At 38.6% G+C, this 72,089-nt stretch overlaps 3 protein-coding genes and 2 long non-coding RNA genes across 5 annotated transcripts; 2 read left to right on the top strand and 3 right to left on the bottom strand.

Annotated features, from left to right (window-relative positions):
* Positions 1 to 4,994: 4,994 nt before the first annotated feature.
* On the bottom strand, positions 4,995 to 17,738 carry LOC128318750 (NLR family CARD domain-containing protein 3-like). Its single transcript, XM_053236581.1, has 5 exons — positions 16,414 to 17,738; positions 13,412 to 13,585; positions 6,844 to 7,017; positions 5,962 to 6,138; positions 4,995 to 5,815 (listed from the first exon to the last, which is right to left on the bottom strand). The coding sequence occupies exons 1-5, from the start codon at positions 17,736 to 17,738 to the stop codon at positions 5,779 to 5,781; spliced, it is 1,887 nt and encodes a 628-aa protein (XP_053092556.1). The 3' UTR covers positions 4,995 to 5,778.
* A 2,450-nt stretch (positions 17,739 to 20,188) lies between these two features.
* On the bottom strand, positions 20,189 to 25,824 carry LOC117598048 (NLR family CARD domain-containing protein 3-like). Its single transcript, XM_053237000.1, has 5 exons — positions 25,462 to 25,824; positions 24,885 to 25,001; positions 22,911 to 22,965; positions 22,539 to 22,743; positions 20,189 to 22,251 (listed from the first exon to the last, which is right to left on the bottom strand). Exons 1-5 carry the CDS (start codon positions 25,512 to 25,514, stop codon positions 20,474 to 20,476), a joined length of 2,208 nt encoding a protein of 735 aa, XP_053092975.1. The 5' UTR covers positions 25,515 to 25,824; the 3' UTR covers positions 20,189 to 20,473.
* Positions 25,825 to 27,136: 1,312 nt separating this feature from the next.
* LOC128318885 (uncharacterized) lies at positions 27,137 to 35,274 on the bottom strand. Its single transcript, XM_053237008.1, has 6 exons — positions 34,923 to 35,274; positions 34,346 to 34,462; positions 32,374 to 32,428; positions 32,002 to 32,206; positions 31,592 to 31,714; positions 27,137 to 28,584 (listed from the first exon to the last, which is right to left on the bottom strand). The coding sequence occupies exons 1-6, from the start codon at positions 34,973 to 34,975 to the stop codon at positions 28,508 to 28,510; spliced, it is 630 nt and encodes a 209-aa protein (XP_053092983.1). The 5' UTR covers positions 34,976 to 35,274; the 3' UTR covers positions 27,137 to 28,507.
* LOC117597969 (uncharacterized) lies at positions 29,708 to 30,372 on the top strand. The gene is made up of 3 exons (XR_004578710.2): positions 29,708 to 29,934; positions 30,031 to 30,188; positions 30,280 to 30,372. It is a non-coding gene; the product is annotated as an uncharacterized LOC117597969 (long non-coding RNA).
* Positions 35,275 to 39,156: 3,882 nt separating the features above from the next.
* On the top strand, positions 39,157 to 39,821 carry LOC128318892 (uncharacterized). The gene is made up of 3 exons (XR_008302320.1): positions 39,157 to 39,383; positions 39,480 to 39,637; positions 39,729 to 39,821. It is a non-coding gene; the product is annotated as an uncharacterized LOC128318892 (long non-coding RNA).
* The last annotated feature ends 32,268 nt before the right edge of the window (positions 39,822 to 72,089 follow it).

A 72,089-nucleotide genomic window follows, 5' to 3' on the forward strand; every position in this document is an offset into this window, starting at 1 on the left:
AAATTCCTAATACATGTCAAAGAATATGGCAAATAAAATTATTCTGATAACAACAATATCAACATTACTACTACTACTACTACTAATAATAATAATAATAATAATGAGTCACTATGATTAATAATATTCCATGCTATAAGGTAAACAGAGCTTTTGTGTAGTGAGTGAAGTGTGTTGTGCTGGATGGATCTTGGTTACTCTCGTGTGGCCACATTTCCAAACTTGACTCTCTGCATTTGCAGTAAATAATTTGGTTCAAATAATGAATTGATTTAATAAATTAAATGTATGAATGCATGTTGGTCTTTATTTGGGGTTTAATCAGAATAATTTCATTGATGACAGCTGTATGATAATTACTTTTGAACATGAGATTGAATGTGATTGGTTCATTCTGAACACAGCCACACCCCCAATTATGCAACCAGATCACTGTAACATTTTTTTTTATGTCTTCCTATTTTTCCCTAAAATGTTTCTGATGGTTTTTCACTTTTGAGGGTGGAAAAAGTTCTGATATGATTTATCTTGGTTTGATTTTTTTTCTGATCCATTGTAAGTAGCTTTATATATGAGTTTCTCAGAATCTTTTCATTGATTGATTGATTGACTTTATTAATCCCAAAGGGAAATTCACATGTCACAGCAAAGCTCACCACACAATAAATAGATAAAATAAAATAAGTAAAAAAAATAATAAATAAAAATTCTGCACAATACTGTATTTCATACAGCCCCCCTTTTTTCAAGCATCAAAGTACGCACTACACCATGTTGTACAAAATACAATTTAAAATTCTACATCAGTCATCTAATATGACATTGATTATATAATCTAATGGCTGTCGGTAAAAATGACTTTTTATATCGTTCCTTATAACTGAATTAATCTTGAGCTAAAAGAACTCACACAGGCTTGAACTGTTTCATGAAGAGGATGACAATCTTGATTCATTATACTGACCAATTTATCAGTCATTCTATCCTGTGCTATCACATCAATAGTGGGTAACACACAACCCACCACAGAACCTGCCTTTTTTATCAGCTTACTGAGTTTGTTCTTCTCCTTCTCCAACAATCCCCCTCCCCAGCAGGTAACAGCATACAAGCATTTTCTAACTTATTCTTGAGTAATGCAGGCTGGATAGTGTTGAATGCACTAGAAAAATCAAAAAATGTGATTCTAACTATGTTACCTGAAGTATCTAAATGACTTAGAGATTTGTATAAAAGATAGATAATTGCATCATCAACCCCAACACCAGTTTTGTAAGCGACCTGCAGTTTATCCTCAGCAGCACACAATAGCTGCTTAATATAATTTAAGACCAACCTCTCAAAAACCTTCATCAACTGAGCCATTAAAGCTATTGGTCTATAATGTGAGAACTCAGTGGGATTAATCTTCTTAGGGACTGGTACTACACATGATGTCTTCCATAAAACAGGTACCCTTTCCAAGCACAAGCTCAAATTAAAAATGTAATGAAACCCAACAGATTTGATCAGCACAGGCTTTAAGAACTCCAGCACTAATACCGTCAGGGCCTGCACATTTCTTCTTTTTAATTCTCCTTAACCCACTTCTTACTTGTTCCACTGATACAGCAAACTTAGGAACAGACTCACAAGTGGGAAAATAAGATGATCTTCAAACTGAGGAGGAAGTGGTGAACAACCATAGGCATTTCTCACATGTGCATATAACAAGTCCAAAGTTTTATAGTCTCTCGTGTCACAGTCCACATACTGAGTAAACGTGGGGAGAGTATTAGTGATGTGTCCTGGGCAGCACCAGCGTTCATTAACAGTGCCAGTCCACCTCCTTTCCTCTTCCCAGTCTCCACAGCGCACCTGTCCGGCGTTCTCTCATTCCACCAAGTCTCAGTAAAACACATCAAACTGCAGTCCTCAAACACTGATAAAAAGAATTTAAAAAGTACAACAAATACAACAATGTAAAAACATTCAGAGCTGCTGCGACAGGCTGCCACATGCACGGCGCCATCTTTGATATATATCCCATCCTGGTTGTATATATGTACTTACTTACCTGTGGCCATGTCAAGTATGTGTTCTTGTTGTAAAAACATGTTTATCTTGATTTTCTCGATGGGAAAAGTCAGGTGTTAGATGGAGAACTTGTGCATTTTCCTGTAGATGGCAGTAAAGACTCTGAAATCTAATTCAGTGCTTTTCAAACCTCATCTCAAACGATATTACCAAAGTCCTTATAGCAACCGTTACATCTGTGGAAAAAAAGTGGAAAAAACAAAGAAGAAAAGAAAAAGAAAAAGTAAAAGGGGGAAGGGACATGCCAAGCTGGGACTATTCGCAGGGCATGGGTGCTTGGTAAGGCGTGGCACTTGCCCATTTCAGGAGAGACCACTTTGCGCTGCCTTAATCAAACACCGAGAGATAAAAGAAAACAGAAGCTATTTATGGAGCAGATAATCACTACACTTCTCGATCATGGTATATTTAAAAAAAAAAACCTAAATAAATAAATAAATCCTCCTCTAAACAATTGTACATGCTAAAAAAGTGTAGTAATGAATATTTCACTATAATATCTAATTATTATTTCATATTTATTACAATATCTTAAAAATCACAATTAGAAATCATGTTTTTAAATGTTTTGTTATTGTTTTTGTTTGTTGCCGAGGTGCATTATGGGAGAATTCCAAAGTTCCATTGCATCCTGTACGTGTCTCTTAGTTCAATGCTTTGTTCTTTACGTGTTTTTCACAAGTTGAAGAGCAGAAAATTAGGATGAAATAAAAATTTTAATAAAAATAGAAACCACAAAAGAAGCAAAGCCAGCGTGTTAAGGTTATAAATGCCAATCCCAGTGTAGACTCTGGAGATGTGCCGTTCATGAAGGAGGAGTCGATTCTTCCAAACGACTCTTTTAGGTGAAGTGGCATATAGGAGCGTTTTGGAGTCTTTTCTTTTTCTTTTCTTTTCAGGCATGTAGACAATACTGTTAGTCGTGCAGTGGAAGTGAGTGGAAATGGTTTGGTGTAAAGCTTTTTCCAGCATCTGAGCTGTTGGTGAACGGTGAGTTTACTTGTGTAAAAACTTTCCACAAGGCAGAGGCCTCTAATGAAAATAAAGGTGTGTGTTGTAAAGGACAGTGTTTTAGTAAAAGGTTAGTGTTTGCAGACTTTAACAGTGGGAGCACACATTCAGCACACTGGAAGATCTCAGGTAGCGAGATCTTTAAAAAAAAAAAATAAAAAAAAGCTATAATAAAGTAAAGTAATACTCTAATGCATTTATCTACATCAGTAGGCTACTATATAAAACTAGCATTTTAGCTTCCTGGTCCCTCTTGAGTTTTAGATAATAACTCAGTCTAAAATCCACTATACCCAAAGCAGGAATAAAAGATGGAGGGAATGGGACAAAAACTAACATCCCCTTTTCATTTCAGATTTAAATATTTTATTTCAGCATGCTAGTTTAAAGCCATGTTACATATCAGTCTATGTAAAGTGAATATTGTTGTTAGAGGAGCTGAGGTAAGCTCAGGCTGGAACAATCAGTTCTATAATGTACAGGGTTTTAAAAGGAGTCATTTAGCCCCAAACAGAACATAAAGTGGTAATGCAGCCTCCTCCCCAGCCCTGCAACAATACACAGAGGCACACAGGCTTTCTCATTCTCTCTTTCACCCACACTGATAGACCAACTAAATCTCATGAACTGAAGTGGGCGGATCATGACAGTGAAATAACCAATGAGCATGATGCCTTTTTATTAAATCCTTACATACGTGTACATAATAACACACTTTAAACAGGGAACTCGACCATCCAGACCACAATCCTGGCAGCCAGGAGCCGAGGACCAGATGATACACAGTACACAGATTCACACACACACTCACACACACACACACACACACACACACACACTCAATAACACAGATTTACACACACATACTATAACATTGCTTATTCTATAGTATATGTGAAATGCACCTCTAAAATCCATGGATTGTTATTCAGTTATTCATTTTAAAACATATCATTCAGTAACTAATTTGAATTATTCAGTAATTATGGTTAAACTAAACTTTTTACAGAATTAAGGAACATTTTACCCAAATAATAATGACTGTAAGAAATTTCTAAATATTTCTATAATTACACAGCAGTGCAGTATCAGACTTTATAACATAAAGGCCTTGTGTGTGTAAATGTCAGATTAATTATAAATAGTGCAGCAGTGAAATATTAAATGAAGTGAGGAGGTGGAAAAAATGACAAAAAAAACATCAGGATTTGCTACATGACTTCTATAACTACATGGCCACAGATCAGTGTGTTATTTATACCTTTCAGCCTTTTGAAATTGGTTCATCGAGATTTAAAACTATGTTCATTACAAATACTCTTCATTATACTCCGAGAGGTGAAAAAGTTGTTTAAAGTTATTTCCAGGTGTAAAAACAAATAATTAAGACTGAATACAATCTACCAACATGCCTATAGAAATGACAGATAGTATTAGTATTAGACTAATATTTGCCTGCCTTACACTACTGTCTAAATATTTTGGGATATTTGGTGTAGATTCATGAAATATAATCTCAGTTATGTCCATTTCATTTTCAGTTACCTGGAAGAATACATACTGGCATCTTTCCAATCTCTAACTGTCCAGTTTGGGGGAGTCTGTGCCCACTGTAGCCTCAGATTCCCCTTCTTGGCTGACAGGAGTGGAACCTGATGTGGTCTTCTCTTGTTGTCGCCCATCCGCCTTCAAGGTTTGACTTGTTAAAAATGTAAGCATTGATACAGCTGTTGTAAACATGTCTAACTGTATCTTACAGATCGTACATCTTATGATGACGCAGCAGACACTGTAGAGAGATTTACTGGTTTGAATGCTGGGGAAACTGCCTCCTGATTATGACAGAAATCACTCAACAGATAGGGATTTTGAGTTACTGTTACACAGTGTTACATATATGTCCAGAGTATTTTCAATTAAAATAATTTTATTTAAATTTTAGAACTGTGCCAGCAAGAAGACAAACATGAGGCAAGCAGAGAGTAACTGTACATCTTTCAAAATTAAACTGAGTCAAATAAGTTAAGTTAGCAACAACACATTTAGCTACTGTAATGCTAGCATGATTACATGATTACTTAGGTTTGCTTGAATTCTGCTAAAACAGACAGTAAGCAATACAATCCCTTGCAACAGAATACTACACACCATTGTGGCGACTTATGTTTAAAGATGTGACAGAATTCACATACGGTGTTTGTAAGGTTTTCCCCTTTAAGAGATCAGAGTTTTTTTTTGGCTTGTGGGTTGTTCAGAAAATAAAGTTAGCCAGTTCATGGCTTCAGCATCCAGCTCGCATGTCGTCTCTTCTCATTTAATTGCACGAACACCCACACCATGACAATTAATATATTAAATTCTAGTTTTATGCCAGAATTGTCCTTTAAAAACACACCAGCAAACAATGAACAGAAGTTTAACAAAAAATGAGAAAAAAATGATTTATAGTTGTGATTTAATCCATCATCTGTGGAGAAAAAAATTCACTGTCATGTTACAACAAACCGAATGAATCCCTGTTGAGCAGAAACACACTAAAAAAAAATAGATAAAAACATGGAGCTAAAAATAACAACTTCTACATCTGAATATGAATGATTCAGCTCCCAAACTGCTGGAAATGTGGGACGGGTTCTAACGCTTCACCAAAATTGCTTTATCCTGGAAAAGAGGTTTGAGGTGAAACTCCTGTCATACGCCAGTCCTGATGAGTTTACAATCCTTAATTCTGAAAGAGAAGAGCATCAGTGTAAACAAACAACATCAACATAAACACCAACACACACACAAAGAGAAAATATTATATTACACAGTGAATATTATTCAGTATCATACAGTACAGTACAATAAAGAGACAGTAAGTCAGTAACTCACAGTAAGGTCTCCAGTTTACAGTGTGGATCCTTCAGTAGATCAGAGAGCAGCTTCACTCCTGATTCTCCTGGATTATTATAGTACAGATTCAGTTCTCTCAGGTGTGATGAGGAGTTTGACCTCAGAGCTGAAGCCAGAGCAGCACAACCTTCATCTGTAATACTGCAGTTACGCATCCTGCAAGAAAGAAAACCTTCTCACACTTAACACACTCAGTTTTAGCATTGAAAACATGAACTACACAAAATCTTTATATACAGTACATTTACTCTCCATCTCACACACACAACAATGAAAATATATCAGGTCACTATGTAACCCCATTAAAATGTAGTGTGTACATGTTCATGCATATACAGTTTTGTTAAAAATGTAGTTCATATACGCACTTGGAAACACACTCGTACACATAACGCAGTTTGTAAGTAAGGTTTAGTTCATGAAAGTTCGTGGAGATAAAAACTTTTGTTTCATTCGTTTTAAGATAACTTCATTGCATTGTTTAAAAAGAGAGTGGAAAAGTACAAAGCTGGTGAGAGTGGATAAAAGGGGGGTTGCCTAGCAACGTGCATGATTCTGATTGGTTATTTGGATAGGGGTTAATCAGCGAGGAGAACGAGAAAAGAAAAAAGGGGAAAAAGAGAAACAAACCAAACAAACAAACGAATGAATTAATTAATTAATTACTTATTACTATAGAATTAATCTAGAAAGTAAATCTGATTCTCACAAATATTTCAGTTTCTTACAAACATTTAAATCATATTCTAAAAGTTACAGCTACATAAAAAACACACAATCATTTCTGTATGTAATATTTGGGGACAAATTGATAATCTGACATCTGTGTGTGTGTGTGTGTGTGTGTGTGTGTGTGTATACCTCAGTTTCTCCAGTGTACAGTGTGGATTCTCCAGTCCAGCAGAGAGCAGCTTCACTCCTGAATCCTGCAGTTTATTGTTACTCAGGTCCAGTTCTCTCAGACTGGAGGGGTTTGAGCTGAGAACTGAGGACAGAACTCTACAGCTTTCCTCTGTCAGATTACAGTCACACAGCCTGGAAGAGAAATGATGAAGTGTCTGATTGATTTATCTGAGTGTGAAATGAGGTGTTTCCATCAGTTGGGAAATAAACTATCTACCTGAACACAAGGTTCTAAAGTCAGGATAAAAATATAAAATGAACAGCCTGTGTATAAACTTGGACTGCTCTTGGACAGATCCATGTGTCTCAGCTCATATGAGACGATGTATTTAACTTTCTGAAACAAGATAATAACAGAGAGGCCACTCTGAACAAACACATCTCTTTATTTCTAGCAGAGAGTTTTTCATACAGTGTGTTCAGCAGCTCTGGGGAAAGTTCTGCTGGAGAACATTTACACATTTACACACTGTCCTTTACTGCTTCATTACAGTGTGTTCAGTGTGTAGATCAGTGTACATTGTGCACACATTTACTTTCCATTACAAACATTTTCTGGAATATTTTTGCTCCCACAGAACAGTAGAAACAGGTCTATAAAATGGTAACAGCTCAAGAGGACAGATAACAGAGAAATTGGCTTATTGACCTCACTGTAAAGTACGACTAGTACTGGCATGATATTAAAGTAAATGGGTGTGTAATGTACACTGATCTACACACTGTAGAAATAAATGTACTTTGTTCTGATGTGAGAAGTGATGTAGATATTTCAGTATTAACACAAAGCTGATTTTTCACAGAGATGGAAAACAGTTGCAGTTCATTGTTCATTGGACCTTAATCTTATAACTTTCACACACAGATACAAATCACGTAACACCCCAACACACACACAAAGCTCAACATCAGAAACAATGCTAATCTACACCTTATAAAAATACACACTTAAATTTTTTTTTAATCCTATAAAACACTGGAATCTAGCCATGGGGGTCACAGTCCAGTGACTTCTGTGCCCGGATAAATAGAGAAGGTTGCGTCAGGAAGGGCATCCGACGTAAAACATTGCCAAATTTAAACATGCGAATCGTCAGTACTCTGAATTCCATACTGGATCAGTCGAGGCCCGGGTTAACAACGACTGCCATCTGCACCGGTGACCTACAGGGCGCCGGTGGAAATTGGGCTACTGTTGGTTGAAGAAGTAGAGGAGGGAGGAGAGTGCATAGACAGAGAGAAGAGGAAAGGAAAGAGTGTAGGACTCAGAATAGGAACTCTGAATGTTGGTACTATGACAGGGAAAGGTAGAGAGCTGGCTGATATGATGGCGAGAAGGAAGGTGGATATACTGTGTGTACAGGAGACCAGGTGGAAGGGTAGCAAGGCTCGTAGTATAGGAGCACGATTCAAGCTGTTTTATTATGGTGTGGATAGTAAGAGAAATGGGGTAGGTGTGGTCTTGAAGGAGGAGTTTGTGGAGGTGAAGAGTGTGTCAGACAGGGTGATGAGTCTGAAGTTAGAGATTGAAGGGGTGATGTTGAATGTTGTTAGTGGTTATGCCCCACAGGTAGGTTGTGAGTTAGAGGAGAAAGAGAGATTCTGGAGTGAATTAGATGAGGTGATAGAAAGTATTCCCACAGGTGAGAGTGGTGATAGGAGCGGATTTTAATGAACATGTTGGTGAGGGGAACACAGGTGATGAGGAGGTGATGGGCAAGTTTGGAGTTAAGGAAAGGAACCTTGAAGGACAGATGGTAGTGGACTTTGCTAAGAGGATGGACATGGCTGTGGTTAACACTTATTTTCAGAAGAGGGAGAAGCATAGAGTGACTTACAAGAGTGGAGGTAGGAGCACACAGGTAGACTACATCCTATGTAGAAGAGGCAATCTGAAAGAGATTAGTGACTGTAAAGTGGTAGTGGGAGAGAGTGTAGCCAGAGAGCATAGGATGGTGGTGTGTAGGATGACTTTGATGGTCTGTAAGAAGAAAAGGTCAAAGATAGAGATAGAGAAGAAAACCAAGTGGTGGAAGCTGAAAAAGGAGGAATGTTGTGAGGACATTAGACAGAAGTTAAGGCAGGCTCTGGGTGGTCAGGTAGTGCTGCCAGATGACTGGGAAACTACAGCAGAGGTGATCAGGGTGACAGGAAGACAGGTGCTGGAAGGAGGAAAGAAGGAGACCTGGTGGTGGAATGAGGGAGTTCAGGATAGTATCCAGAGGAAGACGTTAGCCAAGAAGAAGTGGGACATGGACAGGACTGAAGAGAATAGACAGGAATACAAGGAGCTACAGCACAGAGTGAAGAGGGAGGTGTCTAAGGCCAAGTAGGAGGCATACGACGAGTTGTACACTAGGTTAGACACTAGAGAAGGACAGAAGGACTTATACAGGTTAGCTAGACAGAGGGATCGAGATGGGAAGGATGTGCAGCAAGTTAGAGTTATTAAGGATAGAGATGGAAGGGTGAGAGAAAATGAGAGGGGAAAAAAAAAAAAAAAAAAGAGTAGAAGGGGTGACCTCTGTGGAACAGAAAGAAGATAAGATTAGAAAGGATGAAGTTAGGAAGGCTTTGAAGAGGATGGCAGTTGGTCCTGACGACATCCCGGTGGAGGTCTGGAAGTGTCTAGGAGAGGCAGCAGTAGAATTTTTAACTAGTTTGTTTAACAGGGTTTTAGAGAGTGAGAAGATGCCTGAGGAATGGAGAAGTAGTGTATTAGTGCCGATCTTTAAGAATAAGGGTGACGTGCAGAGTTGCAGCAACTATAGGGGGATAAAGTTGATGAGCCATACAATGAAGCTATGGGAAAGAGTAGTGGAAGCTAGGTTAAGGAAGGTAGTGGAAATTTGTGAGCAGCAGTATGGCTTCATGCCCAGAAAGAGCACAACAGATGCAATCTTTGCTCTGAGAATTTTGATGGAGAAGTATAGGGATGGTCAGAGGGAGTTGCACTGTGTGTTTTTTAGACTTGGAGAAGGCGTATGACAGGGTGCCAAGAGAAGAGCTGTGGTGGTGCAGGACATGTATGAGAGGAGCAGGACAGTGGTGAGGTGTGCTGTAGGTCAGACAGAGGAGTTCAAAGTGGAGGTGGGACTGCATCAGGGATCGGCTCTGAGCCCCTTCCTGTTTGCTATGGTGATGGACCAGTTGTCAGAGGAGGTCAGACAGGAGTCTCCTTGCACAATGATGTTTGTAGATGACATTGTGATCTGTAGTGAGAGCAGGGAGCAGGTGGAGGAAAACCTGGAGAGGTGGGGGTTTGCACTGGAGAGAAGAGGAATGAAAGTCAGTCGTAGTAAGACTGAGTACATGTGTGTGAATGAGACGGAGCAAAGTGGAACAGTAAGATTACAGGGTGAAGAGGTGAAGAATGTACAGGAGTTTAAGTACTTGGGGTCAACAGTCCAGAGTAAAGGAGAGTGTGGGAGAGAGGTAAAGAAGCGAGTGCAGGCAGGTTGGAATGGGTGGAGAAAGGTGTCGGGAGTGCTGCGTGATATTTTTCTATCCGCGAGAATCAAGGGGAAGGTGTACAAGACAGTGGTGAGACCGGCCATGCTGTATGGTTTAGAGACAGTGTCACTGAGGAAGAGACAGGAGTCAGAGCTAGAGGTAGCAGAGCTGAAGATGTTGAGGTTCTCTTTGGGAGTGACAAGGTTGGACAGGATTAGGAACGAGTACATCAGAGGGACAGCTCATGTTGGATGTTTGGGGGACAAAGTTAGGGAGGCCAGATTAAGATGGTTTGGACATGTTCAGAGGAGGGAGAGTGAGTATATTGGTAGGAGAATGTTGGACATGGAGCTGCCAGGCAGGAGGCAAAGAGGAAGGCCAAAGAGGAGGTATATGGAGGTAATAAATGAGGATATGAAGCTAGTGGGTGCAAGTGTTGAGGATGCAGAAGATAAGGATAGGTGGAGAGTGATGATTCGCTGTGGAGACCCCTGAAGGGAAAAGCCAAAAGAAGAAGACTCCTATAAAACACTGGGTCTCATTTATCACACTGGATATGAATGAATTTACTCATAAAACCTGTGTAAGAGCATTTACACAGGAAATGTTTAATGTGTAAATTAAAAATGTAATGTTGTGGAACATCTACAAGATGTTGAGAGAAAAGGTTGAGGAGGTGTTGGATCAGAGTTAAATGGGCTTGGCCACTCAGCACAAGAGCTAGCTCTTTATCTATGTGCAGAGCTGTTTTATCTGGTCTTTATTCTGACCCTCAACCCAGAGCTTCTCCACCAACACCTCACTGTCCTCTACTTTCACATTCATCAGGCACTTATGGAGGAGCTCTGGACTGAGCTGGAGCTTGGGGAATAGCAACACTGGACTCCTGTTCCTGTGTGCTAGGGGTCTCACTGGGGACAAGAGCTCCTGAGTTTGTGTCAACTTACAGATAAAATAAAACTAAATACAGTGAAGCTTGAATGATCAGCTTCAAATCGTGCAATTGTCAGTATGTTACTGTGATTTTATAAACAGATTACGCTATTTAATTCAATTACACACCAATTTAATGAAACTTTTGTGAAACTCCGTATCATATTAATGGCATTAATTAAAGAAATGTCAAATAGGAAACAAATAATTTAAATAGCAAGCCAACACAAATTCCTAAATTAACACAAATTCCTAAATTAACACAAATAAGACGAATCATTCGATCATTAAGACAGAAGAAATGCATCTGTATAAAGGAGGACGGGCCCCGTCTGTCTGTGTATAGCAGTAAGCTGACACGTTGCAAACGCCTCAGCTGACAGAAGATTTAGAGCACACTGTTAGAGATATTTAGATATTTAGAGACCAGTAAGAATTTTCTGGAGGATGAACGCTGGTTTATAAATCACTTCTGTTTGTCACGGCATCTTCTTTAAATGCTGTTCAACACTTTAGAGCACTAATTTAACCAACACAACAACCTTGTGCCATTCCTGTGCATGTCCAAGTTTATCAGTGCTTGGATTTCTTGTTATTGTCACGTTTCAAACAGAAAGAAGTGACTGAGTGTAGCGTAAGAGGCTGAAGAGTGCATTAATTTGAGAAATTTCTGACCAACAGTCACTGAGACACTTTAAACTATAAACACAGCAGTTTCTCTGTGTGATGCTCGGTGTCCATGATCACCTGGGTACCGTGTAGATCTCTTTCTTACCTTTCATATTAAACCACTTTCTTACAAGTGAGCTGTGGTGTGCACGCATTTGGTCAGGGTTTTAGATGATCTGTGGCTGTGGTTTTAAATGATCTGATCACATTTCCATTCTTGTTCTTCTTGACCTAAGTACAGTATTGAAAGCTGCAGACCATGATATTCTTCTACACAGACTTGAACATTGGGTAGGTCTCTCAGGAGCAGTACTAAGCTAGATCAGATCATATTTGTGTGGTAGACAGTCTTATGATAATTTGGGAAGTCACTCATCAAGACAATATGATATTTCATTTGGAGTTCCATAAGGATCTATTTTAGTACACTTGCTTTTCTCCCTCTACATGTTACCTCTTGGTAGACTCATTCAAAAACATGAAATCAGTTTTCATAGTTACGCTGATGACACACAACTTTATATATCAGTGTCACTGAGTAATCAAGAGCCAATTAACAAATTGATTACATGCTTGAATTAAATATCTGACTGCGTGCTACAGAACGTTCTGCAGTTAAACCAGGATAAAATGGAGATATTAATTGTAGGAGATAAACAGAAAAGAGAATACTTACTGAAAAATGAGCTGGTTACAGGTTAGAAATCTGGGTGTAACAGTCGACTCTGATCTCAGCTTTGTTCCTCACATCAATAATATCTCTAAATTTGACCTTAATCATTTGGGGAACATTATAAAATTTCCTCAAATTATTAAATGTGACCTCAGAAAAACACATCCATGCATCTTTTTACCTACTATTATCTACTATTTATCCATTACAGTTAGTACAAAATGCAGCTGTTCAGCTTCTAACACAAACTAAAGAGAGACCATATTACTCCTATTGTGGAGGAACTGCACTGGTTACCTGTGACATCCAGAGTCGATTTTAAAGTGCTCTTATTAGTTTTAAAACTCTTAATGGCATTGCACCTGTGTATTTAGCAGAATGCCTGATGGATTTCACCCCAAATCATTTTTAACATCAACAAATGCTGGCTTCCTTAAGGTGAATTTTAATAAGAAGAAGCTCGGTGAAGCTGCTTTTAGTGTCTCTGCTCCCAGGACGTGGAACTCACTCCCAGTGTATATCCATCAGACACCTTCACTAAATATATTTAAAAAGCAGCTTAAACACATTTATTTACCTTGTCTTTTAATTAGTCCTCTTGATTATATGCTTAAAACCACTATTTATCTCTTAATGATCTACTCAATACTTTGTTTGATTACATGTATTTATTTCTTAATGACTTTTCAGGTTTTAATATTTTATTTTCAGGTTGTGTAGCATTATTATTAGGAATTGACATTTATTAACATACTTAATGTTTTTTTTTTGTGTGTGTGTGTGTGTGTGTGTGTACACCTCAGTATCTCCAGTGTACAGTGTGGATTCTCCAGTCCAGCAGAGAGCAGCTTCACTCCTGAATCCTGCAGGTTATTGACACTCAGGTTCAGTTCTCTCAGACTGGAGGAGTTTGAGCTGAGAACTGAGGACAGAACTCTACAGCTTTCCTCTGTCAGATTACACTCCCACAGCCTGGAAAAGAAATGATGAAATCAAACACACAAATACAGCCATAATACAGCTAAAGTTTAACATGTAACAGAAATGTCAGTGTGTTTCTCTCACACACACAAATCAGAGGACAGGACACCACATCAGCACATTTACAGGAGCAGGGACGTCTTTCTGCACTCCACAATCTCTCAGCTACAGTTTATTATAAGACCATTAGGTCATGTACATAACACACACATGCGAGAGCGAGCAGCCTATAAACAATACACTCTGATCTGTGTTCAAGTTTCTACAACCAACACTGCAGATATAGTGCATTTTATTACAGAAAATAAAGAATTATAGAACTGTACACTACCAGTTAATAACATGCCAGTACTAGTGGTACTTTAAAATAAGTTATATGTTGAATTTCACAGAGACGGTAAAACAGTTGGTGTGTGTTGTTCTCTGTGCTCGTACTGTTATAAATCTGTCACCTCGAGACCTCTGATTTTACACACACTGGATTAGGTGTTTGGTGTGGACCCGAGTACAGGTGGAGTCAGATACATCCAAACAGATCCAAACTAAAGAGAAAGTTTGAACTTTCTAAACCAAACAAATTAGGTGTGAAAGCATCCTTATTCTCTCTCACATGTGTTGCTCAGTGCAGATAGGGCTGTGCAATATGGTGATACATATCATAGGATGAGTAAATATAATAATGAATAATGTCTATTGATAGATATTTTCCTGTATCCTCTGTATCAGCAATGTAGTAAAAGCCACCTTTTGGCAGCTGATTTATGTCACTAATGTCAGCACTAGGAGCTACTAGCAGTGTACTAGTAAACAAACGCTCCTGAATGGAGCAACAGAAAAGTGTTCAGCCTATTTTCCAGAGATCTTGAGTTTAAGTCCTGATGATGCCACAGACATCAGTGGCCTGGAGTCCAAGTGAGCAAGTGAGTCCCTGCTCTCAGTGAGGGAGGGGTGGCATACTCTCTCTCCCCTATCAATCACAGTGATACTAACTGATCATGGGCGTCTGTGAGCTCATGCATGTGGAAGTGGGCAGATACTGCTTTCCTCCAAGTGTGTTATGTTGCATGAGCAGTTAGAAAAGATGCGGTTGGTGTCACTTGTGTCAGAAGTTGGTAGGGGACAGGGTCGTATGATAGAGGAGACTGAACTGGAGAGTGGGAATCAGACGTGACTACATTAGCGAGAAAATGTGGGGGAAAAAAACAAGCATGGAGGAGCAGGACAGAGTGAAACTCCCCACAACACTATGTTACACAGAACAAAAGATGGGGAACTTGTACGTAAAGGGCACATGAAGGGAAATAGTGTTTTTATATTTACTTTTTACATTTTGTATTCATATTGTTTTGTTTTTCATGCTCTTATTTGTCATAGTTCTCTTCAATGTCACTTTCAAATAAAAGGAGAAAAGAAAACGTGCCTTTCACTGGTGTTTAGTTCAGAAATGTGTTTACATTTACATTTATTCATTTAGCAGACGCATTTATCCAAAGCATCTTACAAATGAGTAAATATAATTTATAGGAAGATGGAATATAAAGCGATATTTTTCTTTTATGATTATTATTTTTTTCTTCCAGTGGGGACAAGTCACGAGTTAGTTAATTGTTCATGGAAGAGGTGGGTATTTAGCTGTTAAGTTCTTAATTACATGCAGTTATTTTGTACAGAGAGCTCACACGAAATCAGGATTTATAGAACGATCATATCCAATTGTAGCGCGATGGAGGCATTGCCTCCTCTCACATGACTTTCCCCCATTCATTCTCAATTACCCCCACTCAACCCACGGCACGTTATGGGGTCTCTGTTATAAGTCAATGGGCTGAGGGGAGGCGTGCCTCCGCTGTAACTGTACCTGCGGGTGTCGCTGTTAGACAGTGTTACTTTATAAAAACGAGTGACTTTTATACTTTTAATGTCATTTTTAGTAATATTTGCGTCGTTTTATTTTTGCAATATCGATTATTTTCTCATCCAATTTTTTGAGGAGACACTGCCTCCCTTGCCTCCTCGGAGGAAACGCCCTTGATTTTATATATATATATACACACAGTACTGTGCAAAAGTCTTAGGTGCCTTTTTTTTTTTTTTTAGTACAAACTTTGTTATAGATGTTTATTTTCTGACTTCTACATTATTGATTCAGCACAAAAACATTTTAGATTCCAAACATTAGTTTTCCAGCACAAAATGAAATGTTAAAGAAAAATGTTTGCATGTCAGTAAAGAAAGCAGCAGATTCCATAAGAGACACTTTTCAGATAAAAACATAATGAAGGCTGCTGGGTTTCGCTGCAGAAATAAGAAGCGAGTCGACAGTCAAAGTCTCCAGAAGAACTGTGGCTGCTTCTGCAAGATGCTCAGTAACACTTCCAGCTCATTTCCTTATAAAACTGCACACACTGCACCTCAGATACTGCTTTATTTTTAAAGTGAAGGATCGTCACACCAAATATCGACTTTGTTTCATTTATTATTGTTTAGTGCTCTTTATAGGATTTTTTTAATGTAAAAACATTTAGTTTCATTATTTTTGAAGGCATCTTTGCTCTACAGAATTTCGTTGCATGTGCCTAAGACCTTTGCACAGAACTGTATATATATAAATTTTCAAGATGTGAAATTATCCATATTGTGATATAAGATTTTGTCTGTATCGCTCAGTCCTCAGTACAGACATAAGGTGTTCGTTTAAATGTGTTAATTTAAAGACGATTAAAGTAACTATTAGCAAGCATTAATCCAAACAGTGCAGTTCAGTGTTACATTAAAATAACAAACCATGCAGTAATACATTTATAAATAAAAATACTCACTCTGCTTTTCTGGAGGCTTTGACCACTGGCAGCAGCCTCAGAAGACATTCTTCTGATGGGTCATATTTACTCAAATTAAACTTATCCAGCTCCTGTTCTGAGTTCAGTAACACAAACACCAGAGCTGACCACTGAGCAGGAGAGAGTCTCGTTCCACTGAGACGATTGTAACCTCCTCTGTTCAGGTAAGTTTGTACTTCCTGCACTAGAGAATGATCATTCAGTTCATTCAGACAGTGGAACAGATTGATGGATTTCTCTGGAGATGGATTCTCCCTGATCTTCTCCTTGATGTACTCGACTGTTTCCTGTTTGCGGTGAGAGCTGCTTCCTGTCTGTGGCATTAAGCCTCGTAAGAGAGTCTGATTGGACTCCAGTGAGACACCCAGAAGGAAGCGGAGGAACAGGTCCAGGTGTCCATTCTCACTCTGTAAGGCCTTGTCCACTGCACTCCTGAGGAAATCAGACATGTTCGACTTTCTGAAAAGATCAGACAGATCAGTGGTTTGTTGTTTTGTTACATTTCTGCTGATGAAGGACAGAAATGCATATAAAGCAGCCAGAAACTCCTGAACACTCAGATGTACAAAGCTGAACACCTTCCCCAGGTGAAGCCCAAACTCCTCTCTGAAGATTTGGGTACACACTCCTGAGTACACGGACACTTCTCTGACATCAATGCCACACTCTCTCAGGTCTTCCTCATAGAAGATCAGGTTTCCTTTCTCCAGCTGTTGGAAAGCCAATTTTCCCAGTGCCAGGATACTCTCTCGGGTCTGCTGAGGATCTGGATCACATTTCTGATGGTACTTTTGGTCCTTGTGTTTGATCTGAAAGATCAGGAAGTGTGTGAACATTTCAGTCAGAGTCTTGGGGATCTCTCCACTCTCTGCTTCACCCAACATTCTCTGTAGAACAGTGGCTGAAATCCAGCAGAAGACTGGGATGTGGCACATGATGTAGAGGCTTCTTGAAGACTTCATGTGTGTGATGATTTTATTGGCCAGGCTCTGAGCACTGATCTTCTTCCTGAAGTACTCCTCTTTCTGAGGATCACTGAAGCCTCGTACCTCTGTTACCTGGTCTACACACTCAGGAGGGATCTGATTGGCTGCTCCTGGTCGAGAGGTTATCCAGAGGAGAGCAGAGGGAAGCAGATTCCCCTTGATGAGGTTTGTCAGCAGCACATCCACTGAGGCTGACTCTGTCACATCACACAATCTCTCATTCTTCTGGAAATTTAGAGGAAGTCGACACTCATCCAGACCATCAAAGATCAACACCACTTTGTAGGAGTCACAGTCTATCAATTGTAGTTTTCTCATTTCTGGGAAAAAGATCAGAGGACAGGACACCACATCAGCACATTTACAGGAGCAGGGACGTCTTTCTGCACTCCACAATCTCTCAGCTACAGTTTATTATAAGACCATTAGGTCATGTACATAACACACACATGCGAGAGCGAGCAGCCTATAAACAATACACTCTGATCTGTGTTCAAGTTTCTACAACCAACACTGCAGATATAGTGCATTTTATTACAGAAAATAAAGAATTATAGAACTGTACACTACCAGTTAATAACATGCCAGTACTAGTGGTACTTTAAAATAAGTTATATGTTGAATTTCACAGAGACGGTAAAACAGTTGGTGTGTGTTGTTCTCTGTGCTCGTACTGTTATAAATCTGTCACCTCGAGACCTCTGATTTTACACACACTGGATTAGGTGTTTGGTGTGGACCCGAGTACAGGTGGAGTCAGATACATCCAAACAGATCCAAACTAAAGAGAAAGTTTGAACTTTCTAAACCAAACAAATTAGGTGTGAAAGCATCCTTATTCTCTCTCACATGTGTTGCTCAGTGCAGATAGGGCTGTGCAATATGGTGATACATATCATAGGATGAGTAAATATAATAATGAATAATGTCTATTGATAGATATTTTCCTGTATCCTCTGTATCAGCAATGTAGTAAAAGCCACCTTTTGGCAGCTGATTTATGTCACTAATGTCAGCACTAGGAGCTACTAGCAGTGTACTAGTAAACAAACGCTCCTGAATGGAGCAACAGAAAAGTGTTCAGCCTATTTTCCAGAGATCTTGAGTTTAAGTCCTGATGATGCCACAGACATCAGTGGCCTGGAGTCCAAGTGAGCAAGTGAGTCCCTGCTCTCAGGGAGGGAGGGGTGGCATACTCTCTCTCCCCTATCAATCACAGTGATACTAACTGATCATGGGCGTCTGTGAGCTCATGCATGTGGAAGTGGGCAGATACTGCTTTCCTCCAAGTGTGTTATGTTGCATGAGCAGTTAGAAAAGATGCGGTTGGTGTCACTTGTGTCAGAAGTTGGTAGGGGACAGGGTCGTATGATAGAGGAGACTGAACTGGAGAGTGGGAATCAGACGTGACTACATTAGGGAGAAAATGTGGGGGAAAAAAACAAGCATGGAGGAGCAGGACAGAGTGAAACTCCCCACAACACTATGTTACACAGAACAAAAGATGGGGAACTTGTACGTAAAGGGCACATGAAGGGAAATAGTGTTTTTATATTTACTTTTTACATTTTGTATTCATATTGTTTTGTTTTTCATGCTCTTATTTGTCATAGTTCTCTTCAATGTCACTTTCAAATAAAAGGAGAAAAGAAAACGTGCCTTTCACTGGTGTTTAGTTCAGAAATGTGTTTACATTTACATTTATTCATTTAGCAGACGCATTTATCCAAAGCATCTTACAAATGAGTAAATATAATTTATAGGAAGATGGAATATAAAGCGATATTTTTCTTTTATGATTATTATTTTTTTCTTCCAGTGGGGACAAGTCACGAGTTAGTTAATTGTTCATGGAAGAGGTGGGTATTTAGCTGTTAAGTTCTTAATTGCATGCAGTTATTTTGTACAGACAGCTCACACGAAATCAGGATTTATAGAACGATCATATCCAATTGTAGCGCGATGGAGGCATTGCCTCCTCTCACATGACTTTCCCCCATTCATTCTCAATTACCCCCACTCAACCCACGGCACGTTATGGGGTCTCTGTTATAAGTCAATGGGCTGAGGGGAGGCGTGCCTCCGCTGTAACTGTACCTGCGGGTGTCGCTGTTAGACAGTGTTACTTTATAAAAACGAGTGACTTTTATACTTTTAATGTCATTTTTAGTAATATTTGCGTCGTTTTATTTTTGCAATATCGATTATTTTCTCATCCAATTTTTTGAGGAGACACTGCCTCCCTTGCCTCCTCGGAGGAAACGCCCTTGATTTTATATATATATATACACACAGTACTGTGCAAAAGTCTTAGGTGCCTTTTTTTTTTTTTTAGTACAAACTTTGTTATAGATGTTTATTTTCTGACTTCTACATTATTGATTCAGCACAAAAACATTTTAGATTCCAAACATTAGTTTTCCAGCACAAAATGAAATGTTAAAGAAAAATGTTTGCATGTCAGTAAAGAAAGCAGCAGATTCCATAAGAGACACTTTTCAGATAAAAACATAATGAAGGCTGCTGGGTTTCGCTGCAGAAATAAGAAGCGAGTCGACAGTCAAAGTCTCCAGAAGAACTGTGGCTGCTTCTGCAAGATGCTCAGTAACACTTCCAGCTCATTTCCTTATAAAACTGCACACACTGCACCTCAGATACTGCTTTATTTTTAAAGTGAAGGATTGTCACACCAAATATCGACTTTGTTTCATTTATTATTGTTTAGTGCTCTTTATAGGATTTTTTTAATGTAAAAACATTTAGTTTCATTATTTTTGAAGGCATCTTTGCTCTACAGAATTTCGTTGCATGTGCCTAAGACCTTTGCACAGAACTGTATATATATAAATTTTCAAGATGTGAAATTATCCATATTGTGATATAAGATTTTGTCTGTATCGCTCAGTCCTCAGTACAGACATAAGGTGTTCGTTTAAATGTGTTAATTTAAAGACGATTAAAGTAACTATTAGCAAGCATTAATCCAAACAGTGCAGTTCAGTGTTACATTAAAATAACAAACCATGCAGTAATACATTTATAAATAAAAATACTCACTCTGCTTTTCTGGAGGCTTTGACCACTGGCAGCAGCCTCAGAAGACATTCTTCTGATGGGTCATATTTACTCAAATTAAACTCATCCAGCTCCTGTTCTGAGTTCAGTAACACAAACACCAGAGCTGACCACTGAGCAGGAGAGAGTCTCGTTCCACTGAGACGATTGTAACCTCCTCTGTTCAGGTAAGTTTGTACTTCCTGCACTAGAGAATGATCATTCAGTTCATTCAGACAGTGGAACAGATTGATGGATTTCTCTGGAGATGGATTCTCCCTGATCTTCTCCTTGATGTACTCGACTGTTTCCTGTTTGCGGTGAGAGCTGCTTCCTGTCTGTGGCATTAAGCCTCGTAAGAGAGTCTGATTGGACTCCAGTGAGACACCCAGAAGGAAGCGGAGGAACAGGTCCAGGTGTCCATTCTCACTCTGTAAGGCCTTGTCCACTGCACTCCTGAGGAAATCAGACATGTTCGACTTTCTGAAAAGATCAGACAGATCAGTGGTTTGTTGTTTTGTTACATTTCTGCTGATGAAGGACAGAAATGCATATAAAGCAGCCAGAAACTCCTGAACACTCAGATGTACAAAGCTGAACACCTTCCCCAGGTGAAGCCCAAACTCCTCTCTGAAGATTTGGGTACACACTCCTGAGTACACGGACACTTCTCTGACATCAATGCCACACTCACTCAGGTCTTCCTCATAGAAGATCAGGTTTCCTTTCTCCAGCTGTTGGAAAGCCAATTTTCCCAGTGCCAGGATACTCTCTCGGGTCTGCTGAGGATCTGGATCACATTTCTGATGGTACTTTTGGTCCTTGTGTTTGATCTGAAAGATCAGGAAGTGTGTGAACATTTCAGTCAGAGTCTTGGGGATCTCTCCACTCTCTGCTTCACCCAACATTCTCTGTAGAACAGTGGCTGAAATCCAGCAGAAGACTGGGATGTGGCACATGATGTAGAGGCTTCTTGAAGACTTCATGTGTGTGATGATTTTATTGGCCAGGCTCTGAGCACTGATCTTCTTCCTGAAGTACTCCTCTTTCTGAGGATCACTGAAGCCTCGTACCTCTGTTACCTGGTCTACACACTCAGGAGGGATCTGATTGGCTGCTCCTGGTCGAGAGGTTATCCAGAGGAGAGCAGAGGGAAGCAGATTCCCCTTGATGAGGTTTGTCAGCAGCACATCCACTGAGGCTGACTCTGTCACATCACACAATCTCTCATTCTTCTGGAAATTTAGAGGAAGTCGACACTCATCCAGACCATCAAAGATCAACACCACTTTGTAGGAGTCACAGTCTATCAATTGTAGTTTTCTCATTTCTGGGAAAAAGTGATGAAGAAGATTCATCAGAGTGAGATTTTGCTGCTTCATCAAATTCAGCTCTCTAAAGGGAAGTGGAAACATGAAGAAGACGTCCTGATTTGCTTTTCCTTCAGCCCAGTCCAGAATGAACTTCTGCACAGAGACTGTTTTTCCAATTCCAGCAACTCCTTTAGTCAGCACAGTTCTGATGGACTTGTCTTTAAAGAGGTCATTACATTTGATGGGTGTCTCCTGTGTTGCTGGTCTCCTGGACGCTGTCTCGATCTGTCTCACCTCATGTTCATTATTGACGTCTCCACTCCAACCCTCTGTGATGTAGAGCTCTGTGTAGATCTCATTCAGAAGTGCTGAGCTTCCATGCTGTGAGATTCCTTCATTAATTCTTTTACACTTCTTTCTCAGGTTGGATTTCAACTTTGAGTGATACACAGAGGCCACAGACTCTAATAAACAAAAGAAATAATGTTTTAATGCAAAATCCCTGAGCACAATTTAAAATGTAAAATTCTTTCAAATGCTGCTGTTCATTCCTGTTTCATGTACTAAATATTATTGAAGGAACAGGACCATTGTACAGAGTAACCACAAGCTGGACCACGAACAGAACAGAAAAGCACCAGATGTACATGATACTAAAATCAAACTTAAAACTAAAAGTGTAAATATCTAAAACAATTTCCTCTCTCTAAAGCGAACCTGATGGAATAAAGTCATGACTCAGAGCTCTTACTGGTGTGCAGTGTATTAGCGAGATATGTGTGGTTCATGTTCTTCAGGACGTGCAGTGTGATCTTCAGCGCTCCCTCTCTGACACTGTGCAGATCCTCCTCATCCTCCATCTCCCTCTCAGTGCATGCTGGGTAATCTGGACTCAGGAGCTTCCTAAACCTCTTCAGCTCATTCTTTATCAGAGTGATGACTTTGTGTTCCAGCTCCTGGTTAGAAACACACAGTAACAGATCTAAATATTATAATGTTACACAGTGAAAGATGCTTGTATTTTATGAAAAGAAAAAAAAATTGTGTCTATTACCACAGGTACAACTGTCTGATTACCCATAATTCTGCTGAAGATTGATTAAACAACACAAGTCACACACACCTTGAATATGGACTCCAACTGATTTCTGCTGCTGTTTGATTTCTTCTTTTGTGGTCTGTGAACAAACAAAACACATCATGTAATATGGACTATATGATGATAATAATGATGATAGAATAACAGGATAGTGGGGAAATGCATAATAACGAGCAGTTGAGTAGTAAGAATAATAATACACAGCATAAATGTAAGACACTGCAGAATAATAAGGAAATGATGATGATAAAGTGAAAAGCTTTCTCCAACTGACTAGATCATTTTTAATTTTTTTCTTTTTTGATTTTGTTCCACTCGACGCCTCAATGCTGGACAACGCTGGAGCTCATCTGTGGTTCTCTTTTACAGCTAAAACACTTTCACTAGCTGGTAACAACAGTGACTAGCATGGCTATTGGCTAGTTTATATACAGGATGGCTGAGTGAATTATTGTCTAATCATGTTACACAGAAACTCTGCTTGTTCCATCAGTGAGCTTCAGAGCTTCGTTTCTCCAGTGTGCCAGGTGGATGATATTAGGATTTTAGCATTTAGCTGTTGCTTACACAGCCAAAAGGAGCATCAAAGCCAAGTTATAGCACTAGAAATAAGTGACATTCTCATAGTGATTTATGAGGATGGTCAAGAGTGCTTTTATTGCACCATCGTTTATTTATAACGAGTTCTCAGTGATTTTTCAGGTAAACCTATTGCTATTAGCATTGGTAGCATAGCTATATAGTTATCTATCATTACAGTATCAAGGTGTTTAATCCAAAGCATTTACTTATTCCTTATCCATGATTAAAAATCTGTCTACTGGATTTGTTATGTAAAGCAGGCCACTGAAACAGTTCAAAGCTTACAGATTGTGTTTACAGACCCGTCCAGGAGCAACATCACTAATTCCCTGTCCAGCTTCATTGCTTCATCAGTAATAAAATACTCCATCTTGGAAAAGCACTGCTAGTGTTTATCCTGGTGTTACTGCATTTCTTCAGGGTTTTTTTTTCCCTGAAGCACTGTGTGTTTGCACAGTTTAGTGCAAATTAGCCTGATAATATCCCATCTATTCTTTTATACTTAAGAGTAAATAAAAAGAATAAATTAATAACCATACAGTCTATCCAATATATTTGAATCCATAGATATAATATATTTTAAGTATTTTACTTTTAAAAGTTACTTTTTCTATTCAATAATCCACACAATGTTAAATCATCATTCTTCAATCAGTAAAAACACAACTGTAAATCTGTAGAAGCAGGAAAATGGTTTAACGATATGTGCCGGTGAAAGTCTCAGATAGACAGACAACCTGAAAACATTTTTTTAATTTATTTAGTTAGTTTGGGGGGGGGGGGGGGTGTCCCTTATTTTTCCTCCCTGAAGGTGGCAACCCTTACAGGCTTTGCTGATATTTCTTTGATCTCCAAACAAGTTGAGATGTGGGTGGAGCGAAGGGACATTGGGGAGTGTCTATAAGATGACTGACACGAGGCCAAACACTTCCAGTCTGGAAGGCAGATTTCCAAACGGGTTTTATTTTTTCAGCCACATAATACACTTGTCCTGAGGCCATGACCACTGTTTTTTTTATGTACTGCAAATTTCTAGGTGATGTGTACATGGAAAAATCAATTACTGCACCTTTAACACTCTCCTCTTAACACAATACACTGATTTCAGGATTTCCTAACTGACACTAACATATTTAGAAACAAATATATTGAATGAATGAATAAAATATTTATATTGTCATTAATTTCCCAGGTGTAAATGTTCCTCTGTAGCACCACAGACCCTCCAACTCAGGGACTGCAGGCTGAACTGAACTCTTAAAGCAGTTTTCCTCACTGCCAGTCCGAGAGCTGCAGCACTGCACAGTTTAGTGTTTTACTGCTTCAACACCTGATAAAGCTCATGAAGGGCTTCATAATGAGACGAGTGAATTTGATCAGGTGGAACACTGCCGTAAAACACCTCACTATACTGACCTCACATCAGTAGAACTGTCTCTGTCTCTGAAGATATTTGGAGGATCCATTGACCGGTCACTCTTCATGGACACACAGCTGGGTTCTGGTGAGTCTGATCTCTTTCCCTCCATCACTCTAGAGTTACAACAGAAATATCAGCAATAATTAATACTCTGCTGTCTCAGCACTGTTAAACAATGTGTTCATCATTAAACACCAAGAATTCCATCTTTTTAATTCAGCTACATTCTGCACACTTATTCAAACAGGAGACTCACCTCATACCTCAGGAATTACTCTGATGTCAGGAGACCCAGTCACAGCTAACTGACTCAGCTGGGTCTTAAAGCCTGTAGAGTTCACTGACTCAAAGCTATGCTGCTCTTATGCTACACATTACACAGTCCTTTTTACTCTTCTCTCAGGGAATGATTTCTCTAAACTGTTCTTACATCAGATCAGTGATATATTCACTGCTATTAAACACCTTAAAGCAAAGTTTAGCTCCTCTGTTAACTAGTGAGTGTTTAGAGATACAGATCTGTTCCCATGAGACGGTGTGTATTTATTGCTGGTGAATGGAAAAGTAACTCACCTCTCGTCTTTCTTTAAGTCCTGTTTTCCAGACACACTCATGTTGGAGGTCATGTCTCCTTCTCCAGATTACAGCAGGACACACGTTTACTTCACTCCAACATCGGTGTGTTAAATCAAACCCTGTATCAGCACAGAGTTCACTTACAGGAAATAGTCACGGTATCAAGTCCTAAAACAACCTGTGTACATTAAACCTTCAGTACAAACCCACAAAACTCTTCTGCATCTAGTGTCACTTCAGTGTGTTTATATATTATAGCTTTACATTTAGATACTCACTGTGTTTTTACTCCTGAAATGGTTTATTTTCCCCTCGACACAAAATGGAGCTGCTGAGTTTTACTTTCACTGACACTGTCTAACTGGTTTAACTGGTTTATCTGGTTTATTCTGCAGAGGGGGAAGGGCAGTGACGCAGACAGGTAATAAACACTCACCTGCACACACACACACACACACACACACACTCTCTCAGGGACATTCTAAAATGTTTAACATGGTCTAATGTACTAAAACACCGACCAGGGAAAAGCATTTTTCTCTCACATTTCTCTTGTCATAAACACTATCTACTGCTCAGACAGCGGCACCGTAATCCAAGTGGAAGGTCAATATTTTTACTTTAAGTGTTCTCTCTCCCACAGAAACCCGTTATAAAGAAACACTTAACGTGGCTTAATGCATTAATACAGTGATATTGAAGGATTAAATTCAGTATACAGCTTATTGATGATGCATATTATATATAGGGAAATGTGTCTCACACTGAGATGGTCATAAACACAGGGGGAAAGTCTACTGTTTTTACATTAAGCTTTCTCTCACAACCGGAGGTGACAACCTGAACACAGATTTGATTTCTTTCATCATGATGATGTTTGAGAAACGTGAAACTGGAATTCCTATACACATATTTCATAGATTATTTTAGAGAAAAAAAAAATCTTTAAAAAATAAGGCTAAACAGCGATGAATGCTATCTTCAACCAGATCTCAGGGAAGTTGTCTATATAATGTGATCAAGAACTAAGACTGACAAGTAAAACTGATGTAGACAATGTGAAAAAAAAGTGGACCAGTGGAAATGTGATAATCTCCATCAGAGAAGATGGTGCTGATGGAGTGGGTATTTTCTCTAAAGATCAAGTAGAAATGATTATGTCCAGGGAAATGATTCCAGGAAGATTACTGAGAGCTGATTGTCAGTGTGGACACTCCACCTGATAGAGCTGGAAAGATGAGGATTTTTCACAAGTTGTATGATGTTTTAAATGTCGGCTTCAGTATCATTTTGTGTGGTGATTTCAATACAGCTACACATGAGAAAGCTACATTTCCAAACCCAAATGTAATGATTTCTAGAGAAGGGAAACTTCTACACAATGTATGTGATCCATGTGAACTTAAGGACACCTTTAGAGAAACATTTCCTCATGACTTTGGCTTTACACGGATTGACACTAAAACAAGAAGTAGAACAGATCAAATACATGTCTCTAATATGATAAAAGTATTATACTATAAACCAGAGTATTGAGATGAATCAGATCATTTAGCCGTTTCAGTGAGAATAAACTTAAACATAAACGAGCAGAGAGCTTACTCCAAACTCAATACAACATTCTTACACACAAACAAGCTGTTCATGAATTAACCAAAGAAGTCAAACAAAATAAACACTTAAAGGTTTTAATGAGATCAAGCACTGAAATGTGGGATATTTTCAAAAAAACAAATATAAAAGTATTTATAAGAAAATACGAACATGAACATAGGGGTTATTTTAAACATAAACATCTTACAATAACTGACAGTGAGCAGTGAATTACAAACATAAACACGAAAGATATTTCTGAAAACATTTGTGATGTGATGTGGTTAATAAGTGTAGGCAGGTTAGCAGTACAGTGTGGAGTTAAATGGAGCTGTTTTAGAAATTATAGATTTACAGAGATAAAGGCAATATATCCATTATTACATTAAATAATTATCATAAAGGGAAAAAGGGAGGAGAGGAGGCGGGAGCATTCACTAATATTTCTCTAATATTTCTTCCCCCTCTCTTGGCTAACTACTACAAGTGTAGACTTATAAACACTGCCATAAAATACTTCATAACAGAATAGTGATTGTGGGAAATTGCAGTTCCTGGGTTTGGCCACACGAGGCCTCAAACAGCGCTGTGTGTTGTTGTAGATGGATCTTGACTGCCATCGTGTGGCCAGGTTTAGGAAGTGCACGTTTCAAAGCGGCTCCGTTTCAAATACTACACACAGCACAAATACAGCAAGAGCACTGACACGGCTCTCCTTCAACTCCACCCAGAGGCCTTATATAACATGATGCTCTGATGGCTGATGATGATTTTAGTGGATTTGATTCCTGATCGTCTTTCTAAAACCTCATTCCTGATCCCAAAACGGTGACAGAGGCTGTAGGAATAACATGAACATATGGGCAAACTAGTAAGAATTTATATTTCTCTATATCGCTGTTTATAGTTTTGTTTGTGCGTTTGTATGTCTATTTTCCCTTCTGTCTGTTTTCATGCGATTTCTCTCTCTCTCTCTCTCTCTCTCTCTCACACACACACACACACACACACACACACACACACACAGAGGCAGCGTCACAAACGGGGGTGGGAGGGGTGTAGAGTAGAATAGAACGGTGGGCGGACGCTGGAGTTTGAGGGCGTGTTTGTGATTGGTTCTTCTGCCACAACGGTCTCAGCCAATCACAGAGCGGCTGTGTTGCTCTATCACGGAGAGAGTAGCGCTTGTTATTTCGGAGTTGTTCTTAAACCAGATCTGAGCAGCAAAATGAGTGGTCGCGGAGATTAAGACTGAAATCCATCATTGGAAAGCTGCTGAATTAGAAAACTAGGATTCAAATAAGCAAGACCTTCATATGATGTAAACTGATGTTTTTAGCTGCCATTTTCCCTCCCGACAATAAATGCGGAATGAAATGAAACAAGCTTTGCGTTGGCTTTATCTGGGGCAATAACAGGGAAGTAACGAACCGGGAGCTTTTATACAAACCTACAGCTTCTGCTGGACTTGGGGCCATCGACATAGGGCTTCAATTAAAGGATCCTTCTGTCCAAATATCACACAAGCTATAAAAAGAAGAGCAGATTGGATAGGGGACATAAGAACATGGCACGAAAAAGCAGGCAGAGCCAGACACTAACTCCTTCTTACAAATTAATATACGGCCATTTTAAACACAAATATAAACACTTACAAATAGACTGGGACAAATTAGCTAACAAATCCATATCTGAGGAAATAAACGAGGATGAATATGGGGAGGTTTTTAGGCAATGGATCAGAAATATGAAGAGCAAAGGCATGTGTGAAAATGGGCGTGACGTCATGGGGCTGGTCAGTGGGGTAGAGTCGCAGTTAGAGTCGCAGTTAGATGTGCGACTCATGATTGTGATGAGGATGAGACAATAGACCATTGGAGAATGTTACTGATGTTCTTACTAATAAAATGAAGGGACTATAACTTGTTTTGAATAAGTTTGTTGACCTTACTGAGTGTAACTAAGCAGTGACAACCTTTTAAACTTTGTTTTATTAAACTCAACAGATTCAATTAACCTCTATTTAAAATAATGAGGGTTTTGAAAAGTTGTGGGGGTCATGCACAGTTCTACCTGTAGGTGGAGTCGATTTGGAAGCTGAGGGGAAAAGCATATTGTTTGTCCTAGTTTTTAATTGCTTAATTGGTTAATTGGTCAGTTTACATTAATCAACCGTGTAACAGTCATATTAAATGAGTTAGCGTTACACAGTGACATTGGATGTGGTGGGATTATAATCAAATTGCTGGATTGTGTTGATGGAAATTAGCAGTTTAACATTTACTAGAATCCGTGTGTTCTCCGTTTATTCCATATGGGAGAAAAAACAGAAAAAAATGAAAATCTTAAAGCTCTGTTTTAACCAAGAAACTACTTTACCTCGCCAACATTAGCGAAGGTGACCGGCAGGGGGCGCAAAGACGCGGGGAAGACAAACACGTTCATGTGGAGCATTAAAAAAAAGATTTAAAATATTATAGGCATCTTTAGTAGGACATGATTATTTTTTTCTGTTCACATTTTAGTTTTGAGAAGGAAGAATGAGAAAATGTAAATGGAAGCGTGTTGTGAAGCTCGGGAGAGAGGTGACGGTCCTCTGTGCTTATACACGTCACTTCCTGCATGACCTTCACAACGCGCTTCCGTTTACATCAAGCGTGAACTCGACCCTCACGTGAACGCGCGTGAGACACTTGACCGGAAGCAATGTTTTATAGTTAAAGTTTAAAACATGAGTATTTTTCTTACACACACTTATCGTTTGGCTCCAGAAGACACTGATTCATCCACTGGGGTCGTATGGATTTTTCTAAAAATCTTCATTTATCTTCATCTGAAGAAAGAAAGTCATATACATCTGGGATGGCATGAGGCTGAGTAAATGATGAGAGAATTTTCATTTTTGGGTGGAGTTTTCCTTTAACACTAACTAAAAACCCAATAGAGCTTAAACTTTTCTTTTTCCTTTCATAGGTCATTGCAGAGTTTAATCGCTTCACAAGCAAAAGCCTCAAGCAAGATTTCTTCTCAACACTTGATCAACATACAGCTCGTTTTCTGGAAATTTTTGAATCAAAGAAGGGGCAGTTGGAAAGAGGCTTTCTGAGATCTTTGAGCAAATTAAGTCTATGGTAAGCTTGTCAGTGTTTCTTTCTTGCAAACTAAATTCTGTTACTGTTTTAGCTCAACTTTTAATTGATTCTATGTTATAATTTTTTTCAGAGCACTGACATCACTGCTAAGCACACAGCAGTTCTACGTGGCCTTCCTCTCATTCTGGAGAAGAAACCACTGACTTTTTTCAAACACGTTTGGCAAGTATCCTACATTTCATTCCAAATAATGCCCACACACATATAACCACATATAGGCATGCCTCATTCAACTCTGTACACTGAGCTCTCACAAACTCTGCTTTTGAAGTTTTCTTTTTCATTTCTTTTTGAACTCAGGCCCTTGTACATTTTGTTGTATGCAAGTTCCACCTTCACTGTACAGTTCACTGTTTTGAATATAAATTTAATATTTAATTTTAATTTAATTTAATTTTATTTTGATTCACAACCTTTATTTATCTCCATTAGTTGTACATAAAGAAGGTGATGGTCCTGGATCTTTAAATGACGTGAGGTTTGGATTTTTAATGTAACTAGGATTGTAATATTTCTGTTTTTTATTAGGACTGTGATTGGGACACACCCCACATTTCTGACCGTGATACCTGAAGACAGCCAGGATTCTCCACAAGCACTGCATCTGGAGGCTTCGCACAGAGCAATTATTCTAGAAGGAGCCATAGCGATGGATGATCCTGAAAATCTTCCACATGCCATGTGCCTGTTTTTGGGCTGATATATGCACTAAATTTGGAGAACCCTCCACAACTAAATGACATCTTTGATTTTATTCAAAGAGTGTTTCTTTCCCTTGGACATAAATCCCTGAAACCAAAACTACAGTCACTTAAAAACCTTCTGCTGATGGAAGTCAATGCTGTGTGAGATTGTGTTAAGCTTGTGGTTGCACAAAAGTCAGGATTCTTGGGTGTTGTGTTTGAAACAGTCACTCGTCAGTCATAATTAGTCGCAATGCACTTGTATTATATTGTAAAAGAAAGATTGTTTTTAGTTGCACTGCACATTTGAGTTGTGTAAAGAATTGTTAATGTTACACTGAAGAATAATGTTTGGCATTTAGGAATGGCAGTGTTTGGTACATTGTAGTGCCTGAAGACAACTGAAGAAAAATAATGTTTTGCAGGAGTTTAGTTGTTGCTTTTTGTCTTAATTTTTGTAGTTCAGCTTACTTGAAAATTTTAAGGCAGTCGGTTTCCTAATATTTTGGTAGTAATGTGAAATAATGATTTTGAGTCATCAGTACTTAATTATACTTGATAATTCAATTTGAGGCTTTGAGAAACCCAACCCTTTTTATTGCATATATGAATCTGTTACTGTAGTTTTACACTAAATTTATTTTACACTCAATTGCATCTGCTTATTTGCATATGAAATCAATAGAAATGTAGGCATACCCTCTGTGTAGATCTCATTCAGAAGTGCTGAGCTTCCATGCTGTGAGATTCCTTCATTAATTCTTTTACACTTCTTTCTCAGGTTGGATTTCAACTTTGAGTGATACACAGAGGCCACAGACTCTAATAAACAAAAGAAATAATGTTTTAATGCAAAATCCCTGAGCACAATTTAAAATGTAAAATTCTTTCAAATGCTGCTGTTCATTCCTGTTTCATGTACTAAATATTATTGAAGGAACAGGACCATTGTACAGAGTAACCACAAGCTGGACCACGAACAGAACAGAAAAGCACCAGATGTACATGATACTAAAATCAAACTTAAAACTAAAAGTGTAAATATCTAAAACAATTTCCTCTCTCTAAAGCGAACCTGATGGAATAAAGTCATGACTCAGAGCTCTTACTGGTGTGCAGTGTATTAGCGAGATCTGTGTGGTTCATGTTCTTCAGGACGTGCAGTGTGATCTTCAGCGCTCCCTCTCTGACACTGTGCAGATCCTCCTCATCCTCCATCTCCCTCTCAGTGCATGCTGGGTAATCTGGACTCAGGAGCTTCCTAAACCTCTTCAGCTCATTCTTTATCAGAGTGATGACTTTGTGTTCCAGCTCCTGGTTAGAAACACACAGTAACAGATCTAAATATTATAATGTTACACAGTGAAAGATGCTTGTATTTTATGAAAAGAAAAAAAAATTGTGTCTATTACCACAGGTACAACTGTCTGATTACCCATAATTCTGCTGAAGATTGATTAAACAACACAAGTCACACACACCTTGAATATGGACTCCAACTGATTTCTGCTGCTGTTTGATTTCTTCTTTTGTGGTCTGTGAACAAACAAAACACATCATGTAATATGGACTATATGATGATAATAATGATGATAGAATAACAGGATAGTGGGGAAATGCATAATAACGAGCAGTTGAGTAGTAAGAATAATAATACACAGCATAAATGTAAGACACTGCAGAATAATAAGGAAATGATGATGATAAAGTGAAAAGCTTTCTCCAACTGACTAGATCATTTTTAATTTTTTTCTTTTTTGATTTTGTTCCACTCGACGCCTCAATGCTGGACAACGCTGGAGCTCATCTGTGGTTCTCTTTTACAGCTAAAACACTTTCACTAGCTGGTAACAACAGTGACTAGCATGGCTATTGGCTAGTTTATATACAGGATGGCTGAGTGAATTATTGTCTAATCATGTTACACAGAAACTCTGCTTGTTCCATCAGTGAGCTTCAGAGCTTCGTTTCTCCAGTGTGCCAGGTGGATGATATTAGGATTTTAGCATTTAGCTGTTGCTTACACAGCCAAAAGGAGCATCAAAGCCAAGTTATAGCACTAGAAATAAGTGACATTCTCATAGTGATTTATGAGGATGGTCAAGAGTGCTTTTATTGCACCATCGTTTATTTATAACGAGTTCTCAGTGATTTTTCAGGTAAACCTATTGCTATTAGCATTGGTAGCATAGCTATATAGTTATCTATCATTACAGTATCAAGGTGTTTAATCCAAAGCATTTACTTATTCCTTATCCATGATTAAAAATCTGTCTACTGGATTTGTTATGTAAAGCAGGCCACTGAAACAGTTCAAAGCTTACAGATTGTGTTTACAGACCCGTCCAGGAGCAACATCACTAATTCCCTGTCCAGCTTCATTGCTTCATCAGTAATAAAATACTCCATCTTGGAAAAGCACTGCTAGTGTTTATCCTGGTGTTACTGCATTTCTTCAGGGTTTTTTTTTCCCTGAAGCACTGTGTGTTTGCACAGTTTAGTGCAAATTAGCCTGATAATATCCCATCTATTCTTTTATACTTAAGAGTAAATAAAAAGAATAAATTAATAACCATACAGTCTATCCAATATATTTGAATCCATAGATATAATATATTTTAAGTATTTTACTTTTAAAAGTTACTTTTTCTATTCAATAATCCACACAATGTTAAATCATCATTCTTCAATCAGTAAAAACACAACTGTAAATCTGTAGAAGCAGGAAAATGGTTTAACGATATGTGCCGGTGAAAGTCTCAGATAGACAGACAACCTGAAAACATTTTTTTAATTTATTTAGTTAGTTTGGGGGGGGGGGGGTGTCCCTTATTTTTCCTCCCTGAAGGTGGCAACCCTTACAGGCTTTGCTGATATTTCTTTGATCTCCAAACAAGTTGAGATGTGGGTGGAGCGAAGGGACATTGGGGAGTGTCTATAAGATGACTGACACGAGGCCAAACACTTCCAGTCTGGAAGGCAGATTTCCAAACGGGTTTTATTTTTTCAGCCACATAATACACTTGTCCTGAGGCCATGACCACTGTTTTTTTTATGTACTGCAAATTTCTAGGTGATGTGTACATGGAAAAATCAATTACTGCACCTTTAACACTCTCCTCTTAACACAATACACTGATTTCAGGATTTCCTAACTGACACTAACATATTTAGAAACAAATATATTGAATGAATGAATAAAATATTTATATTGTCATTAATTTCCCAGGTGTAAATGTTCCTCTGTAGCACCACAGACCCTCCAACTCAGGGACTGCAGGCTGAACTGAACTCTTAAAGCAGTTTTCCTCACTGCCAGTCCGAGAGCTGCAGCACTGCACAGTTTAGTGTTTTACTGCTTCAACACCTGATAAAGCTCATGAAGGGCTTCATAATGAGACGAGTGAATTTGATCAGGTGGAACACTGCCGTAAAACACCTCACTATACTGACCTCACATCAGTAGAACTGTCTCTGTCTCTGAAGATATTTGGAGGATCCATTGACCGGTCACTCTTCATGGACACACAGCTGGGTTCTGGTGAGTCTGATCTCTTTCCCTCCATCACTCTAGAGTTACAACAGAAATATCAGCAATAATTAATACTCTGCTGTCTCAGCACTGTTAAACAATGTGTTCATCATTAAACACCAAGAATTCCATCTTTTTAATTCAGCTACATTCTGCACACTTATTCAAACAGGAGACTCACCTCATACCTCAGGAATTACTCTGATGTCAGGAGACCCAGTCACAGCTAACTGACTCAGCTGGGTCTTAAAGCCTGTAGAGTTCACTGACTCAAAGCTATGCTGCTCTTATGCTACACATTACACAGTCCTTTTTACTCTTCTCTCAGGGAATGATTTCTCTAAACTGTTCTTACATCAGATCAGTGATATATTCACTGCTATTAAACACCTTAAAGCAAAGTTTAGCTCCTCTGTTAACTAGTGAGTGTTTAGAGATACAGATCTGTTCCCATGAGACGGTGTGTATTTATTGCTGGTGAATGGAAAAGTAACTCACCTCTCGTCTTTCTTTAAGTCCTGTTTTCCAGACACACTCATGTTGGAGGTCATGTCTCCTTCTCCAGATTACAGCAGGACACACGTTTACTTCACTCCAACATCGGTGTGTTAAATCAAACCCTGTATCAGCACAGAGTTCACTTACAGGAAATAGTCACGGTATCAAGTCCTAAAACAACCTGTGTACATTAAACCTTCAGTACAAACCCACAAAACTCTTCTGCATCTAGTGTCACTTCAGTGTGTTTATATATTATAGCTTTACATTTAGATACTCACTGTGTTTTTACTCCTGAAATGGTTTATTTTCCCCTCGACACAAAATGGAGCTGCTGAGTTTTACTTTCACTGACACTGTCTAACTGGTTTAACTGGTTTATCTGGTTTATTCTGCAGAGGGGGAAGGGCAGTGACGCAGACAGGTAATAAACACTCACCTGCACACACACACACACACACACACACACTCTCTCAGGGACATTCTAAAATGTTTAACATGGTCTAATGTACTAAAACACCGACCAGGGAAAAGCATTTTTCTCTCACATTTCTCTTGTCATAAACACTATCTACTGCTCAGACAGCGGCACCGTCATCCAAGTGGAAGGTCAATATTTTTACTTTAAGTGTTTTCTCTCCCACAGAAACCCGTTATAAAGAAACACTTAACGTGGCTTAATGCATTAATACAGTGATATTGAAGGATTAAATTCAGTATACAGCTTATTGATGATGCATATTATATATAGGGAAATGTGTCTCACACTGAGATGGTCATAAACACAGGGGGAAAGTCTACTGTTTTTACATTAAGCTTTCTCTCACAACCGGAGGTGACAACCTGAACACAGATTTGATTTCTTTCATCATGATGATGTTTGAGAAACGTGAAACTGGAATTCCTATACACATATTTCATAGATTATTTTAGAGAAAAAAAAAATCTTTAAAAAATAAGGCTAAACAGCGATGAATGCTATCTTCAACCAGATCTCAGGGAAGTTGTCTATATAATGTGATCAAGAACTAAGACTGACAAGTAAAACTGATGTAGACAATGTGAAAAAAAAGTGGACCAGTGGAAATGTGATAATCTCCATCAGAGAAGATGGTGCTGATGGAGTGGGTATTTTCTCTAAAGATCAAGTAGAAATGATTATGTCCAGGGAAATGATTCCAGGAAGATTACTGAGAGCTGATTGTCAGTGTGGACACTCCACCTGATAGAGCTGGAAAGATGAGGATTTTTCACAAGTTGTATGATGTTTTAAATGTCGGCTTCAGTATCATTTTGTGTGGTGATTTCAATACAGCTACACATGAGAAAGCTACATTTCCAAACCCAAATGTAATGATTTCTAGAGAAGGGAAACTTCTACACAATGTATGTGATCCATGTGAACTTAAGGACACCTTTAGAGAAACATTTCCTCATGACTTTGGCTTTACACGGATTGACACTAAAACAAGAAGTAGAACAGATCAAATACATGTCTCTAATATGATAAAAGTATTATACTATAAACCAGAGTATTGAGATGAATCAGATCATTTAGCCGTTTCAGTGAGAATAAACTTAAACATAAACGAGCAGAGAGCTTACTCCAAACTCAATACAACATTCTTACACACAAACAAGCTGTTCATGAATTAACCAAAGAAGTCAAACAAAATAAACACTTAAAGGTTTTAATGAGATCAAGCACTGAAATGTGGGATATTTTCAAAAAAACAAATATAAAAGTATTTATAAGAAAATACGAACATGAACATAGGGGTTATTTTAAACATAAACATCTTACAATAACTGACAGTGAGCAGTGAATTACAAACATAAACACGAAAGATATTTCTGAAAACATTTGTGATGTGATGTGGTTAATAAGTGTAGGCAGGTTAGCAGTACAGTGTGGAGTTAAATGGAGCTGTTTTAGAAATTATAGATTTACAGAGATAAAGGCAATATATCCATTATTACATTAAATAATTATCATAAAGGGAAAAAGGGAGGAGAGGAGGCGGGAGCATTCACTAATATTTCTCTAATATTTCTTCCCCCTCTCTTGGCTAACTACTACAAGTGTAGACTTATAAACACTGCCATAAAATACTTCATAACAGAATAGTGATTGTGGGAAATTGCAGTTCCTGGGTTTGGCCACACGAGGCCTCAAACAGCGCTGTGTGTTGTTGTAGATGGATCTTGACTGCCATCGTGTGGCCAGGTTTAGGAAGTGCACGTTTCAAAGCGGCTCCGTTTCAAATACTACACACAGCACAAATACAGCAAGAGCACTGACACGGCTCTCCTTCAACTCCACCCAGAGGCCTTATATAACATGATGCTCTGATGGCTGATGATGATTTTAGTGGATTTGATTCCTGATCGTCTTTCTAAAACCTCATTCCTGATCCCAAAACGGTGACAGAGGCTGTAGGAATAACATGAACATATGGGCAAACTAGTAAGAATTTATATTTCTCTATATCGCTGTTTATAGTTTTGTTTGTGCGTTTGTATGTCTATTTTCCCTTCTGTCTGTTTTCATGCGATTTCTCTCTCTCTCTCTCTCTCTCTCTCTCACACACACACACACACACACACACACACACACACACAGAGGCAGCGTCACAAACGGGGGTGGGAGGGGTGTAGAGTAGAATAGAACGGTGGGCGGACGCTGGAGTTTGAGGGCGTGTTTGTGATTGGTTCTTCTGCCACAACGGTCTCAGCCAATCACAGAGCGGCTGTGTTGCTCTATCACGGAGAGAGTAGCGCTTGTTATTTCGGAGTTGTTCTTAAACCAGATCTGAGCAGCAAAATGAGTGGTCGCGGAGATTAAGACTGAAATCCATCATTGGAAAGCTGCTGAATTAGAAAACTAGGATTCAAATAAGCAAGACCTTCATATGATGTAAACTGATGTTTTTAGCTGCCATTTTCCCTCCCGACAATAAATGCGGAATGAAATGAAACAAGCTTTGCGTTGGCTTTATCTGGGGCAATAACAGGGAAGTAACGAACCGGGAGCTTTTATACAAACCTACAGCTTCTGCTGGACTTGGGGCCATCGACATAGGGCTTCAATTAAAGGATCCTTCTGTCCAAATATCACACAAGCTATAAAAAGAAGAGCAGATTGGATAGGGGACATAAGAACATGGCACGAAAAAGCAGGCAGAGCCAGACACTAACTCCTTCTTACAAATTAATATACGGCCATTTTAAACACAAATATAAACACTTACAAATAGACTGGGACAAATTAGCTAACAAATCCATATCTGAGGAAATAAACGAGGATGAATATGGGGAGGTTTTTAGGCAATGGATCAGAAATATGAAGAGCAAAGGCATGTGTGAAAATGGGCGTGACGTCATGGGGCTGGTCAGTGGGGTAGAGTCGCAGTTAGATGTGCGACTCATGATTGTGATGAGGATGAGACAATAGACCATTGGAGAATGTTACTGATGTTCTTACTAATAAAATGAAGGGACTATAACTTGTTTTGAATAAGTTTGTTGACCTTACTGAGTGTAACTAAGCAGTGACAACCTTTTAAACTTTGTTTTATTAAACTCAACAGATTCAATTAACCTCTATTTAAAATAATGAGGGTTTTGAAAAGTTGTGGGGGTCATGCACAGTTCTACCTGTAGGTGGAGTCGATTTGGAAGCTGAGGGGAAAAGCATATTGTTTGTCCTAGTTTTTAATTGCTTAATTGGTTAATTGGTCAGTTTACATTAATCAACCGTGTAACAGTCATATTAAATGAGTTAGCGTTACACAGTGACATTGGATGTGGTGGGATTATAATCAAATTGCTGGATTGTGTTGATGGAAATTAGCAGTTTAACATTTACTAGAATCCGTGTGTTCTCCGTTTATTCCATATGGGAGAAAAAACAGAAAAAAATGAAAATCTTAAAGCTCTGTTTTAACCAAGAAACTACTTTACCTCGCCAACATTAGCGAAGGTGACCGGCAGGGGGCGCAAAGACGCGGGGAAGACAAACACGTTCATGTGGAGCATTAAAAAAAAGATTTAAAATATTATAGGCATCTTTAGTAGGACATGATTATTTTTTTCTGTTCACATTTTAGTTTTGAGAAGGAAGAATGAGAAAATGTAAATGGAAGCGTGTTGTGAAGCTCGGGAGAGAGGTGACGGTCCTCTGTGCTTATACACGTCACTTCCTGCATGACCTTCACAACGCGCTTCCGTTTACATCAAGCGTGAACTCGACCCTCACGTGAACGCGCGTGAGACACTTGACCGGAAGCAATGTTTTATAGTTAAAGTTTAAAACATGAGTATTTTTCTTACACACACTTATCGTTTGGCTCCAGAAGACACTGATTCATCCACTGGGGTCGTATGGATTTTTCTAAAAATCTTCATTTATCTTCATCTGAAGAAAGAAAGTCATATACATCTGGGATGGCATGAGGCTGAGTAAATGATGAGAGAATTTTCATTTTTGGGTGGAGTTTTCCTTTAACACTAACTAAAAACCCAATAGAGCTTAAACTTTTCTTTTTCCTTTCATAGGTCATTGCAGAGTTTAATCGCTTCACAAGCAAAAGCCTCAAGCAAGATTTCTTCTCAACACTTGATCAACATACAGCTCGTTTTCTGGAAATTTTTGAATCAAAGAAGGGGCAGTTGGAAAGAGGCTTTCTGAGATCTTTGAGCAAATTAAGTCTATGGTAAGCTTGTCAGTGTTTCTTTCTTGCAAACTAAATTCTGTTACTGTTTTAGCTCAACTTTTAATTGATTCTATGTTATAATTTTTTTCAGAGCACTGACATCACTGCTAAGCACACAGCAGTTCTACGTGGCCTTCCTCTCATTCTGGAGAAGAAACCACTGACTTTTTTCAAACACGTTTGGCAAGTATCCTACATTTCATTCCAAATAATGCCCACACACATATAACCACATATAGGCATGCCTCATTCAACTCTGTACACTGAGCTCTCACAAACTCTGCTTTTGAAGTTTTCTTTTTCATTTCTTTTTGAACTCAGGCCCTTGTACATTTTGTTGTATGCAAGTTCCACCTTCACTGTACAGTTCACTGTTTTGAATATAAATTTAATATTTAATTTTAATTTAATTTAATTTTATTTTGATTCACAACCTTTATTTATCTCCATTAGTTGTACATAAAGAAGGTGATGGTCCTGGATCTTTAAATGACGTGAGGTTTGGATTTTTAATGTAACTAGGATTGTAATATTTCTGTTTTTTATTAGGACTGTGATTGGGACACACCCCACATTTCTGACCGTGATACCTGAAGACAGCCAGGATTCTCCACAAGCACTGCATCTGGAGGCTTCGCACAGAGCAATTATTCTAGAAGGAGCCATAGCGATGGATGATCCTGAAAATCTTCCACATGCCATGTGCCTGTTTTTGGGCTGATATATGCACTAAATTTGGAGAACCCTCCACAACTAAATGACATCTTTGATTTTATTCAAAGAGTGTTTCTTTCCCTTGGACATAAATCCCTGAAACCAAAACTACAGTCACTTAAAAACCTTCTGCTGATGGAAGTCAATGCTGTGTGAGATTGTGTTAAGCTTGTGGTTGCACAAAAGTCAGGATTCTTGGGTGTTGTGTTTGAAACAGTCACTCGTCAGTCATAATTAGTCGCAATGCACTTGTATTATATTGTAAAAGAAAGATTGTTTTTAGTTGCACTGCACATTTGAGTTGTGTAAAGAATTGTTAATGTTACACTGAAGAATAATGTTTGGCATTTAGGAATGGCAGTGTTTGGTACATTGTAGTGCCTGAAGACAACTGAAGAAAAATAATGTTTTGCAGGAGTTTAGTTGTTGCTTTTTGTCTTAATTTTTGTAGTTCAGCTTACTTGAAAATTTTAAGGCAGTCGGTTTCCTAATATTTTGGTAGTAATGTGAAATAATGATTTTGAGTCATCAGTACTTAATTATACTTGATAATTCAATTTGAGGCTTTGAGAAACCCAACCCTTTTTATTGCATATATGAATCTGTTACTGTAGTTTTACACTAAATTTATTTTACACTCAATTGCATCTGCTTATTTGCATATGAAATCAATAGAAATGTAGGCATACCCCACTTCACCACATCGGCCCTACCACTATACCCTCCAAATTATTTGACACTGGCACCAACATTTTCACCAACTCCCATTGAGATAGTGTTATATGAATGAAAGTTTTAAGCCTAGTGGTTGACCATATTCACCCATATTCAGTTTTTTGGGAAATGCATACACAAACTTGTTGGGAGCATACACAAATTCTATTGTAATAAAGTACTGAAAACCATCCCAAGTGTTTATTTTTTAATGAATTAACTTTTGAAAAAATATTTAAATAATAAATATTAAATATAGAAATAATAAAAATTAAATAATAAAATTAAATAATAAAAATTAAATTTACTAAGTAATAAATTAAATACTATTAAAATACTGTTGTCGCAGGTAATAAATCAAAAGACAGTACAACAAGGGACACCATTATGCACATGCTGGACACAAGTACTCCTCATCCACTGGAGGCCTGTTCATGCATTCATGGTGGTACCACCTTTCACAGCCATCACAGCAAACCTGGGAAAACAGGGTCATGTAGTGGTCTGTATGTTTTGAATTGTAGAGTATCTCTAAATACAGTAAACATGATCTCTAACTGACTGCTAATATTCTTACTATTCCTTTGATTTTTGGAAGTTCTCACCAACATAATGTTGTGTTCTGACTACAATTAGAAATTATTAACATCATACCTTGTATAAAGTAAGTAATCACACATTTCTTCACAGAATAAGCACAATATTAATTATGCAAAGTAGATGATGTAGAAAATGAGGTAATTACTACTGCAACTCTAAAAAAGTTCAGTAAAAAAATCCTTTTCATTTTTTACATTTTGCAATGTGAATAAATTACCCATTGTGCTTCATCCTGGTCCTCCATTCCACAGTAAAAGCACAGACTGCTTAGATCATCTGTTAGGACAAACAGTATTCACAAATATATTCACACTAATACAATTTGCATTGCACAGCACTAATTAAATAGCTGCATATTTACAATATAAAATACATAAAACCTACAACATGAAGTGATTCACAATGTTGAGCAAAAAGGAAACAGATTCTCTGAGGAGGGAAGTGGCTATGTCCAGCCTCAACTTGTCCACTGCCTTCTGTGAAGTGTAATATTTATTGCCTCCCCCTGTAAAATTTTCTCTGCAAACTGAAGATAACTTTAATTAGCTGAATGGCACAATGAATGCATGGCCTGTAATTTTTTTTAATTAATTACATTTTATTTTCTAATTAAAGTATTTAATTTCATGTTTGATTTCTTTATAGTCAAGTATTAAATATAGTGTGCAGTATAGAATTATCACATTTAATATTTTTCTTCATTTTTGTGAAACTGCATTTTTCCATCTTAAAAACATTCCTAAACTATGCCATATGCTCTCAATGTCAAATGCAGAAATGTTAATTAATGCATTCAGGACCTCAAGGCTAGATTATTGTAATGATTTACTGGGTGCTTACTCTGCACACTTAATAAACAAACTCCAGCTGGTTCAAAATGCAGCCACTAGAGTTCTTACTAGAACCTCTTATCGCATTATAGTCCTTCATGCCTGCTGCAATCTCAAAACTCTGGCCAGCTGAATATACCTAGAATATCAAATATCAATTTTACGCTAAAATTAGTCTGTCTGTTTCATTGTTATTCTGAGGTCACCATAGTCATCTGGATCCAGTCTGTATCCAGTCCAGATGATCACAGTAGTCACCCATTATACATCTTTATAGATGAACTGGACTCATTCCATAATTGTAATTCCAAAAAATGGACTGTTTACTATTGTCCTCTTTCTTGAACTGTTTTACAGCAGAATTGAATGTTGTTTGCATTAAGACATTACTTTTATGTGTATGACTGTAAAGCTGCTTTGACCAATCTTATATTATATAAAGCAAAACCTTAATAAAACCTCCATCAGGATGTATAAAAGCAGGTGAAGATCTTTACTGTAATTGTTACTGATGGTAACCGCATTTCACACTCACTTTTAAGGCCAGGACACCACAGGATGTGAACCTGCACAGTGTTATTTTAAAACATTGAAAGCTGCAAATTGGGGTGAGATTCCAAAAATGAAATGTAAGGAAAAACAAGATTCTCAGCTCAGAGAGCCTTACAAATTATGTCAGAAGAGAGAGAGAAGCTTTGAAAGACAAAGATGAGGAGAAATGAGTATACAATATACATGCATCAAGTGTCATCTCGGGCTTTGTTATTTGCTTATTCTAAATAAACATTTTTTTTTTACCCATGTCTTGATTAGAATTTTTTTTTTCATTTCATATGTTATCACAAAAAACAAAGTAGCACTTTCATGGATAAATGTGATCTAGATCATTGCTTGTAATTGAGATAAAATCAACATCTGTTCAGTATTTTTACACAGATTATTATGGCTCTATTGTTTTATAAACACAATAATGTGGGTCCAGCACACCCGCGAATATTGGGTCTCATTCACACACATTTCTCGAGGATCGGGCGAGAGCGCGTCTGCAAACCGCGGCATGTTTGACGAGAGAAAAGCGCCTGCGGAAAGCCCTTATATGGAGATAGCTTGGGCGTGTTTTATGCAAATGATTAAACTTGTTTACACGACCGCTTATTTATAATACTCCTAATTCTCCAACGTCAGAACCACACACATGAATCTGTTTAAGAACAAAGTCATGTGGGTATGCACCTGCTGTCAATTAGGCGGAGATTTTTTGTGAAATGTTCTGTTCCTGCAAATACGAAATTATCCACGCAATTCTCAGTGAATGAAACTCACTGAGTAACAAAAATACGAACACAGTGGAAAACATCAATAAAGTGAAACTCAATAAAAAGCAATACAAAGTGCCTATTTTCCTCAGTTATAGTGCTTACCCATTTATCTATGTCAGCAGACATCCCAGGCCAGAAAAACCTTTTAGAAATGGCATCTCTGGTCTTTTTTTGTCCAGTGTGAGCACCTGTGGGGCTTTCATGAAAATCCCTAAAAATGGCGTTAGCCTCCTCTGTGCCTCTGACCACTTTTGTTTTGATGACCTTTCCATGACCTTTCAAGTAGTACAGTGCTCCATCTATAAAATAAATTACAAATTTACACCCAATATATTAAACATTACTGGGTCGGCATTTAAACATAGACTGCAATAAATATTTAGAGCACAATGATTTGGCCTGCACTATAAACCAGAAATCCACACTAAAACTTACCTTCCAGGACATATTTGGAAGCCTTTCGTCTAATTTCATTTTTCTCTTTCTTTGCAATGTTTGGCGGATACTGGCCTTTTGTTTTGTAACACAGAATAGTTTGATATCATTCTGGATCCATGTTCTGCTGTTAATGTCGCGAAGTTGTCGCTATCGTTTTCCAGGGTCTTATGGGGATCCCACAAATGTGACGTCACATTGGTGTAATGACAGTGTAATAATATAGGCTACAATAAATGCATTTAGCATATCATGCTGTTTATATGTACAGAAATTATAATAAAATGACTTCACCTAACGTAATCTTCATTATAATATATTTATTTATCATCATATTATGGTGTAATTATGTAAACTACATTAAAACTGTTACACTAAATGTAGAGACAAATGCAGTTATTATGTAGGCTACTTATGCCTACATTTCTATTGATTTCATATGCAAATAAGCAGATGCAATTGCATGTAAAATAAATTTAGTGTAAAACAGTAACATATTGAATAATATATTCATAAGACTAATATATTCATTACAGATTCATATATGCATTACAAAGGGTTGGGTTTCTCAAAGCCTCAAATAATTTGGAGGGTATAGTGGTAGGGCCGATGTGGTGAAGTGGGGTGAGTTTCATGTTTGTGGCACTTTCCTAGAGGGAGATATGAGGGGTGCATTTCCTGGCAGAGGAGTTTGCCGTGAAAAGCATTACATTTGTTCTATTTAAGTGTGTGAGCTCAGAAGAAGCCTATTCAAAAGCCCATTTCTGAAATAGCATCCAATCTAAACAAAAAGTCAATAAATTTTATTTTTCATTTCACGCAAACACAAAATGAATACATTTGTTACATGTGTTACATGATGTTGTTGATACACTGTTACAGTATCTGCCACCTTACAAGCTTCTTTTATAGGCTGAAATAATCCAGACAAACAGTAATATCTGACACGCTGAGAAGCCAGCATGCCTAGTCCTCACCCTGTTGCTACACACTTGTTAAACAATATTCCACCGTACTTACTAATTATATCTGGACTTTAATGAGAACAAATGCGAACGATAATAATAATGGCGGCTGTTATTCCTTTTCTTTCCGTTGTGAGGCATCGATCTCCAAATGCGCGTTCACGCGACAGGGGTGCATTTCGCGGCAGGGATGCTTTTTTCGGCACAACACCGGCTGTTTGAGGCGGCGCTGCGTGTTGTGCTGGATGGAGCTTGACTGCCCTCGTGTGGCCAAACCCAGGAACTGCAATTTCCCACAATCACTATTCTGTTATGAAGTATTTTATGGCGGTGTTTATAAGTCTACACTTGTAGTAGTTAGCCGGGGGGAGAGTGGAGAGAACTGTTAGAGAAATATTAGAGAAATGTTAGTGAATGCTCCCGCCTCCTCCCCTCCCTTTTTCCCTTTATGTTTTACTGTAATAAGGTAAATATTGGCTTTATCTGTGTAATCTTCTTCCCTAGTTGTGGAGATTGTCGAGTGAAATAGCTGAGGTCACGTACGGAACATATGAAGTTCCACTGAAGCAGTGATGAGACTGAACATGACTTTTGGTGCTCATGATTGAATATGGCAGTTTTATTAGGAACCCTAAACATTAGAGAAGGAAATATTGAATGTGAAGTGTAGTAGTGCTAGTGCTTGTGAATAGACTCTCAGTTTAGATAGTGACCCTGAACAAAACTAACATGCAGTGCTTTATTAGGGTGCTGATGAAGTTGGAGTTGAACTGGTAAGAAAGCTATTACAACCCCTGGCAAAAATTATGGAATCACCACACTTAGAGGATATTCACCCAGCTTTTTTACTTTATAGCAAACAAACAAATCACAGATATGACACAAAAAAGGTTTTGTTCAATAGCTTAACATTCTGGTTTGTGAAATATACATAAAAAAAATTCAAGGACATTTTTTTATTAATGGCATGTCTTTTTCCAAATCAAGTAGAGGAAAAAATTATGGAATCAATTTTTAATTTCCATTTCTAAAACAAATACTGGGACAAGTCTAAAAATGCTAATAAGTCAGCAGTTAAAAGGGAGTGCTTACACACTTTAATGGGCTGTTGGACTTGGCTAATTGAAAGGAAACATGGCTCCAATGAGAGAATTGTCAGTTGAAACAATGGAAACTCAGCTCTCTAATCACCACTGACCTTTATCTCAACTTCTCATTTCTTGTAGAAATCTGCTGGAATTATTTCATCAGTGTTAATTGGGTTACCTAGTGGTGTTAAATTAGGGTTTTTTTTTTTAATGTAAGACAAGTCTCTAAGAAACTAACTATTTTCTCTTCATCTAGATTTATTTTAGATGATGTGTCTTGATACTTTTTTCAAAATTACATAGCTTATCTTTCTATATTTTTCTATAATTTTTCCTGTGTGGTCTTTAATGCCTTTAATGTATTTGTTTGTCTTGGTGTTTTTTATATGTTTAATAACTTTTTTTAATAATGTTTAAAACCATCTCATCGTTTATTTAAGCCATCTCTGATTTAATTTTATATAGATAGTCTTCCTCATCTGTGCTCCTTGTCTGTTCAGTTTGGAGCTCAACATGTGAATAAGTTTGTTATAATACTCAATTTTTTTTTTGAGCATTATCTCAAATTTTAAGATAAGATGTTATCTGTTCTTTAAAAACACGCCACATTTGGTTACTTGAGCTCATTAAAACTTTTAAGTCCTTAATCTGATTGATTTTGTTGATTAATTCACAGATTACTTGTTTATTCTTTAAGCAGGTTGTATTTAATTTCCAATATCCTCTCTGTTCATTTTCATTCAGATGTAATTTTACAGAGACAGCTAAGTGATCAGACTTGATTTATGGTATAAAACCTTTACTGAATTTAAAACATAAATTCTGTCTATTCTAGTTTTTGTCTTACTGTCATAGTGGATAAATCCATAATCATTACACTGTAAAAATGTCTGTGAAATTAACAGTGAACTGCTGTAAAATCATGACATCAAAAGAAGTGTAAATAGAAAAACAATGAAGCAGTGTTAAATGTACAGTAATATTCTGAAAATACAAAAAGTACTATAATAAAATACTGAACCAAACACAACTGTTAAAGTATGAATATGTTAAAATAATCATATTGCTTTGTAGAATTTACACATTACTGCAGATTAAACACAGAAAAACTATAATACAAAAACATGGCAGTTTTAACATAATGTATTTTTGTCATGTAGATTTTTTATACAGAAAGAAACCGTATTACATTTTACTTAAAAGAATCTAAATATCTTAGTCAACCATTAAAATACATTAGCAAACAAGGAAGATTTTTTTTTAATAAAAAAGGATTAAATCAATATTACAAAAATAAGGAGCTAAAAATGAGCTATAAACAGCTACAACACATGGATGTGTATTTGTGTAATCAGTGTGATGATGTGATGATATCTCTGTGTTGTGTGTAGATGCTGAAGGATTTGACTTTGGATTGTAAAATATGTTATTAAAGCCTGAAGTAACTTGTAGCTGAGTGGATAAAAAGATGTGATCAGTCCCGGTTATTGTTATGGAACTTCTACATCTGAATATGAATGATTCAGCTCCCAAACTGCTGGAAATGTGGGACGGGTTCTAACGCTTCACCAAAACTGCTTTATCCTGGAAAAGAGGTTTGAGGTGAGACTCCTGTCATACGCATGTCCTAGTGAGTTTATCGTGTTTAATGCTGAAATACAAAGAAGAGCATCAGTGTAAACAAACAACATCAGAATAAACACACACACACACACTAAAAGTGACAATTTTATGCACAGTGTACACTGAATATTATTCAATATCGTACAATACAGTACAGTAAAGAGACAGTAAGTCAGTAACTCACTGTAGTGTCTCCAGTTTACAGTGTGGATCCTTCAGTAGATCAGAGAGCAGCTTCACTCCTGATTCTCCTGGATAATTATATTTCAGATCCAGTTCACCCAGGTGTGATGAGGAGTTTGACCTCAGAGCTGAAGCCAGAGCAGCACAACCTTCATCTGTAATACTGCAGTTATACATCCTGCAAGAAAGAAAACCTTCTCACACTTAACACACTCAGTTTTAGCATTGAAAACATGAACTACACAAAATCTTTATATACAGTACATTTACTCTCCATCTCACACACACAACAATGAAAATGTATCAGATCACTACAATTACAATTACCACAGATGAAAACTGCATGTTGCTGCGTTTATTAAAACTCAGGTAGGTATATGTGTATGTGTGTTTGTGTGTGTGTACACCTCAGTATCTCCAGTGTACAGTGTGGATTCTCCAGTCCAGCAGAGAGCAGCTTCACTCCTGAATCCTGCAGTTTATTGTCACTCAGGTTAAGTTCTCTCAGACTGGAGGAGTTTGAGCTGAGAACTGAGGACAGAACTCTACAGCTTTCCTCTGTCAGATTACACCCACGCAGCCTGGAAGAGAAATGATGAAACATCAGAACACTGATTCAAACACACAAACACAGCCATAATAGAGCTAAAGTTTAACATGTAACAGAAATGTCAGTGTGTTTCTCTCACACACACAAATCAGAGGACAGGACACCACATCAGCACATTTACAGGAGCAGGGACGTCTTTCTGCACTCCACAATCTCTCAGCTACAATTTATTATAAGACCATTAGTTCATGTACATAACACACATGTGAGAGCGAGCAGCCTACAAACAATACACTCTGATCTGTGTTCAAGTTTCTACAACCAACACTGCAGATATCGTTCATTTTTACTGTAAATTTAAACATAGATCTAAAATGTTTTGTTCATATGCTAACTGCCCCGTCCTCTCAGAGTGTGAGTCATGGGGAAACACAGCACTAGTAGGGTTGCCAGATTTACACCATACTGTGCGTGATTTGAAACAAAGTTGAGATGTGAAAAACAGGTCCGCTGGTGGGATTTTGGAGCTTATTTATAAACAGTCCACAGCTGTCAAGAACTTTTTTTAAATAAAAAAAATTGGAATAATATTAAACCAATTTCTACAAACATATGCTCTGGCAAAGAGGAGATGTAAATGCAGACAGTGTAGACCTAGCTACAATGTACAGAACCATTTCTGTTTTCTCCAGATCACAACTTATTTTTCTCACGATGCTGAAATGCATGATTAGGCATATGTGCTGTACAGCAAGGATAAGTGCATCTGTTTTTATTTTAATCAGCAACTGATAAGAGGAAACAGCTGGCACAGTGGTAGAGCTGCTGCCTCACAGTTCCAAAGTCCTGGGTTTGATCCTGAGCTCAGGTGACTGTATGGAGTTTCATTTTATTTTTCCTAAATATCCCCATGGGGATCAATAAAGAACATTTATTTATCTATTTAATTCACTGTATGTTTGTCAGTGCTAGCCAGTCTTAATATGCAGTACATTTACTGTCCATCTCACACACACAACAATGAAAATATATCAGATCACTACAATTACAATGACCACAGATGAAAACTGGATGGTTCTGCGTTTATTAAAACTCTGTACTGTGTGTGTGTGTGTGTGTGTGTGTGTGTGTGTATACCCCAGTTTCTCCAGTGTACAGTGTGGATTCTCCAGTCCAGCAGAGAGCAGCTTCACTCCTGAATCCTGCAGTTTATTGACACTCAGGTCCAGTTCTCTCAGACTGGAGGAGTTTGAGCTGAGAACTGAGGACAGAACTCTACAGCTTTCCTCTGTCAGATTACACCCCCACAGCCTGGAAGAGAAATGATGAAATATTAGATTTATTTATCTGATTGTGAAATGAGGTGTTTCCATCAGTTGGGAAATAAACTGTCTACCTGAACACAGGGTTCTAATGTCAGGATAAAAATATAAAATGAACAGCCTGTGTATAAACTTGGACTGCTCTTGGACAGATCCATGTGTCTCAGCTCATATGAGACGATGTATTTAACTTTCTGAAACTAGATAATAACAGAGAGGCCACTCTGAACAAACACGTCACTTATTTCTAGCAGAGAGTTTTTCATACAGTGTGTTCAGCAGCTCTGGGGAAAGTTCTGCTGGAGAACATTTACACATTTACACACTGTCCTTTACTGCTTCATTACAGTGTGTTCAGTGTGTAGATCAGTGTACATTGTGCACACATTTACTTTCCATCACAAACATTTTCTGGAATATTTTTTGCTGGACCTTAAACTAATAACGTCACACACACATATGAATCACGTAACACCCCAAGTAGATTAGGTTTACTGTAATATTTTCTTTTATGGACTTCCCAAAAAAAATCTTTATCCATTACAGTTAGTACAAAATGCAGCTGTTCAGCTTCTAACACAAACTAAAGAGAGACCATATTACTCCTATTGTGCAGGAACTGCACTGGTTACCTGTGACATCCAGAGTCGATTTTAAAGTGCTCTTATTAGTTTTAAAACTCTTAATGGCATTGCACCTGCGTATTTAGCAGAATGCCTGATGGATTTCACCCCAAATCATTTTTAACATCAACAAATGCTGGCTTCCTTAAGGTGAAATTTAATAAGAAGCTCGGTGAAACTGCTTTTAGTGTCTCTGCTCCCAGGATGTGGAACTCACTCCCAGCGTATATCCATCAGATACCTTCACTAAATATATTTAAAAAGCAGCTTAAACATGTTTATTTATCTTGCCTTTTAATTAGTCCTCTTGATTATATTCTTAAAACTGCCTTTTGATCTCTTAATGGTCTTTTTAATATTTTAATTTTTGTTTGATTACATATATTTTTTTCTTAATGACTTTTTAGGATTTAATGTTTTATTTTTAGGTCATTTATTTACCTTTCCTTTTAATTAATTCTCTATGCTTAAAACTGCTTTTTTTATCTCTTAATGGTCTACTCAATATTTTATTTTCTGTTTGATTCCTCCTATTTATTTTTTAATGACTTTTTACGTTTTAATATTTAATTTTTATTTTTATGTTGTGTTATTAGTATCATTTTATTATATATTTTTCATTATGAAGCATTATGTAACAAATTATTATTATTATTATTATTATTATTATTTGTAGTAGTAGTAGTAGTAGAAATATGTGTGTGTATGTGTGTATACCTCAGTTTCTCCAGTGTACAGTGTGGATTCTCCAGTCCAGCAGAGAGCAGCTTCACTCCTGAATCCTGCAGGTTATTGACACTCAGGTCCAGTTCTCTCAGACTGGAGGAGTTTGAGCTGAGAACTGAGGACAGAACTCTACAGCTTTCCTCTGTCAGTTTACACCCACGCAGGCTGGAAGAGAAATGATGAAATATCAGAACACTGATCTCAAACACACAAACACAGCCATAATACAGGTAAAGTTTAACATGTAACAGAAATGTCAGTGTGTTTCTCTCACACACAGAAATCAGAGGACAGGACACCACATCAGCACATTTACAGGAGCAGGGACGTCTTTCTGCACTCCACAATCTCTCAGCTACAATTTATTATAAGACCATTAGGTCATGTACATAACACACACATGTGAGAGCGAGCAGCCTTCAAACAATACACTCTGATCTGTGTTCAAGTTTCTACAACCAACACTGCAGATATAGTGCATTTTATTACAGAAAACAAAGAATTATAGAACTGTACACTACCAGTTAATAACATGCCAATACTAGTGGTACTTTACAGTGAGTTATATGTTGAATTTCACAGAGACGGTAAAACAGTTGTTGTGTGTTGTTTTCTGTGCTTGTACAGTTACAAATCTGTCAGCTCGAGAACTAAGATTTTACACACACACTGGATCAGGTGTTTGGTGTGGACCCGATTACAGGTGGAGTGTTCACCAACATCCTGACAAATCCAAACTAAAGAGAAAGTTTGCTCTGTTCAAACCAAAAAAGTTAGGTGTGAAAGCGTCCTTATTCTCTCTCTCACTTGTCCTTCAGTGCAGATTGGGCTGTGCGATATGGTGATACACAAGACGATAAATTTGAATAATGAATAATGTCTATTGATAGATATTTTCCTGTATCGTCTATATCACCAATGTCCAAAAGCCACTTTTCAGCAGCTGATTTATGTCACTAAGGACGGTGCTAGGAGCTACTAGCAGTGTGCTGTGACAAGAAAGAAGGCTCCTGAGTGGCACACCAGAAAAGTGTTCATTCTCTTTTCCAAGGATCTTGAGTTCAAATCCTGATGATGCCACAGCCATCAATGTCCAGGAGTCCAAGTGAGCAAGACAGTCCATGATCTCAGGGAGGGAGGGGTGGCATACTCTCTCTCCCCTATCAATCACAGTGATACTAACTGATCATGGGCGTCTGTGAGCTCATGCATATAAAGTATATCATGTGTCAAACATGGTGGAGGAAGTGTTATGGCATGGGCATGTATGGCTGCCAACGGAACGGGCTCACTGGTGTTTATTGATGATGTCACTGCTGACAGAAGTAGCAAGATGAATTCTGAGGTGTATAGGGCTATACTCTCTGCTCACATTCAGCCAAATGCTACAAAACTGATATGACGCCGCTTCACAGTGCAGGTGGATAATGACCTTAAACATACTGCGAAAGCAACTCAAGACTTTTTGAAGGCAAAGAAATGGAATATTCTTCAATGGCCAAGTCAGTCACCTGATCTCAACCCAATAGAGCATGCTTTTCACTTACTGAAGACAAGACTGATGGCAGAAAGACCCACAAACAAGCAGCAACTGAAGGTGGCTGTAGTGAAGGCCTGGCAAAGCATCTCCAGGGAGGAGACTCAGAATTTGTGTTTTGAGAACATGGGCTCCAGACTTCAGGCAGTCATTGACTCCAAAGGATTTTCATCCAAGTATTAAAATTATGGTTATATTTACAATTATGTCACTTTGTCCAAATACTTTTGAGCCCCTGAAAATGGAGGTACTTTGTTGAAAATTGCTGTAATTCCTAAATGGTAAATGCCATATTTTTGTGGAACCTTTTAAAATAAAGCTGAAAGTCTACACTTTGATCACATCTTGATTGTTTTATTTCAAATCCATTGTGGTGGATGTATAAAGGCAAAATCACGAAAACTCTGTCATTGTCCAAATACTGTTTTTCACTAGTTTTGCATTTGGCTAGGGTCACTGTCACTACTGGTAGCATGAGGCGATACCTCGACCCTACAGAGTTGCACAGGCAGTCCAACTCCTCCAGGATGGCACATCAATACGTGCCATTGCCAGAAGGTTTGCTGTGTCTCCCAGCACAGTCTCAAGAGCATGGAGGAGATTCCAGGAGACAAGCAGTTACTCTAGGAGAGCTGGACAGGGCCGTAGAAGGTTCTTAACCCATCAGCAAGACCGGTATCTGCTCCTTTGTGCAAGGAGGAACAGGATGAGCAGTGCCAGAGCCCTACAAAATGACCTCCAGCAGGCCACTGGTGTGAATGTCTCTGACCAAGCAATCAGAAACAGACTTTATGAGGGTGGCCTGAGGGCCCCACGTCCTCTAGTGGGCCCTGTGCTCACTGCCTGGCACCGTGGAGCTCGATTGGCATTTGCCATTGAACACCAGAATTGGCAGGTCCGCCACTGGCACCCTGTGCTTTTCACAGATGAGAGCAGGTTCACCCTGAGCACATGTGACAGACATGCAAGGGTCTGGAGAAGCCGTGGAGAATGTTATGCTGCCTGTAACATCGTTCAACATGACCGGTTTGGTGGTGGGTCAGTGATGGTCTGGGGAGGCATATCCGTGGAGGGACGCTCAGACCTCTACAGGCTAGACAATGGCACCCTGACTGCCATTAGGTATCGGGATGAAATCCTTGGACCCATTGTCAGACCCTACGCTGGTGCAGTGGGTCCTGGGTTCCTCCTGGTGCACGACAATGCCCGGCCTCATGTGGCGAGAGTATGCAGGCAGTTCCTGGAGGATGAAGGAATTGATATCATGGAATGGCCCCTACGCTCGCCTGACCTAAATCCAATAGAACATTGGGACATTATGTTTCGGTCCATCCGATGCCGCCAGGTTGCACCTCAGACTGTCCAGGAGCGCAGTGATGCCCTGGTTGCCAGACCCCAATGGACCCTCTCCAGTTTGCATATAGGAAAAATAGATCGACTGATGACACCATTGCTCCAACCGTTCACAATGCCCTCACACACTTGGACAAGAAAAACACTTATGTGCGGATGCTGTTTATTGATTACAGCTCTGCATTTAACACCATCATCCCATCAAAACTCATCACAAAGCTCAGAGATTTAGGACTGAACTCTCATCTCTGCAACTGGATAATAGACTTTCTGACCTGCAGACCCCAAGTGGTGAGAATTGGTAACCATTTCTCATCCACACTTACCCTGAGCACAGGAGCCCCACAGGGCTGTGTTCTCAGCCCCCTCCTATACTGTGTTCACACACGACTGTGCTGCCAAACACAGTTACAACATCATCTTTAAATTTGCTGATGACACATCAATCCTGGGTCTCATCACAAATGGAGATGAGACGGCCTACAGAGATGAGGTGAGAGCACTATCATTTACATTTATGGCATTTGGCAGACGCCCTTATCCAGAGCGACTTACAATACTATCACAGTGGTGCCATGACAACAACCTCTGCCTCAACATCAGCAAAACCAAAGAGATGATTGTGGACTACAGGAGGACACAGGAGGTCAGCCACGCCCCCTTATACATCAACGGTACTGCAGTGGAAAGAGTTAAGAACATCAAGTTCCTTGGTGTGCACCTCTCCGACGACCTGTCCTGGTCTCTGCACACCACATCAGTAGTTAAATCTGCACGCCGGTGGCTCTATTTCCTACGGAAGCTCAAAAGCTTTGGTCTCCCTCCCAGCATCCTTACAAACTTCTACAGATGTACCATTGAGAGCATCCTGATGGGGTGCCTTACTGTATGGTACGGCAGCTGCTCAATCCTCGATTGCAAGGCCCTTCAGAGAGTTGTGAGAACAGCTGAAGTCATCATCGGCAACAAACTTCCATCCCTTCAGGACATCTTTCATCTGTGATGTCTGAGGAAGGCCCGAAAAATCATAACTGACCCTAGCCTAATTTTAGGTTTATTGTTCAGTAAGTAGAATAAGTAACATATAGGTAATTGGCAGAGAATAGAATCCACCCGCGAGAGTGTCAACCCAGAAAGGCTATCCGGGTTCCGACATTTTTGGCGAGCCAGCCAGGAGCATTCAGTCCAGAACCAGCAGGTTGAAAAACAGCTTCTACCTGCAGGCTATCAGAACCCTTAATAAACTGTAAAAAAAAATTGTCTCTAAAACCTTGCATACTTGCACAACGACATTACACTACCTCAAAAGCAAAACCTGCAGCTCAACCTTGCACCTCAAAAGCAAAAGCAAAACCTGCACCTCAACCTTGCACCTGCACCTTATTTGTATTTTTGTTTTTTGTTATTGTTATTGTTACTTGTTATTTGTTATTGTTATTGTACTGCTGTAGACTGCCTAAGCCTCACAAACAGCATTTCAATGTACATTGTCACTGACACTTGTATATATGACAAATAAACTTGAAACTTGAAACTGAAACTTGGTTCAGATCTGGGAGGAAATACACCAGGACAGCATCTGTTGTCTCATTAGGAGCATGCCCCGACGTTGTCAGGCATGCATACAAGCACGTGGGGGCCATACAAACTACTGAGTACCATTTTGAGTTGCTGCAATTAAATTTCTGCAAAATGGCCTAGCCTGCTGCATCATTTTATCACTTTGACTTTCAGGGTGTCTTTGAATTCAGCCCTTTGTAGTTTGATAATTTTCATTTCCATCAAACGATGTGGCATCCTTTTGTTCCTAACACATTACCCAGTCCATATAAGTACAGATATCCAGCATGATATTTTTCCCCATTGAGAGATGATGTGTTTTCAAAGTGTTAATTTAATTTTTTTGAGCAGTGTATATATATATATATATATATATATATATATATATATATATATATATATATATATATATAAATTTCAAGATATTAGCATCAGTGCAGACATAAAGTGTTTAAAGTTTGAAAACACATTTAAACACATTTGATACTATTTAAAGATGATTAGAGTAACTGTTAACAAGCATTAATCGAAACAGTGCAGTTCAGTGTTACAATAAAATAACAAAGCATGCAGTAATACATTTATAAATAAAAAATACTCACTCAGCTTTTCTGGAGGCTTTGACCACTGGCAGCAGCCTCAGAAGACATTCCTCTGATGGGTCATATGTACTCAAATTAAACACATCCAGCTCCTGTTCTGAGTTCAGTAACACAAACACCAGAGCTGACCACTGAGCAGGAGAGAGTCTGGTTCCACTGATACGACTGTAACCTCCTCTGTTCAGGTAAGTTTGTACTTCCTGCACTAGAGAATGATCATTAAGTTCATTCAGACAGTGGAACAGATTGATGGATTTCTCTGGAGATGGATTCTCCCTGATCTTCTCCTTGATGTACTCAACTGTTTCCTGTTTGCTGTGAGAGCTGCTTCCTGTCTGTGGCATTAAGCTTCGTAAGAGAGTCTGATTGGACTCCAAAGAGAGACCCAGAAGGAAGCGAAGAAACAGGTCCAGGTGTCCATTCTCACTCTGTAAAGCCTTGTCCACTGCACTCCTGAGGAAATCAGACATGTTTGACTTTCTGAAAAGATCAGACAGATCAGTGGCTTGTTGTTCTGTTACACTTCTGCTGATGGAGGAGAGAAATGCAAATAAAGCAGCCAGAAACTCCTGAACACTCAGATGTACAAAGCTGAACACCTTCCCCAGGTGAAGCCCAAACTCCTCTCTGAAGATTTGGGTACACACTCCCGAGTACACGGACACTTCTCTGCCATCAATGCCACACTCTCTCAGGTCTTCCTCATAGAAGATCAGGTTTCCTTTCTCCAGCTGTTGGAAAGCCAGTTTTCCCAGTGCCAGGATACTCTCTCTGGTCTTCTGAGGATCAGGGTCACATTTCTGATGGTACTTTTGGTCCTTGTGTTTGATCTGAAAGATCAGGAACTGTGTGAACATTTGAGTCAGAGTCTTGGGGATCTCTCCACTCTCTGCTTGACCCAACATTCTCTCTAGAACAGTGGCTGAAATCCAGCAGAAGACTGGGATGTGGCACATGATGTAGAGGCTTCTTGAAGACTTCATGTGTGTGATGATTTTATTGGCCAGGCTCTGATCGCTGATCCTCTTCCTGAAGTACTCCTCTTTCTGAGGATCACTGAACCCTCGTACCTCTGTTACCTGGTCTACACACTCAGGAGGGATCTGATTGGCTGCTCCTGGTCGAGAGGTTATCCAGAGGTGAGCAGAGGGAAGCAGATTCCCCTTGATGAGGTTTGTCAGCAGCACATCCACTGAGGCTGACTCTGTCACATCACACAATCTCTCATTGATCTGGAAATTTAGAGGAAGTCGACACTCATCCAGACCATCAAAGATCAACAACACTTTGTAGGAGTCACAGTCTATTAATTCCAGTTTTCTCATTTCTGGGAAAAAGTGGTGAAGAAGACTCATCAGACTGAGATTTTGCTGCTTCATCAAATTCAGCTCTCTAAAGGGAAGTGGAAACATGAAGAAGACATCCTGATTTGCTTTTCCTTTAGCCCAGTCCAGAATGAACTTCTGCACAGAGACTGTTTTTCCAATTCCAGCAACTCCTTTAGTCAGCACAGTTCTGATGGACTTGTCTTTAAAGAGGTCATTGCATTTGATGGATGTCTCCTGTGTTGCTGGTCTCCTGGATGCTGTCACAATCTGTCTCACCTCATGTTCATTATTGACCTCTCCAGTCCAACCCTCTGTGATGTAGAGCTCTGTGTAGATCTCATTCAGAAGTGCTGAGCTTCCATGCTGTGAGATTCCTTCATTAATTCTTTTAAACTTCTCTCTCAGGTTGGATTTCAACTCTGGATTATAGACCGGGGACACAGACTCTAATAAACAAAGTAATAACATGTATTAATGCAAAATCTCTGAACACAATATAAAATGCTAAATTCTTTCAAATGCTGCTGTTCATTCCTGATTCATGTACTAAATATTATTGCAGGAACAGGACCATTGTACAGAGTAACCACAAGCTGGACCCTGAACAGAACAGAAAAGCACCAGATGTACATGATACTAAAATAAAACTTAAAACTTAAAGTGTTAATATCTAAAACAATTTCCTCTCTCTAAAGCGAACCTGATGGAATAAAGCCATGACTCAGAGCTCTTACTGTTGTGCAGTGTGTTAGCGAGATCTGTGTGGTTCATGTTCTTCAGGACGTGCAGTGTGATCTTCAGCGCTCCCTCTCTGACACTGTGCAGATCCTCCTGATCCTCCACCTCTCTCTCAGTGCATGCTGGGTAATCTGGACCCAGGAGCTTCCTAAACCTCTTCAGCTCATTCTTTATCAGAGTGATGACTTTGTGTTCCAGCTCCTGGTTAGAAACACACAGTAACAGATCTAAATATTATAATGTTACATAGTGAGAGATGCTTTAATTTTAGGAAAAGAAAAAAAAACTCTGTCTATTGCCACAGTTACAACTGTCTGATTACCCATAATGATGCTGCACATTGATTAAACAACACAAGTCACACACACCTTGAATATGGACTCCAACTGATTTGTGCTAATGTTTGATTTCTTCTTTTGTGGTCTGTGAACAAACAAAACACATCATGTAATATGGACTATATGTATTCATAGCTGCACAACACACACTAATTAACAGAAGGATAAAGATATTTAAAGTTGCATGAGGTAAGATAAGTACATTTTTTAAAGTTCAGGTCTCTAACAGTTAAGTATGTAGTTCCACATTTATGATTTTTACTCCTTAAGCCTGCCGCCAATTCCCGCCCATGTTCACAAAGCCCCACCCCCATTATGCTTTATAATTTACCCAGCACAGCGCTCTTATACAGAATTACGTGATAAAGTGAAAAGCTTCCTCCAACTGACTAGCTCGCTTTTCATTTTTTCTTTTTTGATTTTGTTCCACTCGATGCCTCAATGCTGGACAACGCTGGAGCTCATCTGTGGTTCTCTTTCAAAGCTAAAACAATTTGACTAGTTTTTAATAACAGTGATTAGCATGGCTATAGACTAGTTTATATACAGGATGGCTGAGTGAATTATTGTCTAATCATGTTACACAGATACTCTGCTTGTTACATCAGTGAGCTTCAGATCTTCATGTCTCCAGTGTCCTAGGCGGCTGAGATTAGGATTTTAGCATTTAGCTTTTGCTCACACAGCCAAAAGCAGCATGAAGGCCAAGTTATAGCCCTAGAAATAAGTGACATTCTCATAGTGATTTATGAGGATGGTCAAGAGTGCTTTTATTGCACCATTATTTATTTATAATGAGTTCTCAGTGATTTTTTCAGCTAAACCTATTCCTATTAGCAATGTTAGAATAGCTATATAGTTATCTAACATTACAATATCAAGGTGATTAATCCAAAGCATTTACTTATTCCTTATCCTTGATAAAAATCTATCTACTGGATTTGTTATGTAAAGCAGGCCACTGAAACAGTTCAGAGCTTACAGATTGTGTTTACAGACCCGTCCAGGAGCAACATCACTAATTCCCTGTCCAGCTTCATTCCTTCATCAGTAATAAAATACTCCATCTTGGAAAAGCACTGCTAGTGTTTATCCAAGTGTTAGTGCCTTTCTTGTTAGGTTTTTTCCCTGAAGCACAATGTGATTTTTTTTTTGCTAACACAAGAATTATCTGGCTGCACTGGGAGCTTACTAGGATTGCCACGGGATTGGAAAGTAAAATGCTGTGTCACTTATTGAGTCAATAAAGTATGTCATTTGTCCCGTATTTTCGTAGAAGCAGGAAAATGGTGTAATGATATGTGCCAATGAAAATCTCAGATAGAAAGACCACTGTTATTTTCATGTTGTACACATCATCTAGAAATATATAGATGTAAAAATCAGTTATTGCAATTTTAACACTCTCATCTTAACAGAATACACTGATTTCAGAATTTCCTAACTGATACTAACATATTTAGAAACAAATACTTGAAAGAATAAATATATTATATATATTATAATATTATGTATATAGTCTTTAATTTCCCAGGTGTAAATGTTCTTCTGTAGCACCACAGACCCTCCAGCTCAGGGACTGCAGGCTGAACTGAACTCTTAAAGCAGTTTTCCTCACTGCCAGTCCGAGAGCTGCAGCACTGCACAGTTTAGTGTTTTACTGCTTCAACACCTGATAAAGCTCATGAAGGGCTTCATAATGAGGCGAGTGAGTTTGATCAGGTGGAACACTGCTGTAAAACACCTCACTATACTGACCTCACATCAGTAGAACTGTCTCTGTCTCTGAAGGTAATTGGAAATCCCATTGACGCGTCACTCTTCATGGACACACAGCTGGGTTCTGGTGAGTCTGATCTCTTTCCCTCCATCATTCTAGAATTACAACAGAAATATCAGCAATAATTAATACTCTGCTGTCTCAGCACTGTTAAACAATGTGTTCATCATTAAACACCAAGAATTCCATCTTTTTAATTCAGCTACAGTCTGCACACTTATTCAAACAGGAGACTCGCCTCATACCTCAGGAATTACTCTGATGTCAGGAGTCCCAATCACAGCTAACTGACTCAGCTGGGTCTTAAAGCCTGTAGAGTTCACTGACTCAAAGCTATGCTGCTCTTATGCTACACATTACACAGTCCTTTTTACTCTTCTCTCAGTGAATGATTTCTCTAAACTGTTCTTACATCAGATCAGTGATATATTCACTGCTATTAAACACCTTAAAGCAAAGTTTAGTTCCTCTGTTAACTAGTGAGTGTTTAAAGATACAGATCTGTTCCCATGAGACGGTGTGTATTTATTGCTGGTGAATGGAAAAGTAACTCACCTCTCGTCTTTCTTTAAGTCCTGTTTTCCAGACACACTCATGTTGGAGGTCATGTCTCCTTCTCCAGATTACAGCAGGACAAACGTTTACTTCACTCCAACATCGGTGTGTTAAATCAAACCCTGTATCAGCACAGAGTTCACTTACAGGAAATAGTCACGGTATCAAGTCCTAAAACAACCTGTGTACATTAAACCTTCAGTACAAACCCACAAAACTCTTCTGCATCTAGTGTCACTTCAGTGTGTTTATATATTATAGCTTTAGATTTAGATACTCACTGTGTTTTTACTCCTGAAATGGTTTATTTTCCCCTCGACACAAAATGGAGCTGCTGTGATTTACTTTCACTTCACTTTTCACTTTAACTGTTTATTCTGCAGAGGGGAAGTGTGTGTGTGCGCGTGAGCAATGTTTATGTAACTGAACAATATTTAAAGGTGGATTTTTAAGTGATTCTGCAGTAAAATAGTAAACAGTAAAAACAGATTAGTACATTTTCACATGTTATGAAACTTGTTTTATATTCAAAGTGGACTCTTTCCAATCTTTCAGCATAGAACATGTATTAATTAAGCTATCCACCAAACTGTGGGGTATTCTACACTGCCTGTAAAGAATAACCTCACAATATACGGAGAAGTCTACAGGGAATTTGCTTTCGTTTGGTTACACATTTAGATGAACAACACAACAGGCTTACTCTACTAACCACCACAGTCTTATAGTCTAAACTTGAATCAAAATGTTGTATTTTCCAGTTAAATTTGTACTGGACTTAGTAATCCCATTCAGAAAGCCTGTCCCTGTTATGTGCTGCAGACCAGCACTTCTCTCCTTTGGATCATGGGACCAAGTAAGAGTCGAACATGGGAAAGAGTTTTATCTCACACTTTTTATCCAAGAACAGCTTGCAAAGTACAGCCACAATCAATCAAGTCTGCCTTATCTGCAAACTCAGTCAGCACAGGTGATTTTGGGATTGCTGAATGAAAGTGTATAAAATGTGAGAAAGTTTATTCTTTGGTTTATATCAATAGAATGTCTTATATTGTTAATATGCGAGTGACATTAAACAACATTTTCCTCCAACAGAGCCACACAGTTGAGAGAATGTGGCCAGAAACAAATAATCAGCTTAATTACCCAATAAAGGCATCCTTACTTCAGTTAATAGACAGAGATGAATTGAACATGGAGGATAATGTGGCCAGATATTGCTGATCCAACCTGTCTTGCCATGTAACCCATCTTGGACTCACCAGAGTAGTTCAGGCATGAAATGCACATAGTGAACAATACATACAGTATGGAACAGTGAACATACTTCTGTATTTTCTATTCTGTTGAAGTTCAACCCAACCCTATCCCACAGTTATGTTTATGTGTATATACAGATCTGCTAGTTTGTTAGCTACACCTACCTTGTGCCTACACTCACTGAGCCTTACATTCATTACCTATAAGGCGGATTATCTGATTTAAAAAAAAAAAGGCCAGTGATGGAGATACAAGTTGAGTGTACCAAATAAACTGAAAACCCTGTATATATGTGTAAATGTGTGTGCAAGTGTGGTTCATAAATTCACACTAAATAACAGTAACCAGAGAGTTTTCAGTAATTTGGAGTTTTCACTAATAGAAATAGAAATAGAAAAACTAACCTAAAATTTTTGCTCATTATAGCATAAAGAGCATAAACTTAACATGACAGAACAAATTTCAGCGTTTTGTTTTTTCGTTGTGTCATCAAACATAAACTGTGTGTTGTTGTACACTCAAGACTTCAGAGAGCCCAGCGACCCTATGCACATTAGTGTTGAAAGAATCTCCTCAGCACCTCATGCACTGGTCAGAAGTCTCCTGCCTCTGCTCTACACACACTTTGCACCCAAGGAGGCTGCTGTAGCATGTAGCAAACATAGACTCTACCATGAGACCTGAAAAAAACAAATGACAGAGACAATGACAGCGAAGTACACAAAATCAAGATAAACATGTTTTTATAACAAGAACACATACTTGACACAGTCAAAAAAGTCTACACACCCCTGTTAAAATGGCAGGTTTTTGTGATGTAAAAAAAAAAAAAAAAAAAAAAAAAATCAATAAATAGTCCAAATGTAATTATAATACAGCTGTCATCAATGAAATTATTCTGATTAAACCCCAAATAAAGACCAGCACGCAACTCTTCTGCATCTAGTGTCAGTTCAGTTTGTTTATATGTTATAGCTTTAGATTTAGACATTCACTGTGTTTAAACTGTGTAAACTCCTGAAATATTTTATTTTCCCCTCGTCACAAAATGGAGTTGCTGAGTTTCACTTTCACTTTCACTTTCATCGTCTACTTGGTTATTACTCTCACTACTCTTACTACTTTCTTTCTTACTTATCTACAAGACTACTTGAATTTCCCTTCGGGGATTAATAAAGTTTATCTTATCTTATCTTATCTTATCTTATTCTGCAAAGGGGGAAGGGCAGTGAGGCAGTTCAGAGTGACGTAGCTATTTGTTATCGATATGATTCCCAAATCCCCGTCTCTCGCAATGCGCATGCGTGATGTAAATAGGTTGCGATGACGCAGCCCGACCTTTACCACGCAAGCGAACTCAATCCTCTGCGCATGCGCAAAAAATTTCACACGTTCCGAAACGTTTTCTATTCAAAGTGGGCGGTCTCCAATCATTCTGATACATAATTACAGTATATAAAATGTGTTAATTAATTAAGCTATCCACTTTCCATAAACAAGTGTTTTATTTTCATTCAGATTACTAAAATCTTTTTACTAAAATCTTCTCTTGAAGTGGCCTGTATGTATGAGTAAGGGGTGTTCCTAATAAAGTGGTGTGTGTGTATGAGTTAGGGGTGTTCCTAATAAAGTGGCCTTAAAATCTTCTCTTCTGTGGTTCTTGGTGCTGTTCCTATCAGAGTTAATGCACTTTTAAAGAGCTCTATGGAGTCATAATTCCTCTCCTTGCTGTTGCACATCCATACACAGAGTGGTTGGGTGAATTTGTTTCTCTTTCTCATCCAAACCCTGTGTTAGAAATAGAGGAAGATTAGTAGATTAATATATTCATGTCTTACTGGAGCCTTGAGCTCTACTGTATAAATATCTTATAAGAAGCGAGGTTAAAGAGGTATGCTGGAGGTTAATTCATCACTTTTACCAAGTCAGGTTGCAGCTAAAGAAGAGGGATTCTGACCTGGATCCTGTTTGCTCTTTTTATGCTCGTGCTGAAGAAGAGAAAATCCCATCTGTTTTGCTGATGCATACAGTGTTATTCTGGAAGGTCTGTGTTTCTTCTGCTAAATCATTTCTTTATTGTTTTCTAAAATAATATCTTTATTGTACATAGATGTGTTATTTCAATTAAATAATTTTGACAAAGGTGTAAGAAATTGTTTTTTCATCATCAGCCTTTTTTCTTTTACTTGGACAGGTTTATTTTTAGTTACAAAAATGTACATTTAAAAATATATATATTTGAGCAATGAATATCAAATACTTCATTTGTCCAGTTTGCTTTCTCTCTGCACCAAAATAATCATACAGCCATCATCAATTAAATTATTCTGATTAAACCCCAAATAAAGACCAACATTTAACCCTGCGGTTCTGTACTTGGCCAAGAGAACATTTTTCCCAAAAAAATGGTTCTATGTAGAACCCTTGGAGAGTAAAGAACCTTTTATAATAAAACAGATCTACAATTCAGAGAATGTGTAATGTGAAATCAATGCCATTACTTTTAGGAATTTTCTTTTGGATCACCACTTACGCTGAGGTGGTGTACACATGGTGTGGGGGTGTAGGTATGTATGAGTAAGGGGTGTTCCTAATAAAGTGGTGTGTGTATGAGTAAGGGGTGTTCCTAATAAAGTGGTGTGTGTATGAGTAAGGGGTGTTCCTAATAAAGTGGTGTGTGTATGAGTAAGGGGTGTTCCTAATAAAGTGGTGTGTGTATGAGTAAGGGGTGTTCCTAATAAGTGAAGTGAAGTGAAGTGACTTGTGGCCAAGTATGGTGACCCATACTAGGAATTTGTGCTCTGCATTTAACCCATCCAAGTGCACACACACAGTACTGAACACACACCCGGAGCAGTGGGCAGCCTTTTTTGCTGCGGCGCCCGGGGAGCAGTTTGGGGGTTCGGTGCCTTGCTCAAGAGTCTCATCTCAGTCGTGGTATTGAGGGTGGGAGAGAGTGCGGGTCATTCACTCCCCCCACCTACAATCCCTGCCGGACCTGAGACTCAAACCCACAACCTTCAGGTTCACCTTCGGGTTGCAAGTCCAACTCTCTAACCATTAGGCCACGACTGCCCCCTCCAAGAGGAGGATGAGCGGATAATAAGGAGGATAATAAAGTGGTGTGTGTATGAATAAGGGGTGTTCCTAATAAAGTGGCATGTATTTATGAGTAAGGGGTGTTCCTAATAAAGTGGCATGTGTGTATGAGTAAGGGGTGTTCCTAATAAAGTGGTGTGTAAGTATGAGTAAGGGGTGTTCCTAATAAAGTGGTGTGTGTGTATGAGTAAGGGGTGTTCCTAATAAAGTGGCCTGTATGAGTACGGGGTGTTCCTAATAAAGTGGCCTGTATGAGTAAGGGGTGTTCCTAATAAAGTGGCCTGTGTGTATGAGTAAGGGGTGTTCCTAATAAAGTGGTGTGTATGTATGAGTGAGGGGTGTTCCTAATAAAGTGGCGTGTGTGTATGAGTAAGGGGTGTTCCTAATAAAGTGGCGTGTGTGTATGAGTAAGGGGTGTTCCTAATAAAGTGGCCTGTATGTATGAGTAACCTTACTGCTACACTACTAATGAAAGAGAGCAGTGGCGATGGCGTGTGTGACAGTAAATCCAGCCTGTAGTAAATCTTGTTGAAGAATCGGATCCACTTCTGCTTCATGAGCCTCTTCTTCCTCCTGCTCATCCTCCTCTTGGAAGGCAGAATACATGTTGGAAAGGTTGAAGAGTAAAACACAGGCTACAGGCATTCTGCAAGCGCTTGGTGGCTCAACACGCACCTAATAGCAACCTGTAATCAAACTAACTCCAAAGCTGTGTCCTCTAAATCCTGTGTGTAAAGCCCAGTTTCCCAGCCCTTATCTAACACATGGCAGTGTTTTATCTGCTTTCTCTACAACCCCCGCCTCAGCTCGTGCAGGCCGCTTTGCTTCATTCCAGCTGATGACTGGAATCAGGGGAGTTTGGAGCAGCTTCTGATTGAACATCCTCGGGAGTCTAATGAGGCCTCTCTATAATAGCTTTCTTACCAGTTCAACTCCAACTTCATCAGCACCCTAATAAAGCACTGCATGTTAGTTTTGTTCAGGGTCACTATCTAAACTGAGAGTCTATTCACAAGCACTAGCACTACTACACTTCACATTCAATATTTCCTTCTCTAATGTTTAGGGTTCCTAATAAAACTGCCATATTCAATCATGAGCACCAAAAGTCATGTTCAGTCTCATCACTGCTTCAGTGGAACTTCATATGTTCCGTACGTGGCCTCAGCTATTTCACTCGACAATCTCCACAACTAGGGAAGAAGATTACACAGATAAAGCCAATATATACCTTATTACAGTAAAACATAAAGGGAAAAAGGGAGGGGAGGAGGCGGGAGCATTCACTAACATTTCTCTAATATTTCTCTAACAGTTCTCTCCACTCTCCCCCGGCTAACTACTACAAGTGTAGACTTATAAACACCGCCATAAAATACTTCATAACAGAATAGTGATTGTGGGAAATTGCAGTTCCTGGGTTTGGCCACACGAGGGCAGTCAAGCTCCATCCAGCACAACACGCAGCGCCGCCTCAAACAGCCGGTAGGCCTTGTGTCCTTCCCACAGACACAGAGCTCATCAGCCTTATTACTGTGCACTGGATTATTCTGCCATAACAACTCCAACACACGCCTCTCCTCTACTCTTTACTATTATTATTATTATTATTATTAGTAGTAGTAGTAGTAGTAGTAGTAGTAGCGTTTCTTTTGGCTCTCCTCAGTGCTGCATGTCACTAGTTTTTAAAGTTGGCCATGGAGATAGAAAATCTGAAATTCTCTTTGGCATTGCATTTCTTCTCCATGTGGCATCTTGGCATTTCTGTAGAACTCTTTCTCTTTTCTCTTCCTCATGCTCGATTATATTTCCATCATTCTCTCTGACGGCCTTTATGCTCCTCTTTTCCCTGCGGTTTCTCAGTCTTTAATACCATTCTGTGGCTTTCCGGTGGAGGTCGTGTCCAGGCCAGCTTGCAACTGAACGTTTCAGAAGAAATCCTCCTTTATCTTTGTTAACTCCCATTTCATTTTCTACACACAATCATCTTCCTCCACATTTCTATTCTGTTTAGACTGAAGTTCAGCAGATTCTGAGAGAAGTTTGCTGTGCTAGTCCTTCTTTGCTTTGTTAAGTCACTTACATTTTCCTTTAAAGAAGGTTATGTGTTTTTTTTTAAACTTCCCACATTTCATTAAATCTTTTAATAGTTTTATTGGTTGAATTTCTTTTGCCAGTTGGTCTATAGTTTCTTTATGTAGTAAACATGTGGGATTTAGTTTCCAGAAGCTTCTCTTGCCGTGTGACTCCATCATTAGCTTCACTTTCACAGATCAGTGATCCGAGGCTACTGAGTGATCAGGTCTGTAATGTGCTACTCGGATGGTTTAGAGCTGGACATTCTCTCTCTTCTTATTATTATTTTTGAGTCGAAACGGTGAAACTAATGTCCTGAGGGAATTTCTGTCTAAAAGACTCTTTCAGTTCATGTGTTTCACAAACCTTTTGGAGCAGTTTCCCTTCTCTGGATGTTGATGTGTTTGTATTGGGGAATTTATCCTTTTCATGTGTAATGGGACTGAAATCTCCACATAAAATAATATTATATCCCACATTTAACACTTCCTATAATTTATAAAATATTCTCATTTTACCAGCTCTATCTGAGGGGTTTACACATTAATAATTCTCATGTCTACTTGTTTTATTACATTCTGTGGGTTTTCTGTGTGATTTATATCAAGACCAGCCTGGAGCTGGACATTTAGGAATAATTCATCATTTATTCTGCATTTTATTTTGTAGAAGAAATCATCATCTTCCACATTTTTGCTCTGTCTGGTTTGGAGTTGGACATAGTCCGAGACAAGCTCACAAGCTTAAAACATTTTTGTTTTAAGTAAGCTGGTATTTGTTTTTTGAAAATATCTCACATTTCAGTGCTTGATCTCATTAAAACCTTTAAGTGTTTAATTTGTTTGACTTCTCTGGTTAATTCATGAACAGCTTGTTTGTTTGTAAGAATGTTGTATTGAGTTTGCAGTAAGCTCTCTGCTCGTTTATGTTTAAGAGCTGAAAAGCTCTAAGTGTGAAAGGAATATCAACATGTTATATGCTACACTTATACATACACACCACTTTATTAGGAACAGCCCTTACTCATACACACACACCACTTTATTAGGAACACCCCTTACTCATACACACCACTTTATTAGGAACACCCCTTACTCATACACACACGCCACTTTATTAGGAACAGCCCTTACTCATACACACACACCACTTTATTAGGAACACCCCTTACTCATACACACACACCACTTTATTAGGAACACCCCTTACTCATACACACACACCACTTTATTAGGAACACCCCTTACTCATACACACACACCACTTTATTAGGAACACCCCTTACTCATACATACACGCCACTTTATTAGGAACACCCCTTACTCATACACACACCACTTTATTAGGAACACTCCTTACTCATACACACACACCACTTTATTAGGAACACCTCTTTATTAGGAACACCCCTTACTCATACATACACCATTTTATTAGGAACACCTCTTTATTAGGAACACCCCTCACTCATACATACACACCACTTTATTAGGAACACCTCTTACTCACTCATACACACCACTTTATTAGGAACACCCCCTACTCATACATACACACCACTTTATTAGGAACACCCCTTACTCATACACACACACCACTTTATTAGGAACACCCCTTACTCATACACACACACCACTTTATTAGGAACACTCCTTACTCATACATACACGCCACTTTATTAGGAACACCCCTTACTCATACACACACCACTTTATTAGGAACACTCCTTACTCATACACACACACCACTTTATTAGGAACACCCCTTACTCATACATACACACCACTTTATTAGGAACACCCCTTACTCATACATACACACCACTTTATTAGGAACACTCCTTACTCATACATACACACCACTTTATTAGGAACACCCCTTACTCATACACACCACTTTATTAGGAACACCCCTTACTCATACACACACACACCACTTTATTAGGAACACCCCTTACTCATACACACACCACTTTATTAGGAACACTCCTTACTCATACACACACGCCACTTTATTAGGAACACTCCTTACTCATACACACACGCCACTTTATTAGGAACACCCCTTACTCATACATAGTAAAGAGAGGAATTATGACTCCACAAGGAGAGGAATTATGACTCCATAGAGCTCTTTAAAAGTGGATTAACTCTGATAGGAACAGCACCAAGAACCACAGCAGGTCAGAGTTTAGTAAAAAGATTTTAGTAATCTGAATGAAAATAAAACACTCGTTTATGGAAAGTGGATAGCTTAATTAATTAACACATTTTATATACTGTAATTATGTATCAGAATGATTGGAGACCGCCCACTTTGAATAGAAAACGTTTCGGAACGTCTGGAATTTTTTGCGCATGCGCAGAGGATTGAGTTCGCTTGCGTGGTAAAGGTCTGTTTGCGTCATCGCAACCTATTTACATCACGCATGCGCATTGCGAGAGACGGGGATTTGGGAATCATATCGATAACAAATAGCTACGTCACTCTGAACTGCGTCACTGCCCTTCCCCCTTTGCAGAATAACGAAGTAGACGGTGAAAGTGAAAGTGAAACTCAGCAGCTCCATTTTGTGACGAGGGGAAAATAAACCATTTCAGGAGTTTAAACACAGTGAATGTCTAAATCTAAAGCTATAATATATAAACACACTGAACTGACACTAAATGTAGAAGAGTTGCGTGCTGGTCTTTATTTGGGGTTTAATCAGAATAATTTCATTGATGACAGCTGTATTATAATTACATTTGGACTATTTACTATTTTGAATTTATTTATTTATTTATTTATTTATTTATTTGTCTTTTTACATCACAAAAACTTGCCATTTTAACAGGGGTGTGTAGACTTTTTTGACTGTGTCAAGTATGTGTTCTTGTTATAAAAACATGTTTATTTTGATTTTGTGTACTTTGCTGGCATTGTGTCTGTCATTTGTTTTTTTCAGGTCTCATGGTAGAGTCTATGTTTGCTACATGCTGCAGCAGCCTCCTTGGGTGCAAAGTGTGTGTAGAGCAGAGGCAGGAGACTTCTGACCAGTGCATGAGGTGCCGAGGAGATTCTTTCAACACTAATGTGCATAGGGTTGCTGGGCTCTCTGAAGTCTTGAGTGTACAATAAGACACAGTTTATGTTTGACGACACAACGAAAAAACAAAATGCTGAAATTTGTTCTGTCATGTTAAGCTTATGCTCTTTATGCTATAATGAGCAAAAATTTTAGGTTAGTTTTTCTATTTCTATTTCTATTAGTGAAAACTCCAAATTACTGAAAACTCTATGGTTACTGTTATTTAGTGTGAATTTATGAACCACACTTGCACACACATTTACACATATATACAGGGTTTTCAGTTCATTTGGTACACTCAACTTGTATCTCCATCACTGGCCTTTTTTTTTTAAATCAGATAATCCACCTTATAGGTAATGAGTGTAAGGCTCAGTGAGTGTAGGTACAAGGTAGGTGTAGCTAACAAACTAGCAGCTCTGTGTATACACATAAACATAACTGTGGGATAGGGTTGGGGGTGAATTTCAACAGAATAGAAAATACAGAAGTATGTTCACTGTTCCATACTGTATGTATTGTTCACTATGTGCATTTCATGCCTGAACTACTCCGCTGAGTCCAAGATGGGCTACATGGCAAGACAGGCTGGATCCACAATATCTGGCCACATTATCCTCCATGTTCAATTCATCTCTGTCTATTAACTGAATTAAGGATGCCTTTATTGGGTAATTAAGCTGATTATTTGTTTCTGGCCACATTCAAACGATACTGCAGAGCAAGTCCTCAGAGCAACCGTTACATCTGTGGAAAAAAGTGGAAAAAACAAAGAAGAAAAGAAAAAGGGGAAGGGGAAGGGACATGCCAAGCTGGGACTATTCACAGGGCATGGGTGCTTGGTAAGGCGTAGCACTTGCCCATTTCAGGAGAGACCACTTTGCGCTGCCTTAATCAAACACTGCGGGGGTAAATGAAAACGGAAGCTATTTATGGAGCAGATAATCACTACACTTCTCGATCATGGTATATTTAAAAAAAAAAAAAACTAACTAACTAAATAAATAAATAAATCCTCCTCTAAACAATTGTACACGCTAAAAAAGATGTAGTCACGAATATTTCACTATATTATCTAATTATTATTTTATATTTATTGCAATATCTTAAAAATCACAATTACAAATCATGTTTTTAAATGTTTTGTTATTGTTTTTGTTTTGCCGAGGTGCATTATGGGAGAATTCCAAAGTGCCATTGCATCCTGTACGTGTCTCTTAGTTCAATGCTTTGTTCTTTACGTGTTTTTCACAAGCTGAAGAGCAGAGAATTAGGATGAAATAAAAATTTTAATAAAAATAAAAACCACTAAAGAAGCAAAGCCAGCGTGTTAAGGTTATAAATGCCAATCCCAGTGTAGACTCTGGAGATGTGCCGTTCATGAAGGAGGAGTCGATTCTTCCAAACGACTCTTTTAGGTGAAGTGGCATATAGGAGCGTTTTGGAGTCTTTTCTTTTTCTTTT

The sequence above is a fragment of the Pangasianodon hypophthalmus genome, chromosome 9, assembly GCF_027358585.1.
Source record: "Pangasianodon hypophthalmus isolate fPanHyp1 chromosome 9, fPanHyp1.pri, whole genome shotgun sequence".
NCBI lineage: Eukaryota > Metazoa > Chordata > Actinopteri > Siluriformes > Pangasiidae > Pangasianodon > Pangasianodon hypophthalmus.

Excerpts from the sequence above, each read along its gene's own strand:
- LOC128318750 (XM_053236581.1), bottom strand. The coding sequence starts at position 17,738 with ATGAGAAAACTACAATTGATAGACTGTGACTCCTACAAAGTGGTGTTG. Across the intron at positions 13,586-16,413 it reads AAAGCCTCCAGAAAAGCAGA|GCTGTGGGAGTGTAATCTGA; the intron begins GTGAGTATTTTT and ends TTTCTTTTCCAG. Across the intron at positions 7,018-13,411 it reads TGTACACTGGAGATACTGAG|GCTGTGTGACTGTAATCTGA; the intron begins GTGTACACACAC and ends TTTCTCTTCCAG.
- LOC117598048 (XM_053237000.1), bottom strand. The coding sequence starts at position 25,514 with ATGACCTCCAACATGAGTGTGTCTGGAAAACAGGACTTAAAGAAAGAC. Across the intron at positions 25,002-25,461 it reads GACTTAAAGAAAGACGAGAG|AGTGATGGAGGGAAAGAGAT; the intron begins GTGAGTTACTTT and ends TTGTAACTCTAG. Across the intron at positions 22,966-24,884 it reads GACAGTTCTACTGATGTGAG|ACCACAAAAGAAGAAATCAA; the intron begins GTCAGTATAGTG and ends GTTTGTTCACAG.
- LOC128318885 (XM_053237008.1), bottom strand. The coding sequence starts at position 34,975 with ATGACCTCCAACATGAGTGTGTCTGGAAAACAGGACTTAAAGAAAGAC. Across the intron at positions 31,715-32,001 it reads CGCTAATACACTGCACACCA|AGTCTGTGGCCTCTGTGTAT; the intron begins GTAAGAGCTCTG and ends TTTGTTTATTAG. Across the intron at positions 28,585-31,591 it reads GAATGAGATCTACACAGAGG|CTTGTGTGATATTTGGACAG; the intron begins GTATGCCTACAT and ends TTCTTTTTATAG.